Source organism: Canis lupus, chromosome 3, assembly GCF_048164855.1.
Source record: "Canis lupus baileyi chromosome 3, mCanLup2.hap1, whole genome shotgun sequence".
NCBI classification, from domain to species: Eukaryota; Metazoa; Chordata; class Mammalia; order Carnivora; family Canidae; genus Canis; species Canis lupus.
Window position 1 is genome coordinate 50473283 of NC_132840.1, and position 72089 is coordinate 50545371.

General features: G+C 39.5%; 1 long non-coding RNA gene across 1 annotated transcript; it reads right to left on the reverse strand.

Annotated features, from left to right (window-relative positions):
* Positions 1–16114: 16114 nt before the first annotated feature.
* LOC140624941 (uncharacterized) lies at positions 16115–44520 on the reverse strand. Its single transcript, XR_012024366.1, has 3 exons — positions 44358–44520; positions 20329–20424; positions 16115–16560 (listed from the first exon to the last, which is right to left on the reverse strand). It is a non-coding gene; the product is annotated as an uncharacterized lncRNA (long non-coding RNA).
* Between the last annotated feature and the right edge of the window lie 27569 nt (positions 44521–72089).

Genomic DNA, 72089 nt, shown 5'->3' on the forward strand with positions numbered 1-72089 from the left:
TAAAGTAATTTAAGCAACAAATAGATAAAATAGTATTGAATTATACCCCAAAGTCAAAGCATACATGAGCCCACACTGATATAAGTAAGTGAATAAAGAAATAGGAGAGAAGAGACAAATCTTCTTTGAAGAAAAATCCCATACAATAAATGTAGATACACTCACCGCAGAAGATGGAGTGTCATTAGCCACCTTTGTGTATCCATTAGACTTGGAGATTCATTTCCAAAGGACAGAGTATGGGGGGGGGGACTAATAGCTTTATAGTGGGGAAACCTGATGACCACTACTTTAACCAGATGATCAAGGTTGACATCACCAAGGAAGCCATGTTGATAGCATATACCCCTGATGGGGTCTGATGAGAAGGGCAGTCTTACTTCTATGGTATTTTCCCCCCAAACCCATCAACCCAGGCAAATAATGAGAAAAACACATAAGTTTAAATTGAGAGTCATTCCATAAAATCCCAAGCACTCTTCAAAAACATCAAAGTTTTAGAAGAGAAGACTGAGAAACTGTCATTGGCCAGCGGAACTAAGGCAACACAGTAATTGATTGCAATGTGCTGTCCTGCCTTGGATCTTGGAATATAAAGGGGTCTTGAGTCAAAATGCTGGTGAAAACCAAATAATGAATGAATGAACAGAGTTCAGTTACTAATAATTTACTCTTGTTTGTTTCTTCATTTTGATGAATGTACCATTGTTATAGAAGGGGCTAACATTAAGAAAAACCAGGTGATGGGTATTCAGCAACTCCATATTATGTTTGCAATGTTTCTGTAAATCTAAAACTATTCCCAGATAAAGGGATTATTAAAGTAGTTTTTCTTTGTTTCTTACAAAAATATTTCATCGGGGCAGGGAGTGAAGTTTGGGGATATTGACTCCAAAAGTTCAGGCAGATCTTCCAATTGCCTTTCCTTCTCATATCTAGTGATATTTCTCTGGCTATTCATTCTTTGAGTGGGGGTTTTTTGTTCACTCTGGGTGGCAGAGATAGGTTCCCTCACAAAGAGTATGACACTTATACTACTCTGTCTAGAAGCAAGCTGTCCCATTGGCAGCCCCAAGCCAGCTGGGAGAAAGTCCTCTTTGGTAGGGGCTGAGCCCCCCTCACCATCTCCATGGGGGCCCACTGTCCTGTGATCATCCTGTGGTCTGGCCCTGTCAGTGTCTATTAGTGAGCCTGAGCTCTGGTATCTTAGCACCCCTAAGATCTCGTAGGCTGGAGTTTCTTTCAAACCATGTTTCATCAGCCCTAGATTTGAAATGAGTGGATGTTACTGGCAGGAAATGGATCCTCACTTTCTCTTTCAGTGGGCTTCCCTTCTACTTCTCTTGAAGGGTGGTTGGTTTGGCCATTTCACTCCATGATCTTTCACCTTTATTTTTCCCTACTGAAACACTGAAATTCCAGCCAATGGGAGAGTCATTCCTTATGCTGTGGTGAGGTTGGACAGTTTTCTCACACTGGGCTTGCTCGACATCACTGGAAATTAGGAGGGAGAAGGGATCAAATATGCTGGCTTTGCCATTCTAACCAACCTGGTTGATTCAGAATTAGAATTTAACAGCCTTAAGACAGAAAATCATTAGAAAATGCTTTTATTCTTATATTGGTAATCATTATAAGCAAAGAACCAAAAAAATTGAACTTATATTTTTGTGTCAGTGTCAAGAATAAATATTCTATGATCTCCATTATGAGGTATATAATTAGATGAATTGAGATAAGACAAGATTTATGTTTAGTTCTGCTTCAGATATATAATTTCTCCACAAGTCCTGTTGGAAGTATACATTTTTATTTTATTTTATTTTTTAAAGATTTTATTCATTTATTCATGAGAGACACAGAAAGAGAGGCAGAGACATAGGCAGAGGGAGAAACAGGCCCCCTGCTGGGAGCCTGACATGGGACTTAATCCCAGGACCCCAGGATCATGCCCTGAGCCAAGCAAGGGCAGATAGTAAACCACACGCAGGCATCCCAGAAGTATACATTTTTTTAAAAGACTTTATTTATTTATTTAAGAGAGAGTGAGAACAGGGGAGGCAGGGGAAGAACAAAGGGAGAGGGATAAGCAAACTCTGCAATGAGCAAAGAGCCCCCAAAGCCTGATCCTACAACCCAGAGACAATGACCTGAGCCAAAATCAAGAGTAGGACACCCAACTGACTGAGCCACCCAGGCGCCCCAGTATACATTTTTTTAATTACAAAGTTGTACTTTCAGGAAATCTATTTCAAAGGAAACACTAGATTCTGTGTCTTTAGCACATTACTGGGCTTTTGAAATACTCCTGCATACTGCCTGTGATCTGGTCACTTCTCTCCATCATAGGTATTCTCTAACATTGGAAGATGGACTCTGTGTTTGGGTGACTCTTCAAATCCCGCAGGCCTAGAGAAATACAGGCAGGAATAAGTGGATTTTCTCCAGGTCAGCGTTATCAGATTGTAAATGCAAACAGAGGTCAGAAAAGAGGAAGTTGCACTGGAAATAGTCATAACAGAAAACATCTCTTCATCACTAGTGGGAGTGTGTTGAAAGGGAAGGAGCAAGACTCACCAACTGCCCCTTGTTTACTTAATATGCCACTATGCATCAAATAGCCAAGATTCCTCAGACGGGATCCCAGCCTACACATATATCTGATCTCAGTGTGTTTTCAGGGGCACCTAGGGGGTTCTGCATTCCTCTCTGCCTCCAGCCAATTTCTCTGTGGTTCATTTTTGCCTTCAGTCCCTGCTGATTCAAAATAGTGGGATTTCCCCTTCCCCTTACACTCTTAATACATTTTCCCTTCAAGAGTGGTGACTTGCATGTTAATAACCCCTTACCTCTGTCTACCCTTACCTGCTTCGTATTTTCCAGGAATCCCACAAAGTTTCTGGCACCAGATACAATTCTTTCTTAGTTTCCAGTAGCAGTGCACATTTCCCCCTGAAGTCTTATGCTAGATTCTTTGGTTTCCTCACTAGAAATTTGAAGATAGCTGAATTTACTGGGCTCAGATTCCACTCTTGGACTGGAAATCTCTGCTTTGATTTAATTCCTCGATTATATCTTCTTTCTTAAATATTAAGCTCCTCGATGATATTCTTCCTTGGTTCACCAGAGCCTTCCCCATAAGACATTCGATAAATATTTGCTGAGTGAATGACATGCATGGTTGGATTTAAAGGGTGTTCACTTGAATTGCGTCACTGAAATGACCCCCAACACTGAAGACACTACTTTTCAATCTTGGCTTTCTCTCTGTTGCACGCTGTCAAAGTTAGCAACTGGTTGTTAAATAAGACTAATCCATGTACTGTAATGTTTCTCATCTACCTGGCCCTGGGCTGAGGAAGACTTTGTCACCACATGCTGCACACAGGGAACTGGTGGTGGACAAAGATGCCTTCCCCAGAAGCAAACTCCATAAATGGCTTCCCACGCAGAACCCAGCAGGAAAGATGCAAGAATGACAATAAGGTTGCTCAGTGGGTCCTGTGCTGTGGATAAAGAACAATTCCTGACAAAATGAGGAGGCTGAAGCAGTTTGGAGATTAAAAAAAAAAATCCTGCCTGTCATTCTATTGCATGGAGCTATATTCGAATTTTATCTGGTGGATGTGATTCTCTTTGATCAGGTTGGCCGTTTGAAGGGATTTGGAGCAGAATAGATAATCCGAACTTTGAGCATAAATCAGGGGCTGTGGGCTGATGGATGCCTGGCACTTTCTTATGATAATGTATGATTGGTGGGTGACGGGGAAAATACCACAGTCTTATCTCAGTACAGCAGCAGCCAAGTGGGGGAGGGGGAGTCTTGAGTCCAAAGGGAAGAGGGGGTGGGGGCATAATAGTAGGGTTTTCTTTTTCTTTCTTTTTCCTTCTTTCTTTTCTTTCTTTTTTTTTTTTTTAAACAGAGATTGTGAAACTGAGCTAAAAATGCTCTGGACCATGGCTGGAAATGCAGCGTTTCAGAACTTGACAGTGGCAAGGTACCAAAATAGCTGGGCAAAAGCAAAGTTGACTGGCTATCCTTTCTCCCTGATTGTGTTTAATTTGCTGTCACTAGAATTTCAGAGAACTTGGGCTGCCTGAGCCCTATTCCTGGAGAGTCTGTAGGTGTAGATGGGAGAAGTAACTCCTGCTTGCCTCCTGTAGCATCTCCTATAACACTCAAGACTTATGGGAAGTTCTCGTCTTTAGGGAAGCACACATACTGTAGCCTGGGACAACAGGTCTCCCCGGGGAAGAATCCTGTTGGTACCTGGGGACTCTGGGACTGTACAAAGCAACTCTATACCAGAGCAAATAAATAAAATCTACCTCCACTGCTACTTTTAGTGCATAATACTCTATCTTTATAACCACAAAAAAGAAAACAAATAGAAACTGGTATGATATTAAACATCCAGTATATTACCAGTGATTTATTATTATTTTTAAGGCTTGTATTTATATATTTGAGAGACAGAGTGTGTGGACAAGCTGGGGGGAGAGGCAGAGGGAAAGGTAGAAGCAGACTCCCTCCTGAGCAGGGATCCCAATGCAGGGCTCGATCCCAGGACCCCGAGACCATGACCTGAGCTGAAGGCAGATGTTCAACTGACTGAGCCACCCAGGCACCCTTATTATTATTTTTAACCATGCAAATTCCAGTGTCTGGCCTAGTGCTTCTAAATGGTTTCTGCTTGCTAAGCAGGCCTCATCTGCCTGTGGGATACATGTCCACATGCATCTCTTTTCACTTACTAAGGGCAGGAAGAAGATGGGGCAGTATAGACAATAGGCTTCTAAATTGAGAAATGTAGTCCAGTGATTGAGTCCTCTGCAAAATGTGGGTGCAAATAATCTCACTGACATTAGCATACTGAATTATGCAATGAGGCACCTTCCCATGCTCAAAAGAGTTGGCAGTGTCAGACCAAAAAATGGAGTTCTGGGGGCCCTCTCTTATGGTTAGATGGCCACTGGATAGGCGTTCACAAGATGGACATTGACCCGAACAGCTCTTTATCCCCTGGTATTAGATTTCTGGTCTTTGTCCCAATGTCCACATCATTGACCAGTGAGGGTCATAGAGCTTAATTGTGTGCTCTTTCATACTCTAGAGAGGGAGCACTGCTAACCCACAGGAGAGGACCCCCCTCCACATTGCTTCCTGAGCATAATGATCCCCCCAAATAAACAACTGACAAACACTGCCCTCTCTTTAATATTTACTCATCCCTGCTTAGGTGTCTTGGGCACATGTTTAATTTCTTCTAGTAACAACATAAACAGAAGAAAGGGGCCATTCCTAAGACCCGTCACCCATGCTTCACCATCTCAACAACAGTGCAGAATGCCTTACTAGCCACCCTTTGTGGTCCAGTGAGCACGTCACATACTATTTCAGATGCTTTATGCATATTAGCTTATAAGACCAGAAAGGGAAAGAAAGAACTAAATATAAAAATCTCAATTTATGTTTGCAAAGTTGAGATGCCAACTCAGAAATGGTTTATGAGAAATAATCCCAATTTTTTCTCAGTCATTTCCTTAATATGTATTATTATACTTCTGAACCTCCAAGGATTATAAAAGTTTTTCTTCCCCCTCTCAATTTGGTACAGGTCTACAATTTGTGTAAAAGATCACACATTCCTTCTGATTTAATAAGATGGACAAAATTGAAGAATCATGAGGGCTCACAGGTAGTTGCTACAATAGTTGGACAAAGTGAATGGAACCATCAGAAGGATGCAGGGTCTTTGATGACTATACAACATTCACAGAGGACTGCATGGTATGATGGCTGGGTCAGGCCAGAGTAGAACTTCCCTGCACATTTTTGTATCGCATTCAAGACCCTCACCCTTCACATTCCCCTCCCGAGGCAGGAAAACTGCTTGGTGGGCTCCCAGTGAGCCCACTAAAATTTCAAAGCAAATTGAGAACTGGAAATGAAAGGTTTTTTATATTGATAATCATATCAAAATAGTAGAGGATATCAGACTATTGTAACAGTGACAAAATAGATGATAGACTGAAGAGGGATGGGGGGCAAGATAAGAGGCCTGCCAAAGACTAGAGTCAACTGAGGAAGACTATGGGAGCTTCAGCAGATCTGACCCCAGGGAGAAATCAGGTCAGCCATAAGGCCCAGGAAAAACAAGATGGCAATTACTAGTCTTGTTCCTCTCTCAGTGAGACTAGAGAAGATTCTAGCAACATGGAATTGGATAAAAAGGCAGCCTTAGAAGGAACAAGTCACACAGACATCTGAGAGGCACATGCTGGCACAATTGAGGTGGTCAGAGCCTCAGGCTTTCCTGCTTGTGTCTATATCTATGACTCAGACTCTCCTCTGGGTGGCTTAGCTCTATGGAGCACCTGATTCACAGAAGAAGCCCCCTCTCAAGGGCCTTGTTGATGGTACAATTCAGGTGGCATTCTGGTAAAGGGGAACAACTGGACAGAGACTAGGGCACCTCTAGTTCTTAAGCTCCCCCACTCCCAACCCCTCCAGGGGAGGGATGGCGTGTCAGTGGTCCTAAGTGAGGTGAGTGGGAATTTCTTTTTTCCTTTCTTGAGTTTGAAGTTCACCAGTATCCGGTCGTTCCCTTCTCAGCATTTCTATAATTGAATCACTCAAGTCTGTTGACACTTTCTGTAAGTTAAAATTCATAACAATTCTGAGAGAAGTATTTCAACTATTTCCAGAAGTTTAAGAAAGGGCCATCTGTCGACTAGAACTATTTGGTGAAACTAAATACCTGCAAAGTTCACGGAGGTAAATAGCAGAGGGAAGGAAGGGGAGGGGGTCAGAGCACGCAGGTGGCAGAGACTCACTGCTCTACCATTTCCTGTTTATAAACCAAAGCCAGCCCTTGGGTTTGGATTGGTCTGCCTTTGCTCACACTCTCCTCTCCAGCTGAATTGTTCTTCTTTCAAATCCAAATATCCAAACCCATGTCATCTCTCATTGCAGAGATGTGAAACTGTGAAATTTTCCTTCTTTTTATAGCTGGAGGTAACCTTTCCTTTCCCAACTGGCCCCAACAATCAGGCTGCTTATTATGAACCATTTAAAGATACTAGCTAACTTCTTAAATTTTTCATTTAGCATCATTACTTACGTACGCATCTGAGCCCACTTCTAGACTGTTATCGCTTTAATATTTATTGAATGAGTATGCTGGAGGTCAAAAGCTTAGGAGGAACTGAAAAAAATATAGAAGGCAATCAGAAAGTTTGCTGAACACATAAATATATAATACATTTAGAATATTAATGAAAACTCACAACATGTGACTACGAAATTTAGTTATATGTCATATACCAAGTAATACTGATCAAATAGAATTGTTCCCATAAATAAAAAAACAATTTCATCATTTAATAAATTGGACCAGCTGAATGACAATGGGAAGAGCACTGAGTTAGGAGCCAGGACAACTGGGGCCTCTGGGTAGCTCAGTGGTTGAGTGTCTGTCTTTGGCTCTTGTTGTGATCCCGGGTCCTGGGATCAAGTCTTGCATTGGGCTCCCCACAAGGAGCCTGCTTCTTCCTCTGCCTATGTCTCTGCCTCTCTGTGTGTCTCATGAATAAATGAAATCTTAAAAAAAAAAAAAAAAAAAAGAGCCAGGAGAACTAGGTTGCAGACCCTGATCTGTTGTAACTACTTGGATAACTTCAGCCAGTACATTTGACCTCTGACCTTCCTTCCAGTCCCTTTTGAGTAGAATAACATGGTTGGTCCCTCTTGAATAGAATAACATGGTTGGATGAGATGATCTTTAAGGACCCTTAAAGACGCCATGGTTAAGGAATTAGTTCAGTGGATGTTTGGTACATCAACATTGGGGTAATCTGCAAATCCACCATTTTGATTGACCCGTAGAACATTTGGAACAACCATACAAGAACTCCATTGGAGAAAGGCCATGAAAAGCTAGTCAGAAGTAAAGACTTCCATAAAATTGACTAAAAATCTGAAAGAATGAGTAAGGACAATCACTCCTTATTAACCTGACACTGAAATGAGCATTCTCTCACAAATATTTGGCATTTGGATGAATTTTTCACTTATTTTCCATCTAACCAGGGTCAGTAATCTTAAGCTAAAAACCACCAGAAACATATCAGTAGATGAATACATTGGGTTATTTCTTGTTGGCAGGGCAGTTCCTAACTACCTATTCCCAGATACCAGGGACTCCTTTTCTCTTTCTCACAAGTAAAGGCTCATTAGATAAATTATTTATTAGCCTAATGGATGGTCCTCATCTTGAAATTAATTGTATGGGCTAATGATAACTATTATGGTTAGATATTTGATAATGCATTCTGGCAAATGAGGTAAACATCTTTACCAAATACTCCCTTATATATATATTCTACAAATCTATGGATTTTGTTTGACTCATGTTCCCTTATGGAGACAAAAAAATTGAAGTGTAGAGACAGGGTGTCCATTTATTTATTTGTAGAGTACTGAGGTATGAATTGAATTAATATTGATCCAATTAGATAGTAAGGTGATAAGTACACCTTATAATTTGCTTATTTCAATTAATTAGACCAGGTCAACTGATCAACAATTTGCTTCATTTTCATCATATTTAATTATACTCTCAGTTAAAATAACCAAATCAAAGCCATTGTCCAAATGGTTCGTTCTTCCTGTTGAATATGCACAACCTATTTTTGTTTTATTTCAGTTGTAGACTGAAATTGACAGATCCAGTGCAGCAATGGATGCTTTGCATATTTTTAAACAATCAGCATATCATCTTTAAAATGAATACCACCTCAATTTGTTGCCTTCAGGGACACAATAGTTTATTCAAATGAGAGAAAAATCACAGTTGGCTTCACCTTCTGACAAATTGCCTCATATGTGAAACTTCCCCTTTTTTGTCTGCCCTTAGGTAATATCAATTACATTTCTCCATATCACTCATTCCCTCTACCAATGTGTTCATTTTCTACGGACTCTACTTACTGAGGCACTTCACCCCCTGGTGTTTCTAAGGAAGCCTGAAATTAACACAGCCTTTTCTAATTACTTGATCCTTCCAGACTAAACCATTCCTTTTTGTGTATCCAGAAAACTTTGCACATCTTTATCATCTAATTCCCAAGGGTCTTCTCTCCTCATTAATTCTATTAAGTGACTCCGTTACTCTTCAATTTAAATGGAGACATGCCCTATTATAGGTCTAGACAAATGAAATGTGTGATTCTCTATCCTAAGCACCCCTCACACACACCCCTTGGTTTAATGTGCTTGGCGGGAAAGTTGCCAATGAACAAACTCAAAACATTAATTTTTGTATGAGCCAGTGTTCTCCAGAGAAAAAGAAGCAATAGGATATCTATAGATCCACAGAAGAGAGGAGCTTTAATATAGGAATTGGCTCACATGATCTTGGAAGCAGAGAAGTTCCACAATCTCCCGTCTAGAAACCAGAGAACCAGGAGAGCTGGTGGCATAATTCAGTCTGAGTCTGAAGGTCTGAGGACCAGGAACATCAATGTTGGGAGGCAGGAGAACATAGATGTCCCAACCCAAGCAGATGGCAATTTGCCATGATTCTGCCTTTTTCTTCTACTCAGATTCTCAACAGATTGGCTAATGCCAAGTGCACTGGTGAGCAGAATCTTCTTTACTCAGCCTGCTAATTCAAACGTTAATCTTTTTTGGAAGCCTCCTCACAAATACACCCAGAAATTATGTTTTACCAGCTATCTGGGTATCCCTTAGCCCAGTCAAATTGACACATAAAATTAACCATCACATTTTTGTAAGGGTAAGACAAATTTTTAAAGATTTTATTTATTTATTTGAGAGAGAGAGAGAGAGAGAGATTGCATGTGCAAGAGAGGCTGAGCAAGAGCAAGAGCAGGGGAAGAGGGAGAAAGAGACAGAGAAGCAGGCTCCCTGCTGAGCAGGGAACCCAGTGCAGGGCTTGATCCCAGGACCCCAAGGTCATGAACTGAGTTAAAGACAGATCCTTAATTGACTGAGCCACCAAGATACCTCAGACTATTCAATTCTTAAGATGAAACAGTAGTAAGTAACTCTCTTTCCTAGTTGAAAACCTAAAGTGGGTTCCTAGGCAGTTTTCCAGTTGAGATCCTGCCCAGTATTCTATGTAGTGTTAAAAATGTGAACTGGTGCAGCCACTCTGGAAAACTGTGTGGAGGTTCCTCAAACAGTTAAAAATATACCTGCCCTACGACCCAGCAATTGCACTGTTGGGGATTTACCCCAAAGATACAAATGCAATGAAACGCCGGGACACCTGCACCCCGATGTTTCTAGCAGCAATGGCCACGATAGCCAAACTGTGGAAGGAGCCTCGGTGTCCAACGAAAGATGAATGGATAAAGAAGATGTGGTTTATGTATACAATGGAATATTACTCAGCTATTAGAAATGACAAATACCCACCATTTGCTTCAACGTGGATGGAACTGGAGGGTATTATGCTGAGTGAAGTAAGTCAGTCAGAGAAGGACAAACATTATATGTTCTCATTCATTTGGGGAATATAAATAATAGTGAAAGGGAAAATAAGGGAAGGGAGAAGAAATGTGTGGGAAATATCAGAAAGGGAGACAGAACATAAAGACTGCTAACTCTGGGAAACGAACTAGGGGTGGTAGAAGGGGAGGAGGGCGGGGCGTGGGAGTGAATGGGTGACGGGCACTGGGTGTTATTCTGTATGTTAGTAAATTGAACACCAATAAAAAAATAAATTAAAAAAAAAAAAAAAAAAAAAAAAAGTGGAGACCAGCCCTGAAAATCCCCTGAGTGAACAAAATAAGTTTAGTCATACGAACAAAGCTTACCTTAGCTTATTTTGCAAGATTAACCTGACCTGGGTCATTTCTTGCTTTTGCTTCTGGAAATCACAGGCTAAACTTAACCTGTTTCCCAAGTTTGATATAAGGTAACCACATTGACCAAGTCCCTATCTTTTCAGAAAATTCGAATAGTATAGCCAATCACTGTGAAGAGTAATCACTGCTTTCTTACTATGCAAGCTGCTTTATCACAATATGCCCCTGAGCCTCATTCCATGTTTTGAGTTCTCCCAGTTTGTAAACTGTCTTTTTGGTGTGTGCACAATAATTGGTGATTCATTGGTTTTACCTCTGTCATTTCTGAACCTTTGACAATAGAAACAGTATAATTTTGTGGAAAGAGCCCAGGAGCCAGAATCAGAAGACTTGAATCCACATTTGTCTTAAGTGTGTGACATTAGCTTTGTCACTTAATATATTTCTGCTAGGATGCCTTTGGCAGGTAGTAATAGCTAACTCTAATTAAACAATAGATTTATCATCTCACTCACTACAAATTATATGAAATGAGCAGGTTCAGGAGTATGGCCCTAGGTTTCTCTGTAGTTTCCTTGGCTTTGCTCTTCTCCAAGTGTTGGGTTTATCCTCATGATGGCAGCAAAATAGCTGCAGTGACTCCAGCCATCACATTTAGATCTAATAACACCCAGAAGCAATACAACAACTGTCTCCTCTGCCTTAAGAACAAGAAAACTTTTTCCCAGCAGCAACTCAGCATGACTAATTGGCCAAAAGGCCATCACAAGCCTCCCTTAAATCAATCACTGGCAGAAAGGATGAGGTTGTGACTATTGGCTTAAACCAATGGAATGAATCTCTGGCTGCATATTAGAATCACCTGGGTAACTTCTAGCACCATGCACAGAGCAAACCTGTGGAGGTGGAATCAGCCATGTTTAAACATTTTTTTTTTTCAGGGGATCCCTGGGTGGCTCAGTGGTTTAGCACCTGCCTTCGGCTCAGGGCATGATCCCAGGGTCCTGGAATCGAGTCCCACATGGGGCTCCCTCACAGGGAGACTGCTTTGCTCTCTGCCTCCTTCTCTGAGTCTCTCATGAATAAATAAATAAGATCTTTAAAAAAATTTTTTTTTTCAGATTGCCAATGTCTAGAACCACTGGCTAATAATGATTAGAACTAGTTCATCAGTTTCTCCTAAATTAAGGATAAGGTAGATTCCTGAACTATACGTTTCTGATAGGCACAAAGAATGGGAAAATAGATTATTAAGGAACTGGTATTACCTGCTCTACTTAAATTTTCAGAGATACATCTGTAAAATAGAAGCCAGTATCTGTTTTATTGGATTATGTGGCCCATTGTGAAATTTGAAATCGATATATTTTTGTATTTGTATGTGTGGTATATGTATATATGTGTGTGTATAAATGGGTTATTATTTATATATACATTCAGCTCAAGGTTCTCTGCCATTTAGCAAAATCAGGTACAAAAATGAGACATTTTTCCATAGATCAAAACACATAGGGAAAAGGTAGAAAAACATATTTTTCCATCTATTTCCAATGGCTGATGGTTCAGCAGTTTTGGAGCTTGACTCCCAGACCAGGGGTTGTCAAACATTAGCTGCAATAGAAACACCTGCTGGGCTTGTTAAAACCTATTGCTGGCCCCACTCCCAGAATTTCTCATTCAGTAGATCAGGTGTGGGGCCTGTTATTTGCATTTGTAATAGGTGTCCAGGTGATGCCCATACTGCTAGCTTGGGTTATTTTGGGAACCCCATGTGAAATTTGTTCTCCCTTAAGATGAATGGTACCCCTCCTGCACTGTTGGTGGGAATGTGAAATGATGCAGCCACTCTGGAAAACTGTGGAGGTTCCTCAAAGAGTTAAAAATAGACCTGCCCTATGACCCAGCAATTGCACTGCTGGGGATTTACCCCAAAGATACAGATGCAATGAAACGCCGGGACACCTGCACCCCGATGTTTATAGCAGCAATGGCCACAATAGCCAAACTGTGGAAGGAGTCTCGGTGTCCATCGAAAGATGAATGGATAAAGAAGATGTGGTCTATGTATACAATGGAATATTCCTCAGCCATTAGAAATGACAAATACCCACCATTTGCTTCAACATGGATGGAACTGGAGGGTATTATGCTGAGTGAAATAAGTCAATCGGAGAAAGACAAACACTATATGTTCTCATTCATTTGGGGAATATAAATAATAGTGAAAGGGAATAGAAGGGAAGGGAGAAGAAATGGGTAGGAAATATCAGAAAGGGAGACAGAACATGAAGACTCCTAACTCTGGGAAATGAACTAGGGGTGGTGGAAGAGGAGGAGGGTGGGGGATGGGGGTGAATGGGTGACTGGCACTGAGGGGGGCACTTGACGGGATGAGCACTGGGGGTTATTCTGTATGTTGGCAAATCGAACACCAATAAAAAATAAATTTATTATTTAAAAAAAATGAATGGTACCCAATGTGTGATCCCAGCAGCAACTCCAGCATCCCCTGCATCCCCTGCAACTTGCTAGAGACGCAAATTCCCAGGCCCAACCCCAGACCTTCTGAATCAGAAACACCCCATGGTCTGTGCCTTAATAAGTGAATCTGAAGCTTTCTGATGTTTGAGAACCACTGATCATTCCTGGCTGTGCGTTATAATCATGGGGCATTTACAATAATAATAATAATCATACCTGGGTTTCACTCTTAGACATGTGCTTTTTTGGTTGTTTCTTTTAAACTGCATCTCAAGGATGGGAGCTAACGGGCTAGAGCAGTGCTTCTCAAACTCTTATGAGTTTGGGGATTTTGTTGAAATGCAGATGTTGATGCAGAGCCTGGGGTGAGACTTGAGATTCTGCATTACTAACAGGATCCCTGATACTGTGGCTGATACTACTGCACCACTCTCTCCAGCCACGTTTTGAATGAGGGATCTAGATGTAACAATACTGCCCCCCTGCCTCCCAGCACAATGCTTTGGTGCCTGACACCCAGCTTCTGAGGCCTGGGCTTTATTCCAGATGTCCCTGAGACAGTGTAATCAACAGGGATGCCTTAGAGCCTCTTCTCATCCAGCTCGCAGCTGATTGCTCACCACATCTCCATTCTGTGCTTCTGAGGGCTTCCTTTTAGAATAAAATGGTTGACCAGATACCACTACAGCTGCAGACTTTGTGCTCCATTCAGAATCCTTTCACTGCTAGAAGCAGCCCTGCCCCACCCCATATGACCCTCCCTGCTCCAGATCACTGCCTTTGCTCTCTTTACCCTTGTATACCTGGGCACATGAGCTGTGACTCATACTTAACAAAAAACGGGCATCCCAGATATTCAGTGACCCTAGGGAGTATAATTTCTTTGTGGTATTGTGATGTTGGGATTTAAAAGAAATACATATTTGGTCATTCAGATGACTAAAATATACTTTAGGTACATATTTGGTCTTTGTCCAAAGTTCTGGTCTCCTAAAAGCCTGGGAATTTCCTAAGTGAAAAGAGAGACAAAAGTATCTCTTGTTATGTTAATGAGACGACTTTTGGACCCCACCCAAGGGTGGAGTGTAGTTGCCAGGAGAACCAGTCAGGTAATTAGAGGGTTGGAGGTTTCAGGTCACCCCTCCTGGCCTCCTGGGAGGGGAGAGAAGCAGGAGGTTAAATCAACTACCAATGACCAATGATTTAATCAATCATGACTGTAATAAAGTCTCCATAAAAACCCAAGAAAGATAGGGATCAGAGAGTGTCTGGGTTGGTGAACAGGTGGCAATTTGGGAAGAGTGGCAAGCTCAGAGAGAGCATGGAAGCTCCATGCTCTTTCCCCACACCTTTTTGTAATGAACTCATAATCTAGTGAGTAAAATGTTTCCCTGAGTTTTGTGAGCTGCTCTAGCAAATTCATCAAAACCGAGGAAGGATGGGGCACCTGGGTGGCTCAATGGGTTAAACGTCTGCCTTTGGCTCAGGTCATGATCCCAGGGTCCTCCCTCATGCATGCTCTCTCTCACATGAATAAATAAATAAAATCTTTAAAAAAATTGAGGAAGAGGCCATGGGAACTTCTGATCTGTAGTCAGTGGTTCAGAAGCACAGGTAACAATGTGGGATTGAGACTGGTGTCTGAAGGATGGGGTAGGGGCAGTCTTGGACTGAGCCTTTAACCTGTGGATTCTAATGCTCTGTCCCAGTAAATCCTGTCAGAATTGAGTTGAATTCTTAGACACCCTGCTGGTGTCTGAGAACTGTTTGTTCATTTGGGACATGTCCTCAGCATGTTGGAAATTGAGTCTCAGAACAGAAAAGAAGGTACATAAGATGAATCACACTCTTTTACTAGACCCTGGTGCAACCTACTACATTTCTGAGCCTCTCCACAGAGGGAACAATACTGACCTAACATCAGTGGGAAAATGAACATCAGGAGATCATATGGCTTCTGCATTCTGTATATTTATGGATCAGGCATAGGGCTGAACTTCTTTATTTTTCCAACACCGGTATGACATAGGAAATACAGACAAATGTGAGAATTTAGGCAGGGGGTAATTTGTCATTCTCACCATTTTCAGCCACAGATTCTGGGCTGCAATACAACTAGGCTGAAATTTTCAAGGGTCATTAATGCTTCAGCTGCATGGTTGAGCTCACATTAACAGGAGAGATAATCTACAGATAAATCACAGGTGATGATGGGAAAGTCTGCCTTGCTTTCAGGTCTGTGTGGACAGACCTGCTCATCTCTTAGAGACAGACATGGCTAAAACTCTCCATGACAGTGACTCTCCAAGTATGGCTCCAGCAGTATCCAGATCACCTGGGAGCTGGTTAAGGGACCAGCTTAGAGTGACCTTGCTTTAGTAGGCTGGTTATATACGAAGCAGAGCTGAAATCTACTCAAATAAGAAAAAAAATCTTACCTCTACCAGCTACATTCTACTGATTAAAGGCCAAAGGTATGGGGAAACAGTTTAAATAATTAAACTTATTATTTAATGGCATTTTAGTTTCTTCTGAAATTTTCTCAGAGCTCATATCCTTTGGGCATGGTTGACTTGGTCCCACTTGGGTTCCCCTGTGGCCAAAAAATCTGTTGGTTCCCAGAAACTTGTCTCTCCATTCCTCAGCTTCTTCAGCTGGGTCCCCTTGCCCCAAGCCAAGATAGCCTCATGGCAGGCTTGCTAAACTCTGTATTCATTGCTTTCTTCACCTTTTGTTGTGCCCAAGATTGCAAATCCAAGAAACCACCGAGGAGCCAACATCGATGCAAGCGCACGAGGGTTTATTTACAAGCTCGAGCTTGGGTCCAAGTATACCCGACACAGTGGAGCAGGGACTTGGACCCCTGAAGTGGGTTACAGCTGGGTTTCTTATAGGCTGGTCAAGGGGATTTCCAGAGGGGGTGGAGGAATTTCTCAAATTCTGTTTACATTTTGATATGGGGCTTTCAAGGGCATTGAGCTCTGTTCTCATTCTAATAGGGGCTTCCTGCCCTTGGCTTGGGCTCTGTTCTTATTCTAATATGGGGCTTTCTAGGACATTAAGCTGTAAACTGTTTTCTTCCTGTAACTGAAGTAATGTAAAGTTCAGCTCTTATTCACTGGGGCCTGGGATGGCTGTACTTGTGCTAACGCTAAACTGGAGGTGGAATGGCCTTGATTTTCTCGGCCTCCACACTTTGTGCCATCTTCTGGATCTTCTGGTTTCCATGACCATGTTCTGTGGCTGAAAAATAGAGGAAGAAAAATAATTGTCCTTCTGCCCTCCTGGCTTTTGTGGCTGAAGCCCCTCATAATAAAAGACAGATTAACAAGAGAGAAAAAGAAAATAAAAGGAAGTTTAACAAAATGTGTACCTCTATGTACATTGGAGATACCCAGGAAACCTGAGTTAGTCCCCAAAATGGCCCAATCCATCCATTAAATACCATCTTCAGCTAAAGCCAAAAGAAAGATGTTAGCGGGTGGAGAGGCCAGTTATGGGAAGTGACCAGGAAAAGCAGAGTAAACAAGGCAAAAGTTGTGATGTAGATTTAAGTCAGTGCCTTGTGCTCTGACAACAGTTTCTTGTGATTTAGAGTCTTCTTTCTCTTCCCAGAACAGAGAGGGAGACATTCTGGCAAGTGGAAATGTCCCTTATAAATGTAAATTTCCCTTATAAAAGACTAAATTTTACCCTGTTTTCAGAGCTTTTCCTGAGTCTGATGGCTCTCAAAAATAATCAGCTTAAAATTATCCCTGTACCAAAAAGGGGGTATTTTAGGGTGGTGTATTCTGCTCCCCTTTGGCTGCATAAAGGAGCATGGATCTGAAGAGATTTGGTGAGTACTACCTCAATCCTCTCTTCTGTACCCATCACTCAGCCCCCTCTTTGTGACTGTCTTCGCGGCACTCTGTTGGATGTGGCAGTGGGTAGTAAACTTGATTCTTTTTGGGGACCTACAGCTGTCCCCTGGGTCTGCCTCTAAAGCCAAATACTCATATTGCTTATCATGGTATTTCTTCCACATTTCCTGCCTTTCCCCTCAGGTTCCATCCCAGGAGGGAAGGAGAGAAGAAGCACTGGCATTTTACTTCTTTGGTCCCTGCAGCTTACCAAACACTTTTTTTTTTTGCCTCTCCAGTGGGAGGTTTATGACTCATTTTTGATCTGTCATTGATCCAACCCAGTTCCTAAGCCATGTGGCAAAATGGACATGGGGAAACAAAATATATAGTGGGACCAGGGGACTTACATTCGAAGTCCTATCTCAATTCTATTTGTCCTATGGGTACAAGATACATTGGAGTTCCTGTCTTTATCTGAGCTCCCCTAGTCCCAGGACATTCTAGACAAAGTAGAAACTGAAAATATGGTATCTACCAAAAAGAGAGAGGGGTAGGGATTTGGAGGGTGCTGCATGACCACTATCAAAGCATTTAGAACTGGAAATAGAGATTATGATAGTCTTTGTGTTTGTGTTTATCTACACAGCAGCAGTAAACCACTGGTCATTTGGGACCAAAAACATAGTTTCATGTTGGAATAATGCCTGTTTTTTCTACTGCTATATTCTCAGTGCCTGTGTCTGGCACATATTAACAGTAAGTGTGTGGAATGAAGGATGAAAGAGACAAACATGGAGAGAAAGAGAAAGCAAGATAGACTCAGAAATGAGTGAAATAACTAAACAACTATAGTGTGGATGGGAAGTGTAGATGGGAAGGTCATCCTCCAGCACAGAGAAGATACATCCCATCACCCCAACCACCTCCACCTAAGATATGCAATAGATTTGGTCCAGGAAGAATTCTGATAGTATTCTAGACATGAGTATTGTTAAAAATAAAACAACAGACCCAAAATGGAGTCACTTATGCTAAGTCCCACATTACCAAACCAAGACTTAATTATAGCCTTGGTTCTCCCAGCAATGGAACCTTAAACCAATCTATCAGGAATCACTAGTGAGGTCATCTGCCTGGTAGGCCCCTGCCATGCCCTAAGGGGAAGTGATCTTGCAAGAAGCAGTCTTCTCTTTGCCAGTATAACTTCCTTGTTTCTGCTCCCTTCTGCCACTAAAATTTTCACTTGGTACAATTCCTCACAGCTCTTTTCTGTCCGCTAGATAGGATGCTGCCCAATTCACGAATCAATTTTCACTCACATAAACTTGAAAATTTTAATATGCCTGTTTATCTCCTAACAGTATCTTAATTACCCTGGATTTTTACCAATTCTGCTTTTATTTCCCCTTTTTCCTTTTATGAAATTTTTTTCCACCACCCAGCAAATTGCAGCCTCAAGATCCCAATATTTCATTTACCATAAAACACCAGTTTTCCATAAATCCGTGTGATTGGAGATGCTCCATTTAAAAACACATTCAGCAAAATCTAGAGGGTTGAGACAATATGTATCCTACCTCTTTCCAGTAGACTGAAATCATACATCCCACATCCTTATTTCACCAATTAAAATGACACATTAATCATTTTCCTTCCCTGTGTTCTTCTTATTTCATGTTACTCTGACTCCTCCCCATTTCTCTGGCGGAAGCTGCTGGGACCATCTGAAACATGCCCACATGAATACTATATGTTTCCACTAAGCTGTGTGAAATGCATCCACGGACCACATGAAACACCTCCTCACAGCTTCCATATGTCCCAGCACAGTGAACACCAGGTGGCCCCTGCCTCAGGCGGCATATTGAAGTGGACTCTTGTCTTCAGGGCTTCCAGAACTCACTTTTGTTCCCCATCTGTCTCTCTTCTCCCCACTAAGTGAACCCCCACTTAAGCAAGCTCTACATCATGCGTTGCACATTGGCAATTCTCAGCCATAAGGTCTCAAGTAACTTTTTACTATTGTGGCAGAGTAACTAAACTGCTCCATCCTCTAAGCAGGGTGGTTAGAGAAGGAGTCTGGGAATTAAAAGCAAGTCGTCGCGCCAGTACATCAGCTATGCTCTGACTGCAAAGTAGCCAAATACAAATATAGTACATGCAGAAGTAATGTTGCTTAAACAATACGGCTCCAGGGTTGATGGGGGCTCTCTGATGGCATGGCAGGTTGTTTTTCTCTGTGACCCTCTTGGTCATCCTCTTGTGGTCACAAGCTAATATGGCAGCTCCAAACTTGGTCTCCTCATATAACACTGCTCAAAGTGAGAAGAGGGGAGAAGGCTTCTCCTGGTGCAAATCTCTGTCTTTTTTATTGGGGCAGAAAATCTTTTGGGGAATCAAAGTCCCCTTCTTCCCTTAGCAGATTTCCCTCTCAAGTCCCAGAGTCCACAGTGATATCATGAATCCACACCCTAGCCATGCAGAAGCTCAGGAATGTGAGGCTCAGACATTGTCTTCCTCTCTATAGGGAGGGTAGGTCTTCCCAGGGTTAACCAACTGTTAGAGATAGCAAACAACTTACACACTTTTCAAATGCAAACCAACCAATCCAGGGCCTGCACATTACCCCTTTGATGGGCCCTCAAATTCAGGCTGCTATTCCCCTACCCTAATCACCTCAGGGCCAGACACCAGACAACTAGGGACACTCCCTGTACCACAGAGCCCATTAAAACATTCAAGTTAGCCTATCCTAACTCTGGTCACCCTGCCTCACCTGTTCCTTCCCACAGAAACCATAACAAAGGCTCTTGCCCACAGCTCTCCCTTCTCCATCTGGCTCCTGACTGACCTTGGTGCTTCTCAACATGGCCCTCTCTGCATGATGTGCCCCCTTGTCTTGGAAACTGTAAGTAACAAACTATCTTCTAAGTGGGAGCTGTCTCCTAATCTGTTGGCCTTACTGAAGCTCAAATTTTCTGTGAATACACTTTGTTTTAGAATCAGCTCTGCTGGCAACAAACCCTTCTAGAAGAGTTTTTGTCTCCCAGGGGAAGATAATGAAAAGGAGTCTCTCTTTCTACATTAAAGAATCAGTACTAGTTATCTGTTTCCACAAAACAAATTAAGACTTGGTGGCTTAAAACAATAATGGTTGTTTTCTTACCTCTCATATTTCTTTGTAGGTCAGGAATCTGAGCAGGATTGAGATGAGCAATTCTGGCTTTGCATCTGATGTCATCACCCTCGGGCATGCCTGGAGCTGCAATGACGGGTTTACAGAAGCTTGGCCAGTCATTGTGCTGTGCACATGTATTATCTCAGTGAATCTTTTATATCCATCTTTTGAGATATGTAATATTTATTAGGATGATTTTACAGGTGGGGACAGGGCCTTATCTAGGTTATGAGGTTGGTAAATGGTGTCATTGCTCAGGACATCAGCCCCCTTCTCTCCTCTTTGTTCTCTACCGCACTACTGTATGTTGATATCTTTATAGTACATGCAGATGTTTGAAATAATCTTGTATATTCATTGTATATTTTGTTAATTTATCTCTGTTTCCAGTGGAATGCCATGTCCTTGAAACAGGGGGCATTGCTCTTGGGGTTCACTTCTTTTTCCCAGAGCCTAGAACAGCCTCTGGCACATTGCACACACTCAGTAAATAGTCACTGAATGAAGCACAGAGCTTGGATTTGCTCTCAGGTTTGGCCAGTAAAATGTCACCTGGGCAGCAACAGGAGGTCCTGCCTGCAGTAACCCCAGATCCTAGAACTGCCCCACCCACCCAAAGGTTATTCTTCCACCTTGACTCTTTGGCACGTCCCTCATCTCATCCCTAAGCATTTCTTTGTGTGAAGTTTTAGCTTATTACTCCTGCCCATGAGGCCTTATTCTCTCCTTGTGAAGGTTTCAGATTCACCAGTAGAATTCTATATTACTGAGGCTACATTATGCTAAATCCTGTGGGAGGACAGGTGTTTGCACTCCCACAGTTTACCAGTGACAGCTGCAAAATCAGAAGCCATCTCTGCTGTTCTCCCTTTTTCTCTTTTCTTTCCCCGTCTCTTATTCTCAGCCTCACCTCCAGTATGATTGTCAAGCTATGGCAACACAGCTACTTATGGCCCACAGTCTCCATGAAATCCAGCCTTTCATCTTAGCCCAGGACACCTGAAGCAGCCTCCTCAACGGCACATTTGTAAGCAATGGACAGATGGCTTAGCAAGAAATTAAAGCTCTTCACCCCCATCATTTTCCCTTGGAAAAATCTACCCAAAAAGGCTTAGTATTCACACACACACCCTCAGACATATGCACATACTCATACACACACACACACACACACACACAATTGTATTCCTTGAGCTTTATTTACATATGTTACTTTATTTCCTGGATGGCTTGAGTTTCTCCATGCAACATTTGTAAGCGGGGAGGGATGGCCCATCACTTTAAAAGCCCCAGGGAGAAGACCCCAGACATTCTGGCTCTCTCTCCTCCTAACATACAGAGAAGTATGGGGATCAGCATCCTTTTATGACAACAGAGCTGGAGGCCTGTGTGTGTGTGTGAGGCCAAAACCTAGGTAATAATTGCTCTTGTCCTCACAATAAACCTCTAATCCAGTCTCACTTCCCATGAGATAGGGAAATCTATTTTCTTCTGTGCTATTTTACTACTTTCACTATGGACTCAGGGTTCCCAGCCCCTGGTAAGACCTACTTCTTATACATCATGTTGTTATGAGAGGGCTTTATAAACTATATTGAGCTTCCTTAGAACCAGACATTTTTGATGAGAGAGAGATAATATACTTTGTGAGCAGGCTAAGATGGCAGTCTATAGCAGGTGTGATGGTCAGGTGTCTGCTGGCTATTAGCACCTAATAGTCAGGTCTTTCTGGAAACAGCTCATTGAGAAAACTTCTATTTTGCCCACTATGAGCTTCCTGTGATGGTCATTCTAGAAGACACCCATTTGCTGCTGCAGTCCTTCTGTTGGATCATTATGGCTCCCAGTTCAAGGAGGAACTTTGTAGAGAATCCTGAATTCCAAAGCTTTCTCAGACATGCTGAATAGATTGTGTTAGACCCTGCAGGCAATTGCTTTCCATAGAAAGTCTTAGGCTAGAAAAAAAAGAGCATAAATCCAGCTGAAGCATTTCAAAATCTGTAAGCAGAATAAATTCCAGACCAGGGTCACGGAACAGTAATTCTCTTCAGACATAATGGTCCTCACTAGCAAAATGTGTTCCCCTTCATATGTAGAAAAATGGAATCACTGAAGGAAAGAGCTGGAAGGGTCTTTGAAGATCATCCAACAGAGAGACCCCCTCATTTTCTTTATGATTTGAAGAGGCAGAGCATTTCTCCAAGCCTACAGTGTGTGAACTAGTTGCAAAGCAGAAACTGGAACCCAGGGAGCCTGACTCCTGGTCCAACATATTCTCATTTTGCCAATTAGCTCACTGACCTAAGAACTGTGACATTACAATACATTAAGGAAAAAAGAATCGAGGGAGAAGGTTGCTTTTTGAAGAATCTGATTCTTCCACTCTACACTCGAATGAACTGAGACCCAGAGATTCAGAGCAACTTATTCCAGACAGAAGAACTAATACTTCAAGTGGATGTCTTCGCAGCCCCAGTCTGGTGCTCTTTCTCCTAACAGGACTACTTAGACCATCCTTCTGAGCAACATGTCTACATTCTTGCCATGGTAAAGATGGGGAGCTAGAAAGAAGCAGGTGCCGAAATTTCAAATGACTTCAGGAACTAGACAACCCACCTCAAGGAGAAAAATGGGCTGAGTAAGCAAAATGCAATGTAAAAGAAGGAATTTTTGGGACAGAAACTGAGTCTAGTCATCCCCTCTTAGTACCTTGGTCCAGGTACTTGACCAGAGGCTGATAACAACAGATAAAAGTAATGTCTAGAGAGACTGATGAAGTTAAGCAAGGTCAGGTAAGGGCCAAAGCACCAGGCAGATAAAAGTATTACGCTCTGTGAAAGAGACTTAAGAAAGGAGAAACAGGTACATTAGAAAGTAAAAATTCCAGGGCAACTGGGTGGCCCAGTGGTTGAGCATCTGCCTTTGGCTTGTGTCGTGATCTTGGGGTCCTGGTCCTGATCCCGAGGTCCTGGGATCGAGTCCCACATCGGACTCCCTCTGCCTATGTCTCTGCCTCTCTCTCTATGTCTCTCAAGAATAAATAAGTGAAATCTTCAATAAAAAAAAAAAAAGTAGAAGTTTGGTACTTCACAGAGTTCAGTCATCATGGGTCAGGAAAGCAAGCTAAGAGACTGGTGAAGAGAGAGGCAGGAAGTAAAGCAGGAGCCTTGGGAAACATAAGATAACAAGCTCAGGTTAAATTACGGACTAGAAGAGGTGCATCTTAGCAAGAGACCCAGGAGAGCACCCCCAACACCAAAGACTCCATACTGAGGCAACTGATTTTGAATACATGGTTTCCCCTTAATACTTCTGCCCAAGATCATAGTTTTGCCTCTGAATGTAGGAACGAGTAGATCTACAACTGAAAGCCATTGCACATGTGAGGATTAGGCACCAGATGAAGAGCAGATACACAGAGAAATGCTAGCAGGAGACATATTGGAAGCCCAATTAATTAGCAAAAGCTTGATTTGGTGAGTGTGCAATTAGAGAAAAGGGAGGCCTATCATACTAAAGTTGGAGACTGATAGAATCGCTGCCATCTGTCACAAGGTGAGGAGTGTGGCGAGAGAGTTTAGCTCATGTTTTGGTCAGAGCTAAACAATTCTTTCTGGTTCTATTTTTCACAGATCAAGGAGGAAGCATTTACGTTCATGTCATCTACTTGCTACGCCCAGCCTAGCATCCAGCCCAGTTGGGGCTTCGAGTGGTTATTCCATGTTTCTAGTACAACATATCACTACTAACTGCATAGAGACTCCTTTCGAAAGCTTAAGGAGGAAGCTGAATAATTGTTCTCAGACAGAAAAAAAAAAAAAAAAAAGGGAAAAAGTCGCCTGTAGGTGATGAGCTCTCAGAAACAGATGTCTTAAGGCTCTCAGGTGTGTGCTGCGAGGAACAGAGTTCAGTCAGATTTGATTAAGTGAACTAATTAGCAAATTTATTTTCATTACTGACACAGTAATTTAGTTCTAGCCTGCAGAGGACTGAAATGTTTCCAGCTTGAAGAGGGCTGTGGATATTCCCATCTACCACAGACGAAGATTCATAGTTAATTGGGATACTTTATGGTTCTCTGGTGGGAAATAAATCTAAACAAGAAAAAATGTGTGTATTAGCAACCATTTTTTCCCCAACAAGTTAATAGCTCTCTGAATTGTGCATCCTACATAAAAATGATTGTGCATTCTGCACAGCAATGATTCTTTTATGAGAAAAGAAAGCCAAAGAGAAAGTAATAGTCAAGTAGCCAATTTTTCAAATGCTGTGCACAAAATAGTGAGAGATTGTTAAATTATGTACATTTTCTGTAACAGTAAAGCCTTTTTTTTTTGGCACATCCTAATAGAAAACTGTGCATTAAGTAAAACAAAATGGGAAATTACTGAAAAAACAGGATTAGAGGTTGACCCTTCCTTACCTGGGATTACCTCTTTGCTGTCTCATGGAGAATTATTTTCTAGAAAAGCTAAATAAAATATTGCTTCCTTTTGTCTTCTCTGGTAGATGGAGCTGTCCCTAAGGGAGACCCTTGATGGACTTGGGAATTCAAGACCAGGAGTAGAGCTATGTTGGTTAAATCACTCCACATAAGCATTAAGCAAGAATTTAGAGTTTTGAGGATCATTCTTTTTATTTATATTTTAATTGGCTGTTAATTCTCTCAACTCTCTTCTACTCTGTAAATTATCCCTCCACATCTTTCCTTTTTCTTGCAGTTATATTTTGAGGACACTGGGTCCTTTGTCCAGCAGAACCTTCAACAGTCTATTTTTCTGCCTGCATCCTGGTGATGTTGGATGGTATCTCCTAAATTTAGAGGTGGAGATGCAGTCAGATTCAGGCTTGATTTCCTCCTACCCCCCCCCCCCCCCCGCCACTTCAAGTCTACCTCATAGGTGGTGGTGTACACTCCCATCGGGTACTTCTCATCCCTCTTTTGGGGATGTTATCAGCCATTGGTGATCATTATCTACAAGTGTGGGAAATGCAAGGGGCAAATCCAATCTGCTGCCTGCATTTGCAAGTTTTATTGGAATATAGCCACATCCATTGGTTTATATATTGTCTTTTGCTGCTTTTGTACTATAATAACAGAGATGAACAGTTGTGACAGAGACCATATGTCCTACAAAGCCTAAAATAATTACTTGCTTGTTCTTTACAGAATATGTTTGCCTGACCCCTGGTTTAGATCCATTAAATTATTAGGGGATGAAAAATGGTGACATTCAAATTTGTCATTCATTTTTCACTTATTAGCTACAGTGCTGCTATAAAAATATCCCTTTGTCAACTGTTGGTTATGACAGGTTGTATAGGAGAGAAGAATAAATATTTTATTCTTTCCTTTTTTTAAACTTGTTTTAAAAAAATTATGAGATTGTTTCCTAGCATCCTTCAAAGGTGTTCAGGAAGGCTGTTTATTTTGTTTTGTTTGAGAATTGTTATAAACTCATGACCTTAAATATACTTGAAGTGTTTCAAATCCTCCCAGTTATTTTTATCCTCTTTGATGATCAAGCTGCTTCCTCTTTAGCCAATGAAAGCTCAGACCATAGACTGAGTATAACACAACTTCAAGGATCTCCAGTAGCCTTCTTGCTTTCTGAAATGACGGTTCCAGACTCATCTTGTATTTTTCCTGCTTCAGTCCTGAAATCAGCCATTTCTCTAAGGAACCTCTACTGGAAATGGTGTTTGGAGATCTCAGTCTGGGGGCCACTTGCTAATGGGTTGGTATTATTCCTAGCCCTTTTCAGTGATAGAATAGAAAATACGTGTTACTTAAGTTACAATATATCAGTTCAGAACCATACTTCCAATTTAAAATCAAAACCACAGGGTTTTACTTAAATCTTGTTGATGTTACACATGCATATCCTTTCACCCACATGGATCCTCCCAATTCTTATGGACATCAACACAGTTATACATTTCATGTATTCCACACCGTAACAGTCTTTGAATGATGATACAAACTTTACCACCAATTGTATGATTCCTAAGTTTCTTTTCCCTGTGTTTTTAGTCCTTTGGCCTCATGACACCAAAATTTCACAGTCAAGTTACTCCCCTTTAAACTTGCATAGACTGGTTTCTCCCTGAGTGGTTATGCCACCAATTATATTCATAGTCAGGTTCATTTATTTTATTTTACTTTTGATATCTAGGAGAAGCTCTTTATTTAATTTTGTCTTTTTTTTTTATATATAAGGTTCTAAAGTCACATCTAAAAAACAAGATGTAGGGCAGCCCCAGTGGTCCAGTGGTTTAGCGCCGCCTGCAGCCCAGGGCGTGATCCTGGAGACTCTGGATGGAGTCCCACGTCAGGCTCTCTGCATGGAGCCTGCTTCTCCATCTGCCTGTGTCTCTGCCTCTGTGTGTGTGTGTGTCTCTAGGAATAAATAAATAAAATCTTCAAAAAAATAAAAATAAAAAACAAGATGTAGTCAAATAACTCTTATCTTTACCCTATTCTATCCCTCTCCTATAAGTAAACATTAAAAAAAGAAGTTACAATTTGTCCTTTTTGTTTTGTTTAGAAAATTAGCCTTTTCTAAAAATAAGCAATTACCTTTTAAAAAAGATAAACTGTACTCTAATATACACATGTTTCTCTATTTTTAAATGTTTCTTCACTTAATGTTTCTTTGAGATTACATCATAGTAGGATGGATGGATGGTCTCTGAGATCCAACTGGAGGGATGGGGTAGGGAGGAGGAGAGACGGCAGTGGCAGGGGAGGGGAGAGGAAAGGCCAACTAGATGAAAGAGGAATAATGTCAATAATGTAACACCTTCTCATGACCACCATGCTTGTAGTGAAATGTTAAACTTAAGAAATAAAGTTTTTGCTCTTCTTACTTCTCCCCCTCCCCAGCTTTCTCTCCCACCCTCTCTTTCCCTCCTCCTCCTCCTCCTACTTTTTCCTCCTCTTCTCTCCTTTTTCTCTCTTTCTATGTCTTTCTCTCTCTCTCTCTCTCCAATTGAGAAGTTGAGGCTCAGTTCTGGGTCTGGAGATGCAGAGGGAAACAGAGAACATGTCAGGAGAGAAGCTGACAGAACCATGAATATATAAGTCCCTGGGAACTGGGAAGCAACAGAGGCTTTCAGAGACCACAGAGTTCATGGTATTCCAAGTTGATCACACCCTCTTTCTGAGGGATAAGGGAGCCAATCTGAGGTATGGGTCATACCAATAAATCCTCCATAGGTCCCTGTATCTTTCTCCCTTGTATAAGAAACACCAGCAAGTTTTACTTGATTCTCCAATGTCTGCTTTGTGGATGAAGGCCAGCAGCCTCTTGTGGTTATGCTGGGTGAGACTTTGACATCGGCATATAAATAGTTGAACTGACTAAGATCAATGAATGAATCACAGCATCAAAGCATCAACAGGGTCCTCAAGGCATAACCAAGCCCCAGTTAACCTCAGCCTGAACATGCCAGACATTGTTCCGAGGCATAACTTTTCTTTGTAACAAAGCCAAGAATGTGGGCATGGTGGCAGTGACTTGGTACTTGCATTGGTTTCCCACAAAGTAGATAGATATTCCAAGGCAATGATTTGGTCAAGTAACACATTTTAAGAGTGCTTTCCCTGAGACAGCCAAAATAGCTTGTGTTGTCAGCTGACAACCCTATTCCTCCTCCCCTAACTCAGCGGTAGCACAGCATCTAAAGGCAGGGGCTGGAGAGAACCTTCTCAACCCTCACACTTCTTAGTCAAAGACAAAGATTTCTCCGCCAGTATGTAGTTTTTTTTTTTTTTTTTTCTAATTCAAATCTGTTGTTCTGCCACCAATTCTCCACTTCTCTGATACCAACTGAGTGTCCTACAATTTAATTCAATTCTGACACTGAGCACAGACACGAGAGGTTAAGGGCTCAGTCCTACAACCTTGTCCCCCCTTTAGATGCCAGCCACATAGGGGTCCCTTGGCAACCTTCATGTCTACCTAGCTGACTACAAATCTGCGGTTTCAGTGACCCCTGCTAAGTTTTGACAACTTATTAGAATGACTCACAGAGACTCAGAAAAATGTTTTACTTATGAATACTGTTTAGAAGGATATACTTATATATACTTACTTATGATTACTATATAGAAGGATATAACTCAGGGACAGCTAGATGGGAGATGTTTATAGAGTAGGTTGTAGAGAGAGGTGGTGCAGAGCTTCCATGCCCTCTCTGAACCTGCCACTCTCTTACCACACTGATGTGTTTATCAACCTATAAGTTTCTCCCAAACTTGTGGTTCTGGGTTTGTGTTTTTTTTTTTTTTTTTGGAGGTTTTGTAACATAGGCATAACTAATTAAATCATTGACCCTTAGTGATTGAACTCAATTTCCAGCCCTCCCTCAAGGTAGGTCCTAGGCTGATAGCTCTAATCCTCTAATGGTGTGATTGTTTCTCTGGTTACCAGTCCCCATTCCTAAGCTACCTCGCTCACCTTCACTTCATTAGCATAAACTCAGGTATGGTCAAAGATGCCTTGTTCCTCTTATTACACAGGAAATTCCAAGAGTTTAAAACCAAATATATACTTTTTATTATACTATAGCTGGTAAAAATTATTGAATAATGTGTTGAGGAAGACAGAAAGGCAGAAAGTAGAGTGGATATGGGTTCTAAGTCTTGGTATTTCTGGCTTGGAGTCTACCATTTGGGAGGAGTCAAGAGCTAAGGAATTCAGATCCATCCAAGGATATAAATACACGTAGGCTTGAAACTTGGTGTTAGGTAGAAGTTTGGGAGTGTTATCGAACAAAAATTCGACTGGGTAAATTTAAATAGCTAATTGGCTTTATTCAATGATTCATATTGGACAGTATCCCATCTGAGGAAGAGAAGGTGATCTGAGGAGTTGTGCAAAATGGGAGACTTTTATAGGTGATAACAGGTGGGACAAGGGAGTTATTAACAAAAGAAAAGAAAGGATTGTTTCAGGCAAGATCAGCTTCCCTTGGGGGGAAGTCGAGGGGTTCTATCATACAGATCAGCTCACTAGTGCTGACCAGAAAATTCCAGCCTGATTGGTTTAAATTCCACTCCTGAAAGAGGCTGCAACTGCAGTTAGGTTAAGTAATAAATCTGGCAGTGCTTAACATAAGTGACTCCATTTTGGGTCTTGTTGTTTCTGTTTAGCAGAAGGCAGTAGGGCTGGTGTAAAAATAAGCAGACACTGGGTATGAGAGAGCTCAGAGCATCCAGGGGGTGAGGACCGGGACATTCTGGCAAGAGGTGAGGATTCCTCCTCCTCTGACACCCCAAAATCAGCAGAGATCATGGCCCCGAAAGGGAGATCCAGGCATCATTAGGGAAAAATCTTGAGGAATTGGGCAGCTCCTTGACTGAAAATAACATCAGGAAAGGAAAGAGAAGGGGGAGTCCTCACTACTGTAAACCTCAGAACTGTGTTCTAGCCTGGTGGTTTCGACTCTTGTCTCTGTTAACAGCAAGTAGGTGGGCGGTTTCCCTAATACTGGAAATTTGGCCTTTTCCTCCATGAATCAAACACATTTCATAACAAGAGGTCTTTCCCTTACTGCTAAGTGGTTTCAGTTCCTAAAATATTAAAGAAATATTGTTGGTTTTCCTGACCACTGATGGATCTTAAACTTCCAATCTGCTGCATGCAAATGCAAAGTGTTAAATAATAACTAAATTGGGCTATTTTTAGCTTCCTGTTCTGCTCATGCTTTCTCTTCCTAAAGCACTTTGTCTGCCTTCTGGCCCTTTACTAGTGACTTTGCTCAGAGAAAAGCCAAGTCAGTACAGATTAGCTACCTATATGCAAGACCAAGATGTTTACACAATTCGATTGATCCAAACAAAAATAGTGGTACTACAGAACCCCTGTGGAGATTTCACACAATCCACAATCCTGATGATGGTTTTTAAACCTAATATCTTTTATCTTATTAAAAAGAAAAGAGGATAATTTGAGTGTTTTTTTTTTAATTGAAAATAGCCTTAGTACTTACAGAGTTGACTCATAAAGTAGAGATTCCCAGAAAAAGCATTGGTCAAATCTTCTAACTCTGCTGTTAGAAGTTGTACTTTGCCTTAAATGGCCAAGACATGTTGAATTGTTAGTTTAAAACCCTGATCTCTTCTGTGAATGCAGGCAGAGCTGATTCCACAGACAATGAGTAGAAGGGGCCCCTTGACCCCAATCTTCTTGGGCAGAAATTAAATTCCCTACTCACTCAGAAAATGGTCAAACACAGAATTGTGGGAAGCCAGAATGCTGAGAAAACAGCATATGTCTCTAGTTTGTTTTAATGTCTGCAGACAAATGACAGATAGTAGTTTTGAGAAAAATTAGTATCAGAGGACTAAAAAAAAAAAAAAAATCTGAAATTCTAGTACCATGGGGAATAGGCAGTCATTGGTCTTCATTCTGAAATGTGAATTCAGGTGAGACTTTTAGCTTTGATGTTAACAGGGCAACTGCTATAAAGTACCACATGGCTAAGATGGTAAGAAAGGCTACTGGTCCAACCAGCCTTCAGTCCAGGACAAAGTAGTCCTGTTCTTCAGCTAGCCAGCTGTAAAGATTTCTTTCTTTCAACCATCTTTCTTCCTTTTTTGCAGCCATGTCATTGAAAACATGAGACAAAATCAGAGAGTAGACTTTTCTTGTCCTTATTTTGAGATGTAGCCCACAGTACACCTTTCAAAGCCTGAGATAGATATTTTTGATTGTCTGCCACTTTGGAGTGCATCAGAGTCCCCACTTACAGATTATCTACCCAGTGGCTCTCAAGCTTTCCTATGCATATGGGTCTCCCGCACAGAATAACAGGGGCAGGGGTGAGGATTAAAAAGATGCTGATTCTCAGGCCTCATCCCAGAGATTCAAATTCAATTCAAGAGAGGAACAAGCATCTCCAAACACAAAACAAAAAAACCCCAAACCTAGGAGATTCTAATATGTAGTCAAGATTGAGAATTATTTCATCTTCATTTTCAAGATGAGAACGTTGAAACACAGACAACTTAAATGCTTTTCCAAAGTCATACAGCTGAAAAGTGATGGGGCTCTGATTCTATGTCAGGCATTTCTGACTTCAAGTTTCTTTTCCCTCCTACCAATATATTCAGTGTATAATGTGGCCTCAATGTGGCTAAGTTGGAACCTAGATCCCAGACCCCCTGAATTCCTGCCTAGTGATTTTCCTGTTATACTACATCCACAACTAGCTCTTGACATAGTGGAATGAGACTCAACAGCAACCTCCCTTTCACTTAGTTACTGGATAGATTGTTCCAGAGACCATACAGTCAGTTTTCCTTAGCTTAAACATTAGGCAAGAGCAAAGGGATGACCTGCGTTAAATAAAACAATCTGCCTTAAAATAAACAGTAGACTGTAGAGGAAGGGATCAAAGATTCAAAGAAGTGGGAGTATGAGAATGGCTCTACTGTATAGAAGACCAGAAAATACAATGGCTGACTCTGGCTCTGCTGCTATTTCAGACCTGGGGTCCCTAGTAACAGTAGAGATGATAAGATCCCAGACTAGTGAAGACCAGGAATCAATCACCAACCATCAGAAGCACCATGGACACCATCACCAAAAAGATAACAAGATATTTTACAGATCATGGTATTCCTAGGGGCAAAAGAGACACAAGATTAAGGTATTAAGGTAAGATTAAGGTATATCATAAATATATTCAAAATACATCAAGAATGGATAAACAGAAGACCAATGTCTGCTACCCCAAAGGAAAGTTCTCTTTCCCCGTTTCCAGAACTGAGCCAGTTCCCAGTTCCCAACACCATAACTGAAGAGGAAGCCAGATCCACATAAGCAAAGACTGTCCAACATTGTGGAAGACATAAATGGCATTGATTCCACCAATTCTTTCCTAAAGGGGTAACTGGCTATTTATTCAGGCAACAATACACTGGGGAAAAGGGAATACTCATACCATTTGTGTGTTGTGGGAAACAAGATTCAAATTGACACTGCCACCCAGGGACCCAAAGCATCATACTGGCCCCCATAGAATAAGGATCTAAGAGAGTTATGTAATATGTAGAATTCTGGTCTAGAAGCTGTACTTTGCCTTAAATGGCCAAGCTGTACTTTGCCTTAAATGGATCTAGGTCCATCTCACGGTGCTCACTGGATGCAGATACATCCAGTGGGCATTGTCCCAGTTCTTGAATATATAATGGAAACTGACATATTAAGATATTGGCAAAACCCTTACATGGGTTCCTTGACCAGTAAACTCAAATTATAAATTATAAAGAGCCACTGTAGTGAAAAAAGTCAAATAGAAACTCCTGAAACTACCCCTACCCTAGCCAAGACAGTAAATGGGAAACAATTACCATATCTTTGGGGGAATGGTGGATGTGTGTTGCCCTCAAAGATTTCAAGGATGCAGGGGTAGTGGTCCTGCAAAAACCAGTTGGATCATGGAAAATAACAGTGTACTATTGCAAACTTAACCACATAGTACAGCCAATTGCAGCTGCTGTGCTGGAAGTGGTATCTTTATTAGAGACTCTGGTAAGTGGCATGAAGCTATTGATCTGGCAAATGCATTCTTTTCAATACCCATCAAATAGGACAGAAGCAATTTGCATTCATATGGGATGAATAGCAGTATACATTCATGGTCTTGCCCCAGAGATATGTTAATTCTCTTTCTCTCTGTCACTATACTGTTGAAAGGATCCGGGCCATCTGGACATTCTGTAGAACACCGTATTAGCCCATATTGCTGACATCATGTAAGCTGGACCTGATGAGCAAGAGGTGGCAAGACATATGCACTCTAGAAGGAGGGAGATAAACCCTACAAAGATTTAGAGGTATGATATATCAGTTAAATATTTAGGGGCTCTGTGTTCTGGGGCAAATGAATCATCCCTTCCGAAACCAAGAGCATGTTATTATGCTGTGCACTTCCTACTATTCAGAAAGCAGCACAAGGTTTAGTTGGCCTCTTCAGGTTTTTGATGCAGCATATTATACACTAGAGAATACTGCTGTGACCCATTATTTGATTATGCTAAAGGCTGATAGGTTTAGGGGACCCAGAGCAAAAACACCTCTGGAGCAGATTCAGGCTCCAACATGAGCAGCCCTGCCACGTGGGATGCTTTGTGAAGTCTCTAGCAAGTCACAATACTATACTAATAGGATTTCCTACAAATTCTTGGGCTCTTGAATAAGGAGGCTATGCCACCTGCAACAGAAAACCATACACCATTTAAACCACTAACAAGTTGATCTGCTAATTGCTCCCTGAAAGAGATAGAAAACCTAGCCATGGTTTTCAAATGGCCATGGAGCCAGAACTGTGTGTAATGAACTAGGTACCATCAGATCCACCAAGTCATAAGAGGATGCCACTGCAAGATAGAAGTAATACTTTCTAGATTGAGCTGGAACAGGTCCAGAGAGCACAAGTGGCCCAGACACTAGACCTCTATGTCCCTTTCTATTATTATGCCAATACCTCTCCCTCAGTTCATACCTTTGGCCTCATGGATCACTCCCAATGTCCAGCTGACAGAGGAGAAAAACTCCCATGCTTAATATACAAGTGAGGTCAGCACAGTAGGTCTGTGTGAAGTGAGAATGCAATTGTGTATAATAGCGCCACTTAGCGGTGGCCCCAAAAAAGCAGAATCAAGAAGAAATCTTCCCATTGGGCGGAGCTTCAAGTGGCACTCAAGGCCATCCATTCTTTGTTAAGAAACCATTGATCTGAAGTTAGAATGTGGACTCATAGTCAATGGCAAATGGCTTAACTGGTTGGACGACGACCTAAAAGAAGCAGGAGTGGAAAAGAGACAGAGAGGTCCGGCAAAGAACCATGTGGATAGATATGTATGAGTGAGAACCAAGTGGGATGATTTTGTATCATGTTTCATTCCCACCGTAGAACATCCACTGAAGAACAGGCACTAAATTCCCAACTGGGTATGTTGACTTGGCCAGTTCATGACAACCAAACTCTGTCTTTGGCCACTCCTTTTTTTAATTATTTATTCATGAGAGACAGAGAGAGATAGGCAGAGACATAGGCAGAGGGAGAAGCAGGCTTGCTGCAGGGAACCTGATGTGGGACTTGATCCCAGGACCCCAGGATCACAACTTGAGCAGAGGGCAGACTCTCAACCACTGAGCCACCCAGGCATCCCCACTCCATTATTTAGACAGTGAGCTTGTGAATGGGGATGACATGACAGTAGAAATAGAGATGAGGAATAGGCCTCACAACAGAGAATCTCTCTCGCCAAGATTGAGACTTGCCAAGTTGGGCTTTCACTGCTGAATATCCAACTACCACTAAGAAGAGACCAAAGCTGAGTACCTATATGGCATTATTCTATGGGTAACTGTTAGCTGTTCAGTTACACTGGGTCCCTGCTACTCTGGAAAGAACAATTCATCTTAACATGGGCTGACAGTGTTCTGGATAGCAGCCTGTCTTTTCTTCCTGCAGCCAGTGCCATTACTCCAAAAATTCACAAAGGGCTTGATCTTGATACATGCAGTCTTGTATAGCATCTCCTCAGTCCAGGGGGTGACAAAGGAGGCCTGGCAGTGAGCACATAAGCATAGGATCTACTGATCTTATCACATACTGTGTCACCCAGAAGCTGCCAGCCTGATGGAACAGTGAAATGGCTTCTTGAAGTTACGACTGAGGCATCAGCTTTGAGATGACATGTTCTAAGGATGGGGCATTTCCTCTGGTGCTAGGTCTTCGGTAGATAGAATACATGAGTCCAGGAACCAAGCAATAGAAGTGGCTGCATCTTCTGTAACTATCATTCCCAGTGACCCTCTTGAGGGATTTTTGCTTTCTCCTCTTGAGTTTCCAAGTCTTGATGTCCTGGTTCCCACAAGGCTTGTACTGCCATCCAGGGACAAAGTAGAGTCTCACTAAGCTTAGAGCTACAGGTACCAAAAGTTAACCATACTATGAGAGCTTGCAATTCCCCCAACAATAGTTTTTCATCTTCAAAAATGTAAAGCTTGGGGTGTCTGGATGGCTCAGTCTGTTAAGCACCCGCCTTTGGCTCAGGTCATGGTCCTAGGGTCCTGGGATCAAGCCCTGTGTTGAGCTTCCTGCTCAGCAGGGAGCCTGTTTATCCCTCTCCCCCCTGCTCATGCTCTCTCTTGCTATCTCTCTCTTCTAAATAAATAAATAAATAAATCTTTAAAAAAATGGAAAGCTGGGCCTCTACCGAGTATGCATTCTATATAGAAAAGCAATTAATGAATACAGGCCAATTTACATACACAAACAAAATAATACCTAAAGATACTCTCAACATGCTGAAATATTTCCTATCAATTATTTCTCTACCTAAGACACACACGTCTGAATTTATATATTTTTAAACATGGGATTTTAAAAAAATCTCGGAGTGGTAATAGAAGTCTCTATATTATTTATAATCTGGGGGTAGATTATTTTTGTCCATAAGTTGTTAGGAAGAATACTTTACAAATTTCTGTAAAGAAATTTTAAACTTTGAGCACTCATTTTTAGTTTTATTTTATTCTGGTCAGAAAAGGAGAAGAGTGTGAAGTCAGTATTTCTTCTTCTTCTTTTTTTTTTAGAATTTAGATGTCTCTGTGACCTCAAATGTTAGATTCAAAAAAGTCAACTATATTCTATGAACGCTGGATAGTAAGTTTTATTATTTAGTTGTGAGAGGCATTGGTGGTATCTTTCTTGTTTGTTTATTTACTTATGTGATGTCTATACCCAACGTGGGGCTCAAACTCATAACCCAGAGATCAAGAGTGGCATGGTCTTCCAACTGACTCAGCCACGGGCTGCTCAGTGGTATCTTATTAAATGAATATTGTTATTTCTGTTAATACATTTAATTTCTGCTTGTTTGATCTGTTGTGAACAGAGAAATATGTTAACATATTTTTAGAGGTGTTATTAGACCATTTTTTAAGAGGTGTTATTAAATTTGGCTTGCTGGTAAATTACTCTCATAAATGTTTGTACTAGTCATCAAAAGAAGTGAACTTTTGTTCTGTCTGTCTGACTGTTGGTATCTGATGTTGAGGCTTGTACACCTTCTCCTTTGTTTGAACTTGGCTGGCACATCTTTGTCCAGTACCTTACTTTTAAAATTTTTGTATGTCTACCTCTATTTTGTATGTTCCCTTATAGACAGTAACCGGCTAGATTTTGGGAAAACAACTTGGGAGTCTGCCTTTTAAGAGAGGTACTTAACATCCCCATTTATTAGCACAAAAGGCCTATTTCATGTACTGACATACAGTTTTATACTTTTTCAATATTGTTTTATGCTCTTTCATTTGCTACTCCTGTTTGCTCTACGACCATGTTTTCTTTGCTTTTACTTTCTTTGATGTTTATCTTTTAATATTTCAAAAGCCCTCTTTTCCTTGACATGAACTAACTCTCCGGAGTCAAGAAGGAAACAATCTTTTGAGTACACAATCTTCCACCCTCCCTTCTCCTTACATTTTTCAGTCTTTATGAATATTAGCTGATGTTTTAAGCTCAGATTTTTTCATGAAATCATGAATTTTACATTATGCTTAAAGGAACAGATGTTTCAATTTTAGATCCATTTTTACAACAAGACTTACATATATCCTTGGAGAGAACTAGGTAAATATGGACCGTGTTTCCCCAGTTTTAGTGTTTGAACTCCATCACCTTTGTTGAGATGACTTTTCCATTGTTGAGATTGTGACATCTTAGTATCTTCTAGTTACTTGGATATAATCTTCAAAAAATTGTATTCCGTGGATCTTCTTCAAGCTCTTATTGAAGAAATATATTTTTCATTGCCTCCATTTATAAAAGATGACTTGTATCTCCATTAGTTTTTGTTCAAAACTCTATAGGGATTTCTCCACTGTCTTGTGGCATTAATGCTGCTGCTGCTAACTCAGAGGCCAGCCTATTTTGTCTTTTTTTCTTTCATATATAACCTTTTCTTTTGCTGAAGTGCTTTCAAGGTGTATTGATCCTTTTAATTTAACCACTACTCTATAATTGGGGCGCCTGGGTGGCTCAGTCGGTTGAACATGCAACTCTTGATCTCAGCTCAGGTCTTGATCTCCAGACTGTGAGTCTAGGTCCTACATTGGGCTCCACACTGAGTGTAGAGCCTACTTTAAAAACAAACAAACACACAAACATTACGAACATATTCATCCTGGTGCTTAGGTCCACATGGGAACTTGGCAACCTGTATACAGATTTCATTTTTAACTTAGGGCATGGAAGATTGATTTGTACTTTTCCTTTGATAATTGTTTATGTGTCATATGTCTAGCCTTTCTCCCTGTGATCTTCACTCATGCTCTTCCATATCTGTCATTTCTTCTCTCATCACTTCCTTTTGGACCTTTCCCTCAACATCCTCTGCATGGATTTAATTTCTTTTGCAGCATCAATTATGTCTCCCTCTTTTTAAAATTTTTTTTTAATCCCCGGAGTACAATTTCCAGCAGGTTTTCATCCAGCACCACTCTAGTCTGCAGATGTGGCATTTCTTCCCTTCACTTCTATCTTGATGGTTGAGCAACATGAAGAAATAGAATCTGCAGCACTCCACACTGGGCTCATCCCATCTGTGTCCTCCTCCTCTCCTTTTCTGAATTAGCCTCTCCTTTTTGAAATACGTTGCATATGACCTGCCATTCCTACCACTTTATGCCCCATGGATTGAATCTCCAAGTAGATTTTAGGAAGACAGGAAGTGAAGTGGAGAGAAGGGGACAACTTGTATTCTTGAAGAAACCTCCCATGCCCCGTTCACACAGTCACTCAATGTTGTGGTTTCTACTGATCCTGGACTGCCAAAGGCATCTCTCTCTACCTTTGACCTGTCTCCTTCTCATACTATAAAGCCTTTTCTCAGCTCATCTTCACCTGCCTTATAATTCAAGGACACCTCCCAGACTCAAGCATGAGATCTTTTGCTATAATCACAGGAAAGACTGCATTTCACCCACAGGGCCATCAGAGTTGGCTCCTGAGAATGTTTGAGACTGTATAAGGGCTGATGTTAAAATGGCATTGTAGACAAGGAGACCAGTCATTGTCCTTTATATGAGAGAAAACAATGCCACAGTAGCTGCAATAAAACTATAAAACTATAAACTACAACTATAAATAACTTGTAGGAGGTTTTCCACTTGAAATAAAACCTATAACCAAATCACTGGAAAGGCAAGGATGAAGTTAAGTTGCCCATCAGAAATAAGTGGAACCAAGGACTTCAACATTGCTGGCACTCTTTCTTCATTGTCTTCATGTGACATTTTGTTTCTCTCTTTCTCCTCTCTCTCTCTTTCTCTCCTTCCTTCTCCTCTCTCTCTTTCTCTCACTTTCTTTCTCTTTCAACTTTTAGCTGATTCCTCTAGTCTACACATCTATTTCACCAAATATTATATCTGTACATTATATTTCTTAATAACATAATTGTTGACATGATCTTTTAACTTTTTTGGTTAAAATTGCACCTTCAATTCTCTTATACATTTATATACATATTTTGCCCTTTTTATGGCCTGGATACAGTTGAATCAGAGTGTTTGGTTAATTCCTTAGTTTGAACAAAAATATATTATTATTGTTGAGTCAAGTAGCATACTATGAATATATTTCCTTTCTTTTTTTTTAGGATTTTATTTATTTATTCATGAGAGACACAGAAAAAGAGAGGTAGAGACACAGGCAGAGGGAGAAGCAGGCTCCCCACAGGGAGCTGATTGTGGGACTCGATCCAGGGACCCCGGGATCATGCGCTGAGCTGAAGGCATTCGCTCAACCATTGAGCCACCCAGGTGTCCCTATATTTCCTTTCTTATACAGTGATTTTTTCCCTGTGATTCACAGGGAAAATTTTGCCTTATTTTTCATTGCTTTGCTTTTTCCCCCAGTTTTATTAAGAAATCATTGACACAGATCACTGTATATATTTAAGATGCACAATATTTTGGTTTGATTTACATATATTGTGAAATAATGATCACAGTAAGAGGCATATATACATATACATACATACATATGTATATATGTTATTATAATTATAGCTAATATTTCCCAAGCGTTCTGTGGGAATTGTTAAAAGCACTCTGGATCCTGTTTTTCCACATGGTCAAGGATCGGTGGTATGTGAGCAAGCTCAGAAATCGCAGAAATGATGTAATACTGAAAGAAAACCCTTTCCTGATTCCTCTGAACTGGAACTAATTTATCTTTTGAAAACTCCCATTGATTGTCTACATATCCCTCACATCACTGACACCTTTCTGCCTTACCACAGTTATGTGTCTACGCATCTTATCTTTCATCCTGGACTTTTTGCTCCTCAAGGGCAGGGTCTGTGTCTAATTCTTGTCCTCGGTTTTCATTGCACCTGATGAGAGGCCCCTTGAAAGATACAAATAAGGGAATGAATGAATAAAATCTACGCCACTCTGTAGTATTTTTACATTTCTTCTGTGTCCCTATTGAGTAAGCACAATGACTCTGATGGAGTGAGATTAAATTTAGGAGACTTAATCTGTATACCGCGTTGAAAGATTTAGAAGAGTATCATATAAAGGGAAAGCAGGGGGTCTTAAGTCAGTTCTCCGAGAAGTGGCAGAGCTGGGATTCGAAGCCAGGTCTGGTAAAATCCTATACCCTTACCCCTGACCCAAAACCACATTCCAGGCTTAGCTCAACATCACAAAAGAGGTGGTCAGTTTCCCCTTAATCACGTAGGCATTCCTGGGGGTACTAAGGTGTTCTCCAGCTCTATCATGGAAACACCAACTTTCTTCTCTTCTATAGTCCTGTGGCCTATAATTTAAAAATAAATGTTCTTTAATGCCGATAAACTTCGTTTTTAATGGGCATTCTCTTTCCCTCTGAAAAGCTTCTAAAATCATTATTTTTAGTCTCAACCCAAGTGAACTGTATTCACTTCTATGGCAGATTTTCTAAGACAACCTCCAGGATTTGTAAAGGCTTGAAAGGATTTCTTTTGAATGAAGTATGGCCTGTTTTAAGCTTGTTTTCCATTTGGAAATCCCTGAAGACAAACACCTGCATTCTAGGTCACCCTAAGAAGCAGGCGGCTCAGAGTCCAAGAAATCTCTCAGCTTTTGGTGGTTCCCTGTCAAGTCCACCAGTAGAGGGCGCCTAACCATCAGCAATAGTCCCAGAAACTTACCCTAATGGGCTCAAGCATTTTATTACCTTTTACTTGGAGCTGCCAATTAGTAGCAGAATGTGCTAACCCGTTTTCTCCTCGTTTCACAATTGTCTTGTGCTGTGGAAATGAGAATGTGTCTCTGCAAGAGTTAGAGGTGGTGGTGGGGATCTGGGGGGCCCTATGAGAGAGGAAAACCTGTGCGCTGAGGATTGGAATGAATCATACGCAGGATGTTGTTAAACCTGGAATGGTTTCTACCTGGTTCATCTCTAACAATTCAGCCAGTGGCATGTGGCTGTCTCCGTTATTATTACTTTTTAAAGATTTTATTTATTTATTTATGAGAGACACACAGAGAGAGGAGCAGAGACACAGGCAGAGGAAGAAGCAGGCTCCCTGCGGGGAGCATGATGTGGGACTCGATTCCAGGACTCCAGGATCAAGACCTGAGCCAAATGCAGACACTCAATCACTGAGTCACCCGGGCATCCCTGTCTCCGTTATTTATAAGACCGTGTATGTGAAGAGATCAAACGTGTTTAATTTTCTTTAACATGTCTACATGAGCTTATGCCAAATGTCATAGATCATATAACCCCACACTGTTAGCAGGGATCCTTGGAATCCTTTAGCACACACTGGTCAGTATACCGATTAAGAAGGTCAATGCCTGAAGAGGCAAAAGACGGCCAAGGTCTTCCAATTAGTTAAGAGAAGAACAGGTATCAAAACTCCCCCAACCTCCCCCAGTGCAGTGCCTCTGATCAGGAAATCACCTGCAACCAGGGCCTGAGTGAAGCCAGAACATAAAGTAGGGGCCACTGCAACAGCAAAATTAATTTTGAAGATTTGCAGAAGGTGTGGTAGGGCTGAAGCGCATATATCTGGATTAAATTTAGAACTGAGGTCTAGATTGGCTCTAGGTTATATAGACCCTTCTTGATTCTCATGTATGACTTTGACCTCCTTCTGGGTTATCATTTCTCACCTTTCTCTACCGCAGGCCACCTCTAGGAGATGAGATCTGAAAATGGAAATTCACACCTCTTACCAAGGTTAACCAATCCTACGCCATCTGCTGACACCTTCTTCCTTACCTTTTTACCCCTTGGGTACTGGCCGGAAAGCCTTTGCACTAGCTGTTCCCTTTGCTTGCAATTTGCATCCCTCTGATCATCATCACATGGCTAGGTCTTTCTCCTCCAAATCCCACTCTGCCTCCATGAAGCCACCTTTGATCGTGTGGATCTAAGTGGTCACCCCATCACTCTTTATCCACCACCTTTGTGTTAATTATTTGTGTCACCCTTAACCCCCTTGCAATGTTCTCAACTTTATATTTATTTTTATCTCCTTGCCCACTCTTATTACTAAAATTTATGTTCCATGAAAGCAGAGACCTTGTCCGACACATTCACTTTTTTATCCCCAACCCTCCTTGGACAGTCTCTGACCTGTGACAGGTACTGCAGAGACATTACAGGGAGATGACAGTCAGAGTTGTGTGCAGGAATCTCTCCTGAAGCCTGTAAGACAGCATCCCAGAGCCATTTTCTGTTCAGAGAGGATTAAATATCTTCATGGTTTTTGGAGGTTTATTTTCTTTGAGCAAGTTCTAGGTTGAAGTTGATGCCAACCCTACAGTCTGGATGGCTATGAGCTGGACTAGCCTCATCTTTTATGCTAGGGACTCCTCTACACCAGGGAAAATGAGCACAAATCACTTGCCTTGGCTGACCCTCATGACTCAATGATTTCCCTACCAAGGTTGATTTTGTACAAAGTTCTTTGTGGGGCAGAGTTGCATTGAGGGCATAGACAGTTTGTGGGTGATGTGTTGGGCTATTGAACTTCAGAGATGTTGGAATCTGGAAATTGGCTTTAAGGGGAAGAACAAAGGCAATGTAATTGATTCATCTCATGGGACTGTGGAAGGTCTTGGGACATCCATGAGAGGTCTTCCCACTCATTAAAGCCACTGCAATAAGGATCTAAATGAGCTCCTTGGAGAGGGCAAGTTTAATAAATCCCCTTCATAGCTCTTAAAACTTAATGTTGTATCATCATCTGGAAGAGTGAGCAATCCCTTTCTCTACTTCATATATGGTCTTTGTGGTGGAATGGGTGTGGCTAACTTAGGTACCAGGGAGCAGTTTGGGAGGGAGAAATAGGAAGAAATTCTACTGCACATACCCTCCCAGTCACCAAGATCCCTGCCCACCCCATTGCATTCCACAGCAAAGGGTGGGATAGAATTGGAAGCTCTGGGTAAAGTGAGAAAACAGAAATGGCTATGCCAAGATCACCAATAACCTGTTCTGTGCTACGTGCCACTCTAGATCCCTCCAGTAACTGGTCTTACCTAATTCTAGCAAGAGTCCTATGAAGTGTTACTTTACCATTTTTCAGGTAAGGAGACAAGCCTCTAGACAAGCTTGTATACTCTGATATTATGGATTTTTCTATCATGCTACACTGCCATGAGCCACCAGATTGTCCCTCTCCACAAGCACTGCCTCTTTAGGAACTTCTGTGAAGCTAAAGAATCTTGAGGGGTTACTACTACTCTATCACTTACTCAACCAAACAAAAATACACAAGTCCTCCAGATTAAAGTCTGCATAATATAGTTAAATTGTTTGCAAAACAGACTTCATGGTGATATGAAAGACCACATTTCTTAATTACTTGCCCACAGCCCTGTAGTCAACCCTTTACCGAAGACTCTGATGGCCAAGACTCCACTTGGCTCTATTTTTCATAAGTCCACAGAGTTGCAGGGATGAATACAATCATTTAGTTCAGCTTCCCATTTTAAGTTCATGAACAGATGGTCAACCAGTCTATTCTTGAATATTTCCAAGGATGAGAAGTTTAATACTTCATAAAGTAGTCTCTTCCATTGCCAGATAATGCTTATTGCTCCTTATATTGAATAGAAGTCTGCCTCCTGGATTCCCCCAGGCAGAGCTAATCATCCCCTGCACTTTGTGCAAGGTTCTGGAGAGTTCTTAAGGGAGATCGTTCTAATTATTGATTGCCTTGAGTGAGCTCCTTGATATCTGGGAAAGCACTTGAAAACTGTAAAGGACCTATCCCACTTACATGAGTTAAAAGGGATAGCTACTATTACCAAAATAAAGAACCCAAGTAATGGAATGGAAACTATATGCAAGTCCAACATAAATGGACATTTCATTGGCATAAATAATTGAATCTGCAGTTGAAGAAGTCACTTCAAGGGATAAAAAGTGACAATGCAATCAACACTAGATATATTACGGAAGAAAGAAAAACTGTTTAGGAAAAATGTGTCTACCAAAAATCTTATGCCGTCTGTAAAGAGGAATGTTATTATGCTGACCTCTGATTTCTCCACAAATAACATTCAATGCTGTAAGAAAAAGGAGCAGTGTGTACAAATCTAGGAGAAGGAAGCATGATCCAATATTATACCCAGCTAAGTTGTTCAAGAATAAAAGTGGCAAGCTATCTTTTCTCCAGTGTGAAAAAATTTAAGAAATATTGTACTCATGACTCCTCCTTCAAAGAAAATGACACTAATCCTTGATGAAATTCAGCGACCAATGATGAATGGAGAAGCTGAAAGTTACCTACATCTCTGGTGAATTTCCAGACCTGGGAAATGGTTGCTGTTGCCTAGATACAAGACCTTGCCAAGTTTTATGAAAATCAAGGGGCAGAGCAGTACACACCCTGGATCCTAATTCTACCAGCAACTTACCTGTGCTCAAGAGTAAGTTTCTCAACCTCTGGGCCTTATGAACCTTCCAAGTACAGTAAAAGAAATTACCTTAAACATCTCCATATGGTAGTTTCATTCTTCTCCCATCAGATTCTGCTTCTTCCCACCACCCTGGATTGGTGTCCTTTTTTGCTTCTCTGTTCACACTTCATGTCAGGGTATTTGGGACATTCCACAGTTGGTCATCCTTCTGGTCAGTTTACTGCTTAGTCAAGGCTTTTGTTAAAAGCCCAGGCTTATTCAATTGACGTCTCATTTTGCTCCCAGTGATATCATTAATCATGGCCTTGGCCGGGCAGCCATGCTGGGACTTGGCTAAGCCCCAGCATTTGTATTGTTAGCAGAAGGTTTTCTGCAAACTGTGATGCTGCTTTTCTTTCTGGATTTTTAGCAAAGGGAGGTCATTCAGAGCAAGGGCTTTTTATGTCCACCATCCTTTGCCTTCACCTTTCCTCTGAAGAGGACACATGCCAGATCTGTCACTCCCCAGCTCCCCTATCATGCTGTCAGGAGAGCAGATGTCACCACCATTTCTGCAGCAGCGTGCTTACAAGAGACAGAGATAGCAATGGTGACAGGAAGGGTGTGACAGTGGGTGACTGGCATAGCTGTCTGTGCTATGGTCTCTGAAGCTTCCAATGATTCTTTAAGTCAGAGCACTTACCATGCTGCCCTGCTGCTCATTTGTATCCCTCAGGAGGTGAAGTTCTGCATCTCAGTTATATTCTATCACTGACACTACATTTGGGGCACATAAGGGTACAGTTAATGTTTGTTAAAGCTGAACTAATTGATGCCAAGGCAAGGCAATGGCAGGAGCAGTTGAAGGTAAACAACATAGGTGATACGGGATTTATTGATTCATGGATACTAATAAGCCATCTGTTCTACCCAGTATACTGGACAGAAGTGTCTAACAGACATCGCCAACATCACATTCTAGCTCACCTTCTACCGTTATACTTTCCCATGCTACCTCAATCCCCACCTGCCAATAGGATAAATGTCCACTGTTGACAATCTACCTGTGGTCTGAAAACAATCTGCCTATGGCTCTGCTGTCTGACTCAGCCACATGGACACCTTAAAAGTATCCCTTAGAGCAAGTGTGCAGGTTGCCCTAGATATGGCAGCTTGGGAAGCTGCTTCACTTTTGGTATGGCTCATTTTGGGGCCAAGGTCTCAATTTTAAATTTCCACTTTCTCACTTGCTGAGCATCTTCTAAATGCCATGCCCTATGCTAGGCTCTCTAAGTATAATGATGGATCAGATTCAGATTCTGCCCTCAGGGGGCATCAAACCTAGCCTCCATCTCAGGCAACTTTGTATTTTTTTAAAAGATTTTATTTATTCATGAGAGACACAGTGAGTGAGAGAGGCAGAGACATAGGAAAAGGGAGAAGCAGGCTCCCTGGGGGGACCCTGTTGTGGGACTCAATCCTAGGACCCTGGGATCACACCAGGAGGCAGACTCTCAACCACTGAGCCACCCAGACATCCCAACCTTGTAGTATTTGTAGTTACTCATAGCATGGCTCCTTGGGTCAACTTGCTCACCTTCTTCTAGGGATTTTCTTCCATTTAGTGATGACATCAAATGAGGCAAGATAGATGCAAAAAAAGTATACAAGTTTATTGCTTAGAGAGACCATAACCAAAGCCAACAGAAAATGTAAAAGATCAATAAAAGTTCATCATATATCTGAATAAGTAGAACCAATTTATTCCCTTCAATACACAGAACTCAAATTCTCATAACCCCATTTCCAGTATACAAATTTCTCCTTAATCTCTTCAAAATCTCTCCCCAGAGTGGACAAACTGGACTGTTTTTGCTTCCATGACCTTTTACCACATTTGCATGTGGCTTTTATCATCATCATCAAGAAGGAGTTACATGAGTTAAAGGTAGTTACACGGTAGCCTGGAGTGCATGCATAGTGGGCACTTGGGAGAACCTTGCAGCCCAAGCGTTTGCCCTCCAATCCTGGTCTTGGGCATTCTCACTCTTATGGTTACAGGAACAGAAACGTGTTTCAGCTTCCCCCTTTTTATTTTATTTCTTCAAGAAGTCTTATTAGCGAGCTATACTGTTCCTCCTAAATTTATCAATAATTTTTTTACTCCTGTTTCCCTCCTCCCATATAACAGATTCCTCTTCTGCACAATACCACCCATCCAACAAAGGGATCTAATTCCACATGAGTTAAATTAAAATTGTCTCTACCTTCAATACAGGAACTTCCCCCAATTCCACTTTTCCACCAGTGATGCCACTACTCTCCAGCTTCCTATGACAGAATAACAAGTCATCTTGTTTTTCCCTTTTTCTTTATCTCCCAGTCATCTACTTTGTCCAATCTATGCTTTGTTGAAATTTCAAGGGGTTTAACCTCTCTCTCCAATGCTACTATAATCTCTCCAATCCATAAATACATGTACACATGCACAGAACCACCACCACCACCACCATCACAACCACACTATACATAGATTATGGCCATAAATGCTTAGCTAATCTTCATGTTTGCCCATGCCTCACATGCCAAACCACTATAGACCCTACCCTCAACTCAACTTCCTGAAACCTTGTTTTCTGGTATTTGTGGTCAACGCCCTAAACCTACCACAGCATCACCCACTCCTCCCTGCCCACCTGATTGCCTACCAAGAGCCTGCTCCTTTCAGGTCCTACTTCCTGACCACACCATCCAAGCTCATTTCCTCTGCTAATTTAATGAAATTCCTGTCGACACTGTGTCTTTATTTGGCTCTTACTCGTTTTCACATGTTAGCTTTGCCCACCCTTTCTGATGATGCCCTGGTGTTCTGACAGTCTGTAAGACATGAATCTGCACTCAACATTCTTCAATATTTCATGTATCTTAGTCTGGTTGCCCCAAGACACATCAGGGCAACTTAACATGGTGTTTTAAAAATTCACAATGGGAGAGCCTATAGGTAGATTTGTCCCTGATTTTAATCTTTGAGGTCACTCTTCAACCTTGGTTTTGGAAATGCCCCCTCTCTACTTTTCAGTTGCCTAGAGGTTTAAATCTTGTCACCAGTGATCACATTCTACCCCACCCCCTTCCTCTCTAATGGGATTTTTCAGCTCCTCTGGGACAGCCTCTGCTTGCAACCTCCCATCTTTCTCCCTGACCTCCTCATGACTGAGCAACATAAGAGCAAAATACACTAACAACAACTAATATTTATTTAGCCCTAACTATGTGCTCAAACTGTGTTAAGCACTTTTTCTCATTTAATCCTCACAAAAAAAAAAAAAGAAAGAAAGAAAGAAAGAAAGAAAGAAAGAAAGAAAGAAAGAAAGAAAGAAAGAAAAAGAAAAGGAAAAAATAAAGGAAAAACCCTCTGAGGTAGGTAAATGTTTTCTGGAAGGAAACCATAGAGGGCCTGTGCCACTTCCATGGAAACAAAGGCTGTTTTCAAACACTGTTAAGAAACTGTTTCTATCTTAGGCTTTCAATGACCTGGATTGTCCATGTGTAGAGGGTGAAAAAAAGTGAGAGAGAGAGAGAGAGAGAGAGACAAGAAAAAAAAAAAAAAGAAAGAAAATGCTAAGAGGAGCTCTTCTTTTAATGCATTGGTTAATTAATCAATTAATTTTGGGTTATGCACAAGCACTTGCGTCTCTGCACTTAGGAAAAAGCGAGTCTTTGTGTTTCTGGAGAATGTTCTGATACTAAAAGGTGCAGGCCTTTGCTGCTGAAGTTTTTCCTTTTCTCCCCAAGACCCGTCCTAGGTATTTCAGTGTTGAATAAACAGGCCTTCAGAGTTGTGTGCCCGGCTCAGGACACCCCGCTGAGACCATGTCCTTAATAACAACAATGCCACACATTTATTCTAAGCTGACCCCACTGACCCCCAAAAGTTTGTTCCCTCAACTGGGTCTCCTTGGCCCTTTCATTCCCCTGAATTCCCCACACAAAGCCCTTGTCACATCTCCAGTCCTCTTGAAACTAAACTGGGATGGAAAAGAAGCTGGAAATAGCCAAACCTTGATCCTCCACCTAAAAGAAAGTGGGGGGCATTTGCATGTTAAACCAGTGGCGCACATTTCAGCTTCCTCTCATCCACACCCACCCCCTTGTTTTAACACATTCTTTTCTGAAATCCTGAGAATTGGGGGCCCTGCCATCCCCATCTGAAGGCGAGGAGAGGTCGGTGCAGATAAGCAACCCTGCTGTGAAGAAAACTCTTTGCTCTTCTTTACATTAGCAATTATCAAAAGTTTTAAAAACATTTCTATTCCAAATGGAAGGCTCTGGCCTTCAGAGAGAGGGAAAACGGCTACTTCTGGCTTTCCAGAGTGCCTTTTCTTCACTGCCTCTTCTCCTTCTCCTTCCTCCATGTTGTTTGTTTATCTTTAATCTGGGGAGGCAGTGTTTCAAGGAAGAAGGACTTCACAGGCTGTGGAAAAATATTTTGTTTTTTGCTTTTCCTCATTTTTAAATGATCAAATTCTTCTTTGTCACTCACTCAACAGGAATAGACATTGCCTAAGAGTTTGGGATGAACTGACTGATTTTCCAAAGAGTCTGAGCTAGTCTCTTATTTTTCTTTCTGTTACTGGTTTTGTCTCTCTTAATCCACTGTAATGAGAATTTTCCCCTGAGTACAACAAGAAGATAAAGAACTTGGAGGGTACATTTGTGTTTTTCCACATGGTCCAGTGAGGAAAAAAAAAATTAGCTCAATATATGCTTTTACCTCATTAGCATTCATACATGAGCCTTGGTGGATTCTCTTGAATCTCCCATCATGCATAAGGTCCCAGCAGTACTGTGATGCTGGGAACCACCTCTGAAAATATGCAACAATAGTGAAGAAACCGTGATATTTTGGGAGAATTTGTGGAAGATGTGAATTATATATATTAAAGACACCCTGATTAACAGAGGGCATTTGTTTGTTTGTTTGTTTAGTTAAGGGGAAACTCACGTAACACAAATTTGGCCATTTTAAAGAGAATAATTCATTGGCATACAGTACATTCACCATATTGTGCAACCACAACCCCTATCTAGTTCCAAAATCTTTTATCACCTCCCAATAAAATCCCATACACATTTAGCAGTTGATCCCCATTGTTCCCATCTGCCTCCCTCCCCTCACCCCAAGATCCTGGCAATCATCACTGTGACTCATATTTCTGTAGAATTATCTATTTTAGACATTTCATATAAATGAATCCACATAATATGTGACCTCTTGTATCTTGCTTCTTTCACTTAGCGTGATGTTTCTGAGATTCATCTATGGTGTAAAATGTATCAGTATTTCATTCCTTCTTTATGGCCCAGTATTCTGTAATTTTGTATTTATTCATCTCTGAATGGGCATTAGGTTTGTTTCTATGTTTTGGCCATTATTTTCCACCATTGTTGGGATGCTATGAACATTTCTGTACAAGTATTTGTTTGAGTATATACCTAACAGTGGAATCGCTGGGTCATATGGTGATTCTATGTTCTACATTTTGAGGAACTGCCAAACTGGTTTCCATAGTGGTGAAACCATTTTACAATCCCACCAGAATTGTAGGGGGATTCATATTTTTCTATATCTTCACCAACACTTATTATTTTTATTATTTTTTTCATCTTTTTTTCTTGTTAGATTATAGTGGATGTAAATGGCAATCCATGGTGGTTTGGATTTGTATCTCCCTAGTGACTAGTGTTGAGCATCTTTTCACATGCTTGGTGGACATTTATATGTGATCTTCAGATAAATGCCTATTCAAGTCATTTGCCCAGTTTTTAATTGTTTGTCTTTTTTGTTTTGAGTTGTAAGAATTCCTTATATATTCTGGATACTCTTTTCAGATAGTTAATTTGCAATTATTTCTCTTATTCTGTAGGTTGCCTTTTCACTTTCATAATGAAATTCTCTGATGCACAGTTTTTAATTTCAATAAAGTCCAGTGTATCTGTTTTTACTTCTGTTGCTCTGTCTCAGCATCCTTGTTAAAAGTCAATTGGCTGTAGATGTCTGGGTTTATTTCTGGGATCTCCATTTTATTCCTTTGCTCTATATGTCTATCCTTATGCCAGTACCACCCTGGTTTCATTGCTGCATCTTTGTATTAAGTCAGAAATCAGCAAGTGTAAACTTTCCAAATTTGTTCTTTTATTTTCAAGATTGCTTTGGCTAGTCAGAGCCCTTTGTAATTATTTAAGAATTTGAGGATTGGATTTTCCATTTACACAGAAAAAAAAAACATTGTAATTTTGACAGAGATTGGATTAAATCTGTAGATTGCTCTGAATAACATTTCCATCTCAAGAATATTCACTCTTCCAATTTGTAAACACAATGTCTTGCCATTTATTTAGGTCTTCTTAAATTTCTTTCGGCAACATTTGTAGTTTTCAGTGTATAAATCTTCAGTTGAATTTATTCATAGAACTTTTATTCTTTTGCATGCTGTTGTAAATACAATTGATTTCTCTTTGTTGAACAATATTTCTTTTTCATGTTGTTCATTCTGATATAGTGAAAAAAAATTCACTTTTATGTGTTGATCTTGTATCCTGAAATTGCTGAATTCATTAGCTCCTGTAGTTTTGTGTTGTATGTTGTTTTGTGTTGTGTGTGTGTGTGTGTATGTGTGCACTCAAACATGTGTGCATTCTTTTTGGGTTTTCTGTATATACAATCATGACATCTGAGAATAGAGATAGTTTTATTTCTTATTTTCTAATTTGGATGACTGTTATTTTGTTTTGTTGCCTAATTGGCTAGAATTTCTAGTACATTGTTGAATAGCACTGGTAAAAGTGGGAAAAAGTGAGAACTTTCCCACTTTATGTCTTGTTCCTGATCTTAGGGCAAAGCTTTCAGGCTTTATCATTGAGTATGTTAGCTATAAGGTGTTTTTTTTTTTTTTTGGGGGGGGGTTGTTATTTAATTAAATACTTTTAATCATGTTGAAGAAGTTACCTTTTATTCCTAGTTTCTGATTTTTTTTTTTTATCATGAAAGACCTTGGATTTTGTTACATGCTTTTGCAATGTCAATTAAAACAATCATTTTTCCTTTTGTTTTATTAATGTGGTGTATTCTGTTGATTGATTTCTTTTGTTGAACCACCTTTGTATTCCTGCTGTAAATTCCCCTGGTCTTGGTACATTTAGTTTAGGGACTTTTAGTAACAAACTAAAAATTTGATAATGCTGATTTTTATATTACCTATATTGTTACTTTTACTGAAGTTCTTCATGTGATCATATGACTTGAACTTACTGTCCTTTATATTTTGGGCTTTAGCCTTTCTTGTAAGACAAGTTTGCTAGTGAGAAAATTCCTCTGATTTTGTTTTTCTGAATGCATTTTAATTTTTCCTTTATTTTTAGAGGGTACTTTTCCTGGATATAGAACTCTTGGTTGGCAATTCCTTTCAGCACTTTCAATATGTTGTTCCACTGCCTCCTGGTAGTGATTTCTGATGTAAAATTAGCTATTGATCTTATTTAGGATCTTTTATACATGACAAATCATTTCTCTCCTGCTGATTTGAAGGTTCTTTGCCTTTGGTTTCTGACAGTTTAATTATAATGTGCCTTGGTATAGATCTCCCTGAATTTATCCTTCATGGAGTCTGTGTCTTGGATATGCTGTTTTTCATGTATTTTATCAAATGTAGGAAGTTTTCTGTAAATTGTGTCTCTTTATTATCTTTATTTCTTTATTGCTTTTAGCTTTATCTCTTAACTGATGCTATTTTTTTTTCATATATTCTTCTGGTTTTCTCCAGATCTTTATTTCTGATTTCCTTTAGCTATGGGAGCATATTTAACATAGTTGATTTATCTTGTCCAATGTCTGAGCTTCCTCAGGAACAGTTTCTGTCACTATATTAGGTTCTCGTGATCAGGCTGTATTTTCCTTCTTCTTTATGTTCCTTGTAATTTTTTGTTGTTGTTGAAACTACACATTTTGAAGATTATAATGTAGTGACTTGTAAGGATCAGTGAGTAAAAGATGGCAGTTTCTGTAATGCTGGTAAAGTCCCAATCATAGACATGTGTCGACGCTCTCTGAGTCTCCACCCACACTAGGCTTGATCAAGATTTCTGAGAATCAGAGTGACAGAGAGGGACTCTGGCTGTCCCAGCCCTCCCTGGGCATTTTGAGAACTGAATGTATTCATCTCATAATATAGCTGTAACCCACTTCTGGCACACATGTATTCTACAGTACTTCAGTTGAGAAAATTTGCATAATATGTTTATAGACTGAACATGTCCATAAGAAGGGAAGTTGGTCAGCCATAGAAACACACATAAAAAAGAAATATACAGAATCCAAGCATAATAAAGGAAAAGAGTACTTTGCTTAAATTCATACTTTCATTAGGATGCTTTTGTTTGCAGGTAATGAAAAATCTTGACTCAAATAGATGAAGCAACATGGAATATTTACTTTTAAATAGGCACCTTGATTCCAGGGTTGTCTAATTTGATGATTAAACAATTAATCATAGATTCGAGTTCTTTACGTTTTTCTATTATACCTCCTGCACCATGTTGGTTTCTCTCATGCTCTCAATATGGGTGTCCACAGTTTCAAGGGTCACATTTGGACACAATATGTCAGAGAAAGAAGGGAGATGTCAAGTCCACATCCTCCCTGTGTCCTTTTATCAGCAGGAAATTTTATCCAGAAGTGTTTGGTTCAAGTGAGAACTGGATCACATTTCACCTCAAAACTATACAATGGCCTTGAATTTTATTTTGTGCAATGCTAATATTTCTATATCTCATTTTTTAAAACTTTTTTTTTCACAGCAGTTTTAGATTCACAGCAAAAGTGAGCAGAGTGTATAGAAATTTCCCCACATGCATAGCCTGTCCCATTGTTAATATCCCACACTAGAGTGGTACCTCTGTTAAAACTGATGAAGCCAAATGGACACATCATTATCTCCCAAAGTCAGTAGTTTACATTAGGGTTCATTCTTCGTGTACATTCTACCGGTTTGGACAAACATATAATGAAGTGTATCTACCATTATGTATCATATAGAATATTTTCATTGCTTCAATAATCCTCTGTGCTCCACTTACTCATCCCTCCCTTCCCCGAACCCCTAACAACCACTTATCTTTCTACTATCTCAACAGTTTTTTCTTTCCCAAAAAGTCATATCATTGGAATCATACACTATATATCCTTTACAGACGGGTCCTTTCACTTAGTAATCAATATTTAAGGTTCTTCCATGCCTCATCAGATTTCTTTTTAATTTACATTTTCCTGGCATCATGGTACCTTTATTTTCAACAAAAGTAATTTTGTTTTAGCTCAATTAAACATAGCATGCTTTAAAAAAAATATATATATATATGAAATTCTTTCACTAAAGAGTTTAGCTGAAATATCCATACAGAGACATAAAATTGTTTCATGGTTGCCCGGGGCTAGGATGGAAATGAGTAAATGTAAATGGAAGTGATGGAAATGTTCCAAAATTGCACAACTGTGTCAATTTTCTAAAAATCTTTGACTTGTATGTTTAATAGTATGCAAATTGTACTTCAATAAGATGATTTTGTTTAGAAGAGCTGAACTCATTCTACTTCGTTATAACAGAATTTTAAGCTCTCCTTCCATCTTGTTTTTCATTTGGATTTGGATTTGTTTGTTTCCCTGTTTATCTCAGAAATAGCTTTCCCTGTCTTTGCTATATGGATGAAGTTTTCTTGGTCTTTCTTCTTTAGTGATCTTAAAATTTCTCATAATGATTTTATTCTATTGGTATTAGCAACGACATCTATCTTCCTCCATGTCACAATATAAGGACAGTAACAGCAACTACTTACTTACCTTTGTAAGAGATGAAACATAAACTATTTCGCTCAACAGCCCTCACTTATTATTCCTACCACTTCCTAATTTCAATGAATAATTCTGAGATTTCAGATTAAGAATATGTTTCAAATAATAAAAGCAATATCACATAACTCCAAGATGTTTGCAATTTTATAACCCTATTAAGTCCCCTTTTAAAGATTTAATTATTTCACTGATATTTTTGCTCACCATCATTTCATATGTGCCATGTTTTATTGTTGATTTCTTAGTTCCAACATATTTCTCAGTCATTTTGAGCACTTTGAGTATTGTTTTTTAAGATTTATTTATCTTAGAGAGAGTGAGCAGGGGGAGGGTCAGAGGAAAAAGGAGTGAATCTCAAGCAGACTCTCCACTGAACATGGACCTAATGCAGGGCTCAAAATCACTACCCTAAGATCATGACCTGAGCTGAAACTAAGAGCCAGACACTTATCTAAGTCACCGAGGTGCCCCAGAGCACTTTGAGTATTTAAATCAGTAAATATTTATTGTGCATTTAATATGAATTACATATTGGGATAAACTCTGGCAATATAGTGTTGGAGAAAATTCATTTCCACACCCATGGTAATTATTGCCATAGATGTATTGGTGATATACATGTTGAACCTTAGCATTCTTATGTGTCAAATAAAATTCTTAGGAAAGATAAGAGCTATGTGTTGCATGTTCTGTGTTATATGTCTGAGACTATGTTTCTGACTCATAAAAATTATAGCTTGTTTGTAAAGTTCTCAGCCATGCTTTCTTCTTCTCAAAACTTTGGACGTTATTCCATTTAGTATGGTAGAGAAGGGCTTTTATGCCAAACTTGTTTTTTCTCTAAGAAATTTGTTTTAGTTCGGTTTTTATCATTGCTGGGTTTTTTTTTTCCTCTTCTTATTTTCAAAATTAGGGGAAAATTGAATGGAGATATGACTGTATTTGTCTGTTACTTCAACCTGAGAACTGATGAACTCTCTGACCTCAAATCAAAGTTCTTTAATTTGTTCTTTGATGATTTCTGTTACATTTTATATTTTGGTGATTGTGTATATTATAAAATATAGAAGTAATATCTAGGATCTGTCCTATCATTATTGCTAAGCTATGCTGCAGCTCTACAAATTTCACAATTTCAATGGCTTACGTTTTATTTATCTCTTAAGCAAAGTTTTGCATGTGCAGGAGATTCTCCAGGGTCGTTCTCTTCACAGCAAAGATTCAAGATATCCCCGATCATTTCCATTTTGTGATTCTGCCATTTTGACGTGTAGCTACCAGAGTGGCTATAGAGGGCAAAGTGAGGATTCAGAAAAGTTTCCCTGGCTCTTCATGACTTGAACATGTCACTTTTGTCCACTGGCAGGACTCATCATTCACCTTGACATGAGAAGCACATGGAATAGTTGATGAACTCCGTGTGAGGTCATTCTGACCTCACCAGGATGACTAGTTATAGTTTCAGAGATGTAACATCTCTTTGAAAAATTAGAGGTTCTCTCATGAGGAATTGCATACTATCTCAAAGTCACCCCCATTTCTATTGCTTCTTACATTTCATGACATTTCTCTCTCTCTCTGCTCAGATTTGGAGTGGGAAATCCATGCTTGTCCAATATTGGAAGTTAAGATGCATTCCGTCATGGATCATGTGGGCCTCTTTTGAATTTTTAAGGTGTGGATGAGGGGAAAAGTGCAGCAGATAGGCTTACTATAGTGTTCTTCAACTGGCTCAGAGATCCAGTAGCTTTTAGGGAGTGGGGAAATATCTTCTATTCGTGTACTTATATATTTATTAACTGACTTATTAATTCATCTATGTATTTCCATGTTTATTATCTTACATATTTTACTTACATCTTTTTATTTATTTACAAAAAAGAGATATTAATCTATAGCTTACTTTATCCATTTAATAGATCTTAGATATCTTTTCACGTCTTTACATATAGACCTTTCACCATTCTTTTCATGGCAACATATTACTCCTTTTCATCATTTCAACAAGATTCGTGGATGGGGAGGAATGAAATGTGTGGTCAAGCACACCCTTTTCCAGAAATCTGTGCCATCACTCATTGATTCACAGCAAACTTCCCATGTGTTTTAACTATAAAATTTGATAGATTACAAATTTCCAAGAGGATGGTTTATATCATATGTGACAGTTCTGTTCTCCTGAGGAGCACCAAACTCTTGCTTTCAGCAATTAATCCTCACAGCCCTAAAGTTTCTCCATCATGGGAAATTCTGTCTGGACAGGATGTACATAAATACAACCATCCATGTAGTCCTTTCACATTATTAAGTAACAGAAGCTGAAGCAACCTACAGCAGCAATCCCAAACTTAGAAGGGCAACATTGAAAATATGAGGGCAACAGAATTATAACAGCCTCCCCAAGAAACCTCTGCTCACATGTTCTCATCCATCCATCTTCAGATCCATAGATTCAGATAACTCTGATGAGCTTTCTGAATCATGTAGCCCCCACCATGCTGGGGTTGGCTTCTCTCTGGATCAATCCATGCTGCTGTTTTAGTGCTTACATAATAGAGGTCAGCATTTATATCTCGTGTAAACATTACAGCAATGGGGACAGTGAAAATAAACACTTGTATTTAATGCCAAAGGTGAAATTCAGTTCACAGCCAGTTAGAGGACCCACATACAATAGACATGCTGTTTACTAAGGAAATGCCTTCGGAGAATCTCCTTCTACTTCCCTTTGGCTCTGTGTTTGGCAGCAGAGTTGGTCTTCTCAAAAATGTGCCACAGATGAAAAACATTTGTCCTTACAAAATAAAGTCAGGCATGAAAGCTCATGCATTTGTAATAATACATTTAACATAGTCCTTGTGGCAATGACTTCAGGGGGCTTTCTCATGGGGTCATCCTCCCCTGAACTCTGTGTCCTTCTCTTCCCCCCACATCCTTGGCCTGCTGCCCAATGGGGACCCACCACCCAACGGGCCTGTTTTCCTCACCTCATTTACGTGTCTAACTTTTTCATCCCTATCCTCACTGTGCATCAAGATACACCTGTGCCTTGTTACTAGCTCTCAAGTAAAATATTGCTAACCCAATCAACTAATCCTTGTTAGACAGCATATCTCCACAGCCTCTGTTGCCAACCCAAGTCATCAAAAGAAGCATTTTGAAGTCTGCAAAATCATGGCCTGGATTTTCACACTCTTGAAAGCCTGTTTGTTTATCCATTTCACACTGTACTTGCAATTTAGAGTGCAGACTCTTTTATTGTACCTACCGTATAATAGGTTGTAACTCAAGTTGTAACTGACATCCATGGAAAGAGTGTAGATACCATGCCTACTGACAGCCTTTCTTGGCTCAACTTAATCCCTAAGATTGTTTCTTGATCAGAGTTTTCTTCATACCACCATCCTCAAATTGTTCTTTTTCTGTCGGTTCCTGGGCCTTTGCAGGGAAAATGAAAAACTATGACTGGACTTAGACTGGGATTTAATTTTCAAATGGTTCTCTGAAGCCATCTGGGACTCTATATTGTCTGTCTCACCCTTCTAGGTTTTCTCACCTTGGATCTCTTAACTCTTTGTGGGGTCCTTGGCCCCACTGAGCTTACCACACAGACAAGTTCAGTACTTGTCCTAAAGTTTTTCTCTTTCTGTCCCTTTCCCCCCAGGCTCACATTTTCAAACCTCTCCCCTTCATTCAGTCCTCTTCTTCCTACCATGGTTTGCTCTTACTTATCCCTTTTCCTCCAATAGCCTTATATCCTCTATACCCTGGATCTAATACAGAGTGTCCATTGTTATTTGGAATCTTCCTTAGCCATTTGCAAGATGACCAAGTATAAATTTTATCTATCTATCTATCTATCTATCTATCTATCTATCTATCATCATCTATCATCTATCTATCCATCTATCTCTCAATTCTAGTGTAGTTAACATATAGTGCTATATTAGTTTCAAGTGTAAATATAGTGATACTATTTTACACAGTGGCTGCACCAGTTTGAATTCTCACCAACAACACACGAGGATTCCTTTAACTCCACAACCTTGCCAATACTTGTTGTTTTGTTGTCTTGTTGGTTTTAGTCATTCTGACAGCTGTGAGGTGATAGCTTATTGTAGTTTTGATTTGCATTTCCCTGATGGTTAGTGATGATGAGCATCTTTTCATGTATCTGTTGCCCATCTGGATGTCATTTTTTAAAATTAATTAATTTATTTGAGAGGGAGGTACAGGCAGAAGGAGAGAGAAACCCAAGCAGACTCCACACTGAGTGTGGAGCCCAATGTGGGGCTTGACTTCACAACTCTGAGATCACGACCTGAGCTGAATCCAAGAGTCAGATGCCTAACTTTGCCACTCAGATGCCCCAGTCATCTAAATGTCAAATTGCTTCTTTGGAGTAATGTCTGTTCGAAATAAATTTATATTCAAAACAATGCAACTTTCTTTTGTTACCCACAATAATACCCAGACTACACAGATCTTGGTGATGGTGGATATGCAAATGGCAGAAGGCTGGTAACTCAATTTTCCTTCCCTTTCCAGTTTAGGAGGGACTCCACAGAAGTAGGTGTTGTAAGAAACCAAAACACTGATGATGATGGAACAAAAGTAGAGTGAAGGAAATATGCTTCCAAGACCCTTCCCATTTTATTCTGTAAGCAGCTTTCTTTGTCTCTTGTGTACTGGTCAGTCTTAACTCAACATTCAGGAAATGAGAGTGGCTATTTTTGCTCAGACAAAAAAGGCCGTTGATCTTTGGACTGCAGCTAGAATAAACCAATAACAAAGAGAGACAGTGCCCCTAGTTGAAAATTAGTCAAACATATCACTGTGTGCTATGTACAAAGCACTGTACTGGAGACAGAAGGCATAGAAAATGCTGTTAAGAGACCTACTATCTCCCTTTAGGAGATGTTTTATTCTATTGAAGAGATATTTATGGAAGAAAACACTTTAGATATTCAATCCCATGATTATGATTATCTAGTATTTGGAATTTGTAGGAACTAAAAATGTGAAGTCTGCTTTCTGAAATAATGGAAGCAGCTCAAGGAACATGTAGATAGTTAAGGCTTTTAAAAGAAAAAAAAAGATAAGTGATGTACACTGAAAGCCAATGAGAAAGAAAGGCAATCCTCCTGCTCTGGGATGCAGTGAGTAGAGGCAGCTGGAGTCAACACAGGTAGGCTAGGTCAAACACACATGTGAAGACTTGACCTGCTAACACCAAAGAAAGTCTGGCATCAGATGGCTTTACAACTCTTAGGTATCATACATTTGCTCCTCTAATTTCTAATGAATTGGGTGGGTGTGGTGAGATTCATTCCTGGCCAGACTACAGAGTCCAAATTACAGAGAGTCCAGGATTGGATGAGCTCATAGCATTGACAGTGAAACCAGAAAAAGAAGTGTTTAGTTTTATGAGTGGTTGGCTTTCTCAAATCTCCGTTTTCTATTAACTCTGGCATTAGAGGGTATGAAAATATGCAACTCATCGTGGGAGGTGCTGGACATTGAAGTCATACACCAGGCAAAAAAGAGGCAGGAGAGTCTGTGTGTGTGTGTGGGGGCGGGGGGCATAGAGCACATACGTAACTTCTACAGAACATCTCAGATGCCACCAATTTGCTGACTTACAGAAAAATAAGAGAGCATGGTACAAACATCTGTAGCATAACTTTCTAGGGAAGTGGAGAGAGCAGATGGTGAATCTAGAGGTGCTGCTCTACAATCAGAACAAAAATGAGCAAGGTTTTCATCTTCAGAGTAGCCTATTTTATGACAAAGCAGGTACTTAACACTGGAAGAAGAATGGGTCATCAAAAGAGGAAAGGAGGCTAGGAAGGGAGAACTTTAGTAACTGTGAGCTGTTCACAATATGTTCTGTAAGATGACAAAAACAGAAGTATAAGGGGGAGAGAAAAAAACCTTCTAGAAGCTGTTTCCAGTGGAGAGGGAATGAGATGGAGGAAGGATTAGATTAAAAGAGGCAGAGAAAGAGGAAGAGAGAGACTTCTCTGGAAGCCTATTGAGTACTTGAGTATTTGGGGACAATGCAGAATGTTTGGTGCCTGGGGATGCTCACACTCATTGTGCATGGAGATATACAGATTCTGGGGGAATGTATAGAGGTGATCCTGTGCAAGACAACACAGCCACTTATGCATCTTGGGCTGTGAACTTTTCTCATGAGAAGATTTCTTATCAAAGAATCACTAGCATCAAGATAATTGGACAAACTAGAAAAGAAACAGGGTTTTTTTTTCCTTCTTTGTGTTATTTTAGGTGAAAGAAAAGTCAGTCTACTCTATCATTCTCCCCTATATTGTCAGGTCATCAATTTTCCTTCCTATCTGACAGGTTCACAGTAAGTCATTTCTCATAATAGCTGGAGGTTATGCACATTATAAGCTTTTAAAATATTTATTTAGTAGAGCTAAATTCAAAGAATTTTTTTTTCCTCTTTGAAGACCTTTTGGATCATGTAGTCCAATGAAATCTTTTGTGCCTTTTTTCTCCTCCAAACCAATGGTAAAGTTAGCCAAAGGGGGGAAAAAAGATTCCCTCATTTTCTTTTGTTACTTTTTAGAACTAAATTTCTTTTGTGATTTGGTCATGCAAGCTTCTCTCCCCTTACAATAAGGCTTTTCTTTAAAGAAACAAAAACAATAAAAATAACTTTTAAAATGTTACATGCAAGACATTGAAAATGAGATTTTTAAAAGGAGAAAGGATCTGGGATACACGAAACACAATTCCTCCCAGGGCCATTTGCATCATAAAATGTAATTCATCAGCCATTACATCTGCTTGGTTCTTCAACTGATGGACACTGATTGCAATAACCAGGGGACGTTGCTATTCACGGTGGGTAATGAGCAAATCTCTAAGGCACACTGCCAGTCATGGGTCAGGCGGAGGGTTGGAATTCCTGGAAACGCAGACACCTAACCAACCACACAATACCTTACAAAAAAAAATACTCTCCCTCTTACTCCCAATTCAGTCTGAATTTAGGGAAAGTTGCAATAATTCACTACTCCTTCTCCTATGGAACATTATCTTGCATTAGAGTCCACATACTTCCTTCCATATAATGGAACGTATGTGATAGCAGAGTTTGAATAAAAAAGACAACCCTTGGAAAATTTAAGGACTGGACTCAAAGTCTAAGTGGCTTGAAAAAATGAAATCCTCAAATGATTAAGCACAAGTCCTAGTACATTGCCAACACGTAATGTTTGAATCAACTACTTTTCTCCCCTTCCTCACCATGTGGTTTAATACGTAGGCTGTCGAAAGACTTTTACTGCACACCATGATAGAGGGACCGGGGAGTTCTAGCAGGACTGAACTGTAGGTGCAGGGATGTGTGTCCCCTCACATCTATTCCAAGCTGTGATCAGTTTAACTCATGCAAATACCCAGTCTTTCTTGTAACTATAGGTTATTTTTGTGGACTTCTATTAAATTTTCACAATATTACGCTAGAAATTATTTCACACCATTAAACCCTATTACAAAGACTTAGCTTTACAGCACAGGGCTGAAGTTTAAGAGGAAATGATTCTCTAATTCCTCATACAAGACTTTACTTCCAGGAGCACATATTCCAATTCCTGGTTCTTGTGAACTATCATAAGCAAAGAACACATTTTCCAAAACAAAACAAAACAAAACAAAACAAAACAAAACAGAAACCCTCTATTTTCTTTCTTTGGGTAGAGAAATTCTCCATCTATACCTGCTAAAGCAAAACTCCTGCTGTGGAAACAGTAAAATACATCCCTAAACCACTCCCAAATGAAATGCAGATTTCTTTGATGTTTCAAGGGGATTTTGAACCTTGCAAACAACCTGCAGAATATTGCTCTATAAATACACACATACAGGAGTACTTACACACAAGCACACACACATATACACACAAGTACACATGTGAGTGTGCAAACGTGTACACACACATACACACATTCACACATACACAGAGATAGAAACAAAGTACATAACTAGTTGAATTAAGTGGTCAATTTAGTTAAAGAACAAGTAATTTCGGACAATAAAACTTGACTGATTCTGTATTTTGATTGACTAATGATAATCCTTAAATGTATCCTTTGAAGAAAAATTAGACATGTACACATCACATTGCTGGAAGTCTGAATTTTTTTTCCTTCTTCCAAAGTTTTCTTTTAAGGATTTCAAAGTCAATGGGTTTTTTCTTTCTCTGGTCCCCACTTTTAGTATCTGATCTTTAAAATGAAAATTATTCCCTCTTCTGGACATTTGAAGCTTACCTATTAAGGCATTTACCGACAGGACCCCCCCAAAAGACTATTTCTATGTAGAGACAAGTGCTCCAAATGCCCCTAGATTTGTTTTTGTCATTATGCAAAGGAAAACATAAAAGAGACAAGTGTGCCCTCAGTGCTTTGGGACATTTATTGATCTCAATAAGCCTTGCTGGAGGATGAGCTTCAAACAGGAAGTCATCCTTGGAAGGCACACACTTTGTCATGACCAGATGCTTTTGAACACATGAATTAATCCTGTATTACTGCTTGGATGATTGATGTTTTTACTCTGAAAGCACTGGGGCCTCTGTGAAATTTCTGAGGTCCGATGATCCTGGGACAATGATAACCTTGGCATCATTGATTTTGCTGTGAATTGGGTTAATGGTACAATATGTGCCATGTCAAAATGTAAACTCAAACAATACCTTGTACTATTTTAGAAAAAAACAGTAAGATTCTTCTCCCTTTAGGCAACAAAACCTCAACAAGCTAAGAAAGAAAATGCTCCAGTGGTGAGCTGAATTCTTCTGTGCATGCCACATGTCTCTTTAGCATACAAATCCGAGAGCTAAGCTTCTGAGATGAGAGTATATTTGATCAGTGCTCATTTTTGTGGAGCGACCAAGTTAGTTTCTATATTAACCAGGAGTTTGTGGGCTAGGGAGAAAATCCAGATCAAGCTTGTTTAAGTAATATGGGAATTTATATAGTCGGTAAAATAGACACGTAGAGGTGTATCTAGGCTGAAACCAGGCTCCCACTTCATTTTAGAAAGAACACCATCTCTCCACCCTGCTCTGTGTTGGCTTCGTTGTCAGACTAGCTTTCACAGTGTGGTCACAAAGATGGCCACAAGCAGCTTACGTGTTGCCAGTTTGGCAAATCCTTGTGGAAAGAAAATGCACTTTCCCTGTACTTCCAACAAAAGTCCTATGATCACTCCTCTGGGGGGTGTGGGGACAAAGGACAGTGGAGGGGACTATATTTTGAGGTGTGACTCACTTGAATCTTGTGGACAGAATATTTCCCCAAATGGATGCCATTCAAGAAAGAAAAAGAAATCTTGTATCCAAGCATCTTTTTGGAGGGAACTTGCCACCATATTCTTAATTCTTTTTCAGTTTTTAATGAAACACTTACACACTTTGAGTATCTATTAATCCTTCTTTTGTAAAAAAAAAAAATTTATCTGGGCCATATTTTCTAACGTAGTCTAACATAATTCAAAAGTAACATTTGTTTCATTTAAAAATATTTATGAATTTGTTTTTAAATTCCAAACCACTTGGAAAAAAGAAAACCCACAAGTATCTCTTAAATTAATCCTGAGTAAAAGTAAATCAAATTTAAAATGATGAGCTGGCCAGAAAATAGTAACAACAAATATTATTTTTCCAAATACATAGTAATACAACCAAAGATTAGGAGAAAATCCATTGCCTTGCAATTTTATTCAAATAGAACAAAAGTAAATATACATATCATTAGAAATAAATCAACTAAGTAAAGAAGAAAAAGAAAAAAAGAAAGTAGTGAATTAGAAGAGAATGACAGAATTGATAAATTCAAGAACAGATACTTTGAAAAATCTTGATAAAGAGACAAACTTTGGTCATATTGAATCAAACTTTTGTCAGATTGAATTTTGTCCTATCAGATCATATACACACGGAAAGAGATATCTAGTGTCAAAACTTTTAGAAATCTGAAGGGACATACATATACTCATAAAATAAAAAATTCTATTTGAAATAGATGTTTTGTAAATAAATGACCAGACTTGACTCAAAAAGAGAAAAAACATTCTACATTAATGGCTATGACAATTTATTCAATTTCTGCCAAAGAATTATTTCTAAGTGAAATTTCTGGCTCCAAACAATAATTTAGGGATTAACCCTTACATCATAAGTAAGTCTTGTGCTATTTAAATTGTTTTGCTTGACATAAAAAGTTTCTTATTTGGCTTTGGATGGTCCCAGAAACTTGAGAAAGATGCAACCAAAAAGAAAAGTACATGCATTTTATAAAATTGTAAAAATACTAAAAAGGTAAAAATACTGTCACCTTACAGTATTTCAAGGTAACATATCATCTAAGACGGGCTTTTTCTAGTATTGTGAAGATGTTTCAATATCTGAAAAAATATTGATATAATCCATCACATCAATAGATAAGAAGACAATGAAAGTAATTTCACAAAAATTGTAAAAGCATTTGGTAAAGTATATCATTAGTAAATAATATTATAAAGGTATCTTCTCCAAATCTTGCTCCTCTTCCAGTGCCCTTAACAAGCCCAAACAAAATTTTTTCTTAAGATTTTATTTATTTATTCATGAGAGACAGAGAGAGAGGCAGAGACATAGGCAGAGGGAGAAGTAGGTTCTCTGTGGGGAGCTTGATGTGAAATGATCCCAGGACCCTGGGATCATGACCTGAGCCAAAGGAAGATGCTCAACCACTGAGCCACCCAGGTGTCCCAAATCCAAATAGAAGTCTTACCTAAAATTTTGTATTATTAAAATTTAAGCTGCCTATATATCTTTTGATTCAGCATTTACACTCTTAAGAATTTATCCTCAGAACTACATCATCATATATCTATGATGAAACAAGATATTGGGAATAGCAAGTTATTATGCACAAACTTTGTCTTCTAATGGTGTATATACTTTTTAAGCACATTCTATCTGGGAAAAAATTTATAGCCATTAAAAATAATCTTTATGAGGTGATATGAAAGATCTCCAAGACAGTATGTATGTAAAATGTTTCTTTTGCTCTCTCTCTCTCTCTCTCTCTCACACATACACATACACACACACACACACACACACACCTAAATACATTAGTTCAAATAGCAAGGGTATGGAGAATAAGTTCAATGTGATGCTAATCACTTTATTCCTGAGGTTTAGGGAGTGAGAAGTGAGTCAAAGAGCATTTATAACAGGCAATTTGATTGAATCTACATGGATCCTGAGTTTTAACAATGAGGTGTACATGTGATAGTGTGTGTGTGTGTGTGTGTATGTGTGTAGCTATAAAAAGTTTTTAGAAGGGTATAGTATCAACTAGGTTTCGTCTGGTTGCAAGTGACAGAAAGCTCAATCTAAGTTTACAACTAGAGGATTCATGATCTGATACAAACTGAGCAGAGTAAGGATTTGACTTCAGATATAACTGTACAAGGGCCTAGTACAAGGGCCTAAAACAACATTATCAGATTGATTTTCTCCATATCATGGCTCTTCATTCTCTTTGCTGGCTTTATTCTTGGACTCTCCATGTTGGACAACATTTTCCCAAATGTAAAGATGTTTCATAGCTTAGTAGCTGAAATAAAAACCCCTGAAGTTGGGTTTTGATGGCTCTTGTTGGCTTGACTTGTATCCTTTTTCCATCTCTGTTTCAATTTATGTGACTAGGGAACTATTTCAACTCAAGGTCGAGGTCAAATATATACAAATCGTAGGGACTTTGTAAAGCTAGTATCATGGCGGTTTCTACAAAGCCAAATTTTTATAGGTGCTGCCTGGCAAATGTAGTTGTCTACTGCAAGTACAGAGCAGAACAGCACCAACAATAACTAAAAGCCATTAATAGTGGCTGCATTTGATGGGGATCAGAATTGTGGATGGAAGGAAGAGTTACTTTTGTTTCCCACTTGTGGCTCTTCCCCATGTGCAAACCAGTATGAAACACTGCGGGGAATGAAATCTCTACATCACACTGCACACTAAACAGCGATTCTAGACAAATGAATAATTGAAATATAAAGCTAACCATAGAAAGCGTGCAGAAAAGTACATGGGTAAATATTTATAAAATCTTATACTCGGAAATATCATTCAAAGTGAGCCATAACTAACAGAATCCACAAAAGGAAACAGAAAAAGAGGTATTTTCCCCCTTTATTATAAAAAAATAAAAACATGAATACCCCAAACCACACACATTATGGCCTAATGAATTCCTGTAAAGTGAACACCCTTATAACCATCATCCAGGTGTAGAAATAGAACTTTGACCCCCAGTCCCCACGTCTTTCCATGAGCCTCATCCTAATCACGAGCTTCTCCTTCTTCCCCACAAAATAATTCCTATTCTTGTTTTTATATCAGTTATTTCATAGTTGTCTCATCCCTGGACATAGTAGCATCCAATAAAAGACATGTCTTTTACAAGCTCCCCCTTCATTCCCATCTTTGCCTTGCAATTTTTTTCTGTTGAAGTGCCCAGGCCATGGGACCTGTGTAGTCTCCCACAGTCGAGATTTCTCTGACTGCATTCCCACGGTGTGGTTCAGCATATACCCCCCGCCAACCCCTGCAGCTCCTGCACATCCGCAGATGGACTCAGACATTAGATCAGCCTCGTGACTGGTTCCTGTGGCAAGAATGTTAGTGGTATCAGTTTCTTTCACCAGGAGGGACAGACTATCTGTGTCTTTTTGTAATGATGTTGGCAACTGTTGGTGCTTAATATTTCAATTCATTAATTTAAAAGGGGGTACAATATGGTGATATTTTAATTTTAGCATTTATTTTACATCAATTTCAACTTTTATAAATAGGCAGTACCGTTCATCCACTACTTGAACAGCTACTTGACAATTCAGACAGGAGGGACGAATAAATGTCATATTTTTTTTAATTTACGAGTCTTCAAATAATTACATAATTCCCCACTAACTTGGACAGGTGATTAATTAGGTTTTAAAAATAATATATGTTGTTGGGGGCACCTGAGTGGCTTATTCATTTATGTGTGTGCCTTCCGCTTGGGCTGTGATCCCAGTCTCCCCCTTAAGGGAAGAAGTCTGGTTTTCCCTCCCATGCTCTTCTTGTTTGAGCTTTCTCCTTCTCTGTGTCAAATAAATAAATAAAAGCTTTAAATATACATATATATTTAAATTATGTATTTTTATTATATATTATATATTATATATTATATATTATATATATGTTATTATGAGTTCAAGGATTTAAACTTTTTTGATGGGTCTCATTTTACTGCAATTATTATATAATTATTATCTTATCAAAACTCAAGTTGTTCTATTTTTGGTCAGCAGGAGTATCTTCAGATAGGCCTTTGAGTTCTTTAACACGGACCTAGTAGTTTGGGATAATGTCCACACAATTTGGTATGGGAGGTACTCCAAGATCATTTTGTACATTTCTGGCCACAAAAGTAGAATTAGCAATTTTTTTTTAAATTGAAAAAAAAAACATGTCTGTTTTATTTTTTTATATTATTTTTTAAAGATTTTATTTATTTATTCATGAGCTATGCAGCGAGAGAGGCAGAGACATAGGCAGAGGGAGAAGCAGGCTCCCTGCAGGGAGCCTGATGCCAGACTTGATCCCAGGACCCCAGAATCACGACCTGAGCCAAAGGCAGACACTCAACACTGAGCCACCCAGGCATCCCCCCACATTTATTTTAGTAGGAGATGATATTTTAAGAAAATATCCAGGCACTAGAGATGCTCTCTGTTACCAGATTGGTCGTTGAACATCTCTTCAGTAGACAGAACCAGAAGAAACATACATGCCGTATATAAAATAGAAGACCTCATGGATTCATACTAAAATTTACAATTCAAATTTGAGACTACAGGGTTGTTGTGTCTTTAAAAAAAACTGTTGTGTATTCTACAGTCACCGTCTTTCTTCAACACTGAGAATCATCATTCTTAAGGACACAGGGAATGGTGGACTTGGAATATTCCTAAATGACTCGACTCATTTATCTGATTACACTTTACAAAGACAACAGCCTCCAAATAACAATATTAATATTATAGTCATGAATTATACTTTTTAAGAATAGCTTAAAAATTGGTTTTATATACAAACTCAACAATCTTCTCCAGTTTTAAAAATAATCTGTGAATGTTAGTAAATGTTTAGAAATAATGTTATCTTAAAATAATTTATAAATCCATTACATGCTATACTTTCTCTATTTAACCTCTTTGACTTTTAGTTCTACTAGTACCTGTGAGTTCAAGCTTCACTGTCCGTCCTTATGCTGATGTGCCTCAAATCACTTTGGTTGTCTTAAAGCTGGTTCTCTGATTATTCCTCAGGAAGAACACATCAGAAAAAAGTTCCTTGAATTCTTACACTTTGCCCACATATTATCTGTACCCTTTACACTTCAGGCCAATTGTTAAATATAAAATGTTTAGCTCCTATTTTCTTTCTTTGAATTAGGTTCGTGCATATTGTTCCATTTTACTCTGGCATAAATTGTTCCTGTCAATAATCTATAATCTAATTTTCTTTCTCTCGGAAGTCTTGCTGTATTTGCCTGGAGTCTAAGTGACTTGTAAAAATTGAGATGAAATTCATGTAACATAATAAACCATTTAAAGTAGCATATAGCACATTTGCCCTGTTGTGCCACCACCACATCTATGAAGGTACGAAGTATTCTTACCATCCTATAGGAAAACTCATACCCAGTAAGCAGTCACTCCTCATTTTCTCTCTCCCCTTCCCATGGCAGTTACGAGTCTACACTCTATGGATTGATCTATGTTGACCTATGATAGATATCTTGCATGAATGCAATCATAACAATACATGATGTTTTGTGCCTACTTTCTTCCACTTGGCATAAAGTTTTTGATATTCATTATGTTGTAATAGGTATCAGTACTCCATTCCTTTTATAGCCGAATAATATTCCACTGTGTGTGCATAACACCATCTGTTAATCCATTTGACCATTAATGGGTATTGGGTTGTTTCCACATTTTGCTATTGTTAACAGTGCTGACATGAACACTCATATAAAATTTTTGTTTGAGGACCTGTTTTTAATCCTTTGGGACATATAACTATGAGTAAAATTGCTGGGTCATATGGCACCTGTTTAACTTTTTGAGGAAAAAGTGACTGCATTTTTATAAAGCATAGTAATTTTATTAGAATATGTCTTGTGTGGTTTTTTTTTTTTTTTAAGATTTATTTATTCATGAGAGACACAGACAGAGAGGCAGAGACATAGGCAGAGGGAGAAGCAGCCTCCTTATGGGAAGCCCAATGTGGGACTTGATCCCTGGACCTGAGGATCATGCCCTGAGCCAAAGGCAAATGCTCAACCACTGAACCACCCAGGCGTCCCTATGTCTTGGTTGTCATTTCTAGGTCAATATTCTTGAATACTAAGTATATTCTCTCAATATGTATCTTCAATTTTTTAATTTCATGGAAGTTTTCTTGATTTAATAGGAAGGGGTATTTCAAGATAATATCTGGGCACTAATTTTCAGTTTTTAATTTAGATCCTCTTTTCTTTTCTCCAATATTTGTTCTGTACTCTTAAATCCACTTTTACCTTTCCCATTATTTACTTCTATTATTACCTTCCTCTTGCTTCCTTTGGATGTATTTTGCTCTCCTTTTCTAGCTTCTTAAAACAAAAACTTAAATTGTTGTTTTGAGACTATTCTTTTTTTCTGCTATAAGCATTTAATGCTGTTATTTCCAGGTAAGTAGTTTTTATCTGCAACCTACACATTTTGATGTGTTGGATTTTCTTTTCTTTCATTTGTTCTTTTTTTTTTTTTTTTCAGATAAAAACATTTTCTGATTTTATCCTGAACTTCTCTTTGACCAATATATTATGTAGGAACATGTTGTTTGATTTCCAAGTGCTTAGATATTTTCCCTTTCTTTTTCTCTTATTAATTTCTAGTTTAATTCCATTATATTCAGGGAGTATGCTATGCATATTTTAAATTTGTGCAGGTTTGTTTAATAACCCAGGATATAGTCTATCCAGGTGACTGTTCTATGTGTAATGAAAAAAAAATGTATTTTCTGCTGTGATTGAATACAAAAGTCTAAGCGTCAATTAAATCTTGTTTGATGATGGTATTTTTAGTTCTTTAATATTCTTGCTGCTTTTTTATTCACGTAGATCTGTGTTTTCGTGAGAAAGGAGTGTTAATCTCCAGTATTAATTTTGGATTTGTTCATTTCTCCTTTCAGTTTTGGGAGTCTTGCTTCATGTATTTCTCAAATGCTGTGTTACATACATATATGTTTAAGCTTTTTATGCTTTCTTGGTAAATTGATTCCTATTATTAATACATAGTGTCCCTCTTTATCCTTGCTAGTTTTTTTGCTCTAGACTATCTTTGTCCTATATTAACATAGCCACTCTAGTCTGCTTTTGATTTGCATTTTCATGGCCTGTATATATCCATACTTTTAATTATTGTATTTCATGATATGTGTAACACTATATTAAAGAGAGTTTCCTGTAGACAGAATGTAGTTGTATCAGTTTTTTAAGTACATTTTGACAATATCTGTCTTTAGTAGGTGAGTTTAGACCATTTACATTTAATGTAACCATTGATATGTTTGCATTTAGGTGTACTATTTTATTATTTGTTTTCTGTTTATGTTTTTTGTTTTCCTTTTCCTTTCTTATTTTATAATATTTGGACCTTTTAAAATATCCCTTCTAGTTCATTTATTGTTCTTTTTTAGCATAGGTAACTATCAATCTGTCCTCTATCTCTCTTTTTTACCAGTTACTCTTTGGATTAAAATATAGATTGCAGGGATCCCTGGGTGGCACAGCGGTTTGGTGCCTGCCTTTGGCCCGGGGCGCGATCCTGGAGACCCAGGATCGAATCCCACGTCGGGCTCCCTGCATGGAGCCTGCTTCTCCCTCTGCCTGTGTCTCTGCCTCTCTGTCTCTCTCTGTGTGACTATCATGAATAAATAAATAAAATCTTTAAAAAAAACAAAAGAAGAAAATAAAATATAGATTGCATAGTCTATTTAGGCTCAGTATTTTACCATTTCAAGTCTAGTATAGAAATTTTGCCACCACATAGGTCCCTATACTCTCCCCATCTTTCTGTTATAGTTCTCTTATGTATTACACCATTCACTGAAAACTCCATCACATAATGTTATAATTTTTACTATTAGCTATCAAACATATTTGAAAGAACTTAAGAGAAGAAAAATAGTTCTATTATATTTGCCCAAATAATTACTATTTATGTTTTCTTTCCATTAAGTTTTTGATTGTTAAATTTTTTTCTTTTCACCTTGTTTCTCTTAGAGTGTTATTTTAGTCTGTTTATTTTTCTTGTGTTACCTCTATTTTAATTTTTCATTTCTATTTGATAAGTTTTTATACCTCTTTATAAATCTTATCTGAGCTTTGGCACCTCATTTCTTTTTTTTGGCACCTCATTTCTGAATATTTCTGACTCTGACTTATCTTGTTCTTTCATGATCTTGTATGATACACTTTAATAGTTTTTATTCTTTTTAAAGGAGCTGTTACAGATTTGATATGTTCTATAGCATGCCTTCAGCAAGTTTTAATTGTCTGCAGAGATATTATTAGGCTCCTCATTATCTTTTATCTTATAATAAATTTTTGTGGGATAGTTTCTGCTTCCAGACACAATTTAATACCTAGTACTGGACTTATCCTCCTACAATTAAACAACTATAAAATTACAAAATATATGAGGCAACTGTTTGGAGGCTGTGAAGAAGAAGCACTTGTTGAGGAAAGGGCAGGATAAAACTTATAATTGCCCAGCTTTCTCCTTGG